The 60,948-nt window shown below is 45.4% G+C and overlaps 2 protein-coding genes across 2 annotated transcripts; both read left to right on the top strand.

Annotated features, from left to right (window-relative positions):
• Positions 1-1,250: 1,250 nt before the first annotated feature.
• LOC121849874 (fatty acid-binding protein, liver-like) lies at positions 1,251-7,384 on the top strand. Its single transcript, XM_042339003.1, has 3 exons — positions 1,251-1,993; positions 5,612-5,784; positions 6,983-7,384. The coding sequence occupies exons 1-3, from the start codon at positions 1,927-1,929 to the stop codon at positions 6,983-6,985; spliced, it is 243 nt and encodes an 80-aa protein (XP_042194937.1). The 5' UTR covers positions 1,251-1,926; the 3' UTR covers positions 6,986-7,384.
• A 13,261-nt stretch (positions 7,385-20,645) lies between these two features.
• thnsl2 (threonine synthase-like 2) lies at positions 20,646-33,056 on the top strand. Its single transcript, XM_042338270.1, has 9 exons — positions 20,646-20,735; positions 21,289-21,521; positions 23,854-24,048; positions 24,473-24,625; positions 27,662-27,895; positions 28,779-28,927; positions 30,378-30,503; positions 31,281-31,432; positions 32,755-33,056. The coding sequence occupies exons 2-9, from the start codon at positions 21,299-21,301 to the stop codon at positions 32,957-32,959; spliced, it is 1,437 nt and encodes a 478-aa protein (XP_042194204.1). The 5' UTR covers positions 20,646-20,735; positions 21,289-21,298; the 3' UTR covers positions 32,960-33,056.
• Positions 33,057-60,948: the final 27,892 nt, after the last annotated feature.

Raw genomic sequence — 60,948 nt, 5'->3', positions numbered from 1 at the left:
TTCTCATCCAAAATACGGCATCTTCAACAACGGAGCGCTCCCCCCAGCACTGCACTGAAGTGAAGGTGTAGACAGTGAGTTCAGAGCCTCAATGTAAAGCTTGGACCCCACGAACTTCTGACTCTCAAGCAAAAGTGCTACTGACTGAGCCAAGCTGCCAAATAATAATGATCCTGACATTGAAACACTTTATGGGAAATTGTTGTGAAGTGTAGTGACTGTTTCGGTGTCATGTATGCGGATGATACACAAATCTACTTTGCCTCCTCCAGTACCAACTCCAGATCTGCCGACGTTCTATCAGTGTGTCTGACAGACATCAGGATCTGGATCAGTGTAAACTTCCTGCAGCTGAATGTGGACAAGTCGGAAGCCATACTCCTTGGCTTCCGTCAACGTCTTCACTCCTGCGGATCTGAACTCCTCAACTTCCCTGGGCTCTGCCTCAGACTCACCAAGCCAATGCACAATCTAGGCATCTGGTTTGACACCCAGCTGTCCTTCCTCCCCACATCCAGGACCGCGTTCTTCCACCTCCACCGCATTGCCTGCCTCCGACCATACCTTACCCCAAATGCAGCCCAAACTCTCATGCATGCATTTGTCACCTCCTGCCTGGATTGCTCAAACTACCTACTCGCCGGTCTCCCCAGCTCCACTATCTAAAAGATCCAGCTCATTCAGAACTCTGCCGCCCACATAATGACCTGAACCAAGCTCCGTAACCCCATCTCACCAGTTCTGGTCAGCCTCCACTGGCTCCCCATTACCGAACGGATCGACTTCAAGATCCTCAAACTCGTGTTCAAATCCCTTCACTCTCTGGCACCTCCCTACCTCTTCAACAACAACAACAAGATTCCATTTATTGAGCGCCTTTCACGTCGGGAGGACGTCCCAAGGCGCTGTACAGTTGGGTCAGGACCCGAGCAAGGGGGAAATGGTCAGGGTGAGGGGAGGGAAGGGAGGGAGCGAGGAGGGGGTAGAGAGTCGAGAGGGGAGCTGAAGGCACGGTCAAAGAGACGCCCAACCTCTTCACTCCCCAATCCCCCAACCGGCGCCTCCGCTCGACTAGCACTGGCCTCCTGTTTGTCCCTTGCACCCTCCAACCCCACCATCTGAAGTTCCGCTTTCAGCCACTACGCCCCAAAACTCTGGACCACTCTCACTCAATCCCTCCGTCTTGACCCCTCTCTCCACTTTATTTCAAAACCCCCTGAAAACCTTCCTCTTCGACCATGATTACGGCCTCCACTGGGACAGCTAGGGGAACTTGATCCAACTCTCCTAACACTTCAACATTGGGATTCACAGGGGGAGCATAGACATCTCCCCTCCTTATGCTAATCCAGAGCCCCAAAGAAGATAGACAGTGGATCGTGGCTGACAAGAGACCACAAAAAAAACAAGAAAATGAAGAAGATGAAGGACCCGATAAAGGGGAAGTAGCTGGAGTTGAAAAGGATGCTCATGACCAAGGCAGAAATTGACAGACTGCTTGCCAAACCCCAACCCCATCCGCCCATTAAGTACCCAATCGTGAGTGGGGGCGGGGGAGTCTGGAGTTGGAGCGTCACAATCAAGGTAACTGGTAAAAACAGCATAAGATGTCTCTGAAGGTAGGTACCCTAAACATGTGCAGCTTGGCCAAAGACAGAGAGAACTGAGGTTAGCAGACTTGCCTTCAGGACAGGAGGCAAATCTGAAGGCAGGAGGATGGTGGGTGAGGGAGGAGGAGGGCTACAAGAGCATTGCTGTGTCAGTAATAAAACAAGACAATGAAATAACAATCGAACGTGAGTCACAATCAAACCACTGGGTTATCAATGTACGTACAGCAAAGCCTCAATCCCCTCAAAGGAAAGCAACGATTTGACAAAGGACCTTCTGCTCCATTAGAGAGAGACAGAGAAGAGAACCATAGTCATGGCCTTCACTGGGCAGTATGAACTGGAGAGTCAGGAGAACTTTGAACCATTTATGAGAGCTATTGGTGAGTGTCTGGGCTGACGAAAACAACTTGCATTTATATAGCTCCCCTCATGCAGGGTCCCAGAGCGCTTGACAGTGGTGGAGCACAACACCGAGCCGGGGGAAAGGGGGGTTGACCCTAGGTCGAAGAGGAAGGTCATCAGGCGCAACTTGAAGATGGGGAAGGAGGGGACAAGGTGGAAGGATTGAGAGAGAGTGTTCCAGAATTTCAGGGTGTAGTGGCTGCAGTGTTGGGGGGGAGGGGGGAGCACTGAAACGTTTGATGTGACACTTCATTTCACGGCTGTTTGTGGGACATTGTTGTGCGCAAATTGGCTACTTATGCTCAACTATAAAATACGTAGCAATATTCCATGCATCCCTTCTACACGTGGAAATTCTCATGTATTAGAATGGAATGTACACTATTTCCTTGGAGAGCTGAATGCCGCTTATCTAATTCCGAAGAGTACCAGGCATCCTCTGACAAGATCCAAGGCTTGAGGACCCAAAAGCGTGTGATGGGGTACCTGCTGAAGTTTAACCAGTTAAAGCTGCACAGCTTGCCATTGAGAGAACTGTCTGGCAAGCTTTACCGCTGCTTGTCCAGCTGGGACCACACTACCCGTTAGGAATCAGCAAACCCAGGGTTTGATCAAAACTTAATGAATGTGTCAAACCGTGCGCAATAGATAGGATTGCGATGGCATTCAATCTATCCTGGATCATTGTTGATCTGAGTTTAAGAACATACACAGAGCAACTGCTATATTTAAAAATGTGAGACTAACGTAGATATATGCATTGGATATTGCAGAACAGATACGTCGTGTGCAATGAATTATACAGTGGGCAAATTAGTAAAAATAGTATGTGTGTGTGTTGGGGTGTGTTTGTGGGTGAGGCGGGTTGGGGGGGGGCAGTAACCCAACCCAGTGTTATGAAATCTAGACCAGGAACCAACCAAACAGAACCAAATCCAGCCCAGAGAAGGGCAAAACAACCCAACCCATCCAAACAACACAAGTCTTTACCTCCCGGTTTCGCAAACAGCCATGGAGTGAGTAATCAATTTTATCTGGGGATTGTTTGCACCTTCTCTTTACGAATAGCACCATGGGATCCTTACCATTAACAATAACAATTTGCATTTATATAGCATCCCAGAGCACTTGACAGTGGTAAAGCATGACACTGAGCTCATGGGCAGGTGACCCTAGGCACAGCTGAAGAGTCTAAGAGTCTTCAGGCGGAACCTGAAGATGGGGAAGGACGGGGCAAAGTGGCTGAAAGTACAGCCACCGATGGTCAAGCAGGAGGCCAGAGCCAGTCGAGTGGAAGCAACGGGTAGTGGGTTCAGGAGTAAGCAGGTTGGAGAGGTAGGAAGGTGCCAGAGCATGAAGGGATTTGAACAGGAATAGATGGATCTTTGTTTAACATTTCATCTGACAATCCAGCATATCAGCAATCTTGCAACTGTGCCCCCACCAGCTGCCCACCACCAAACTGAAGGATATTTGTTGCCCTGTTTGGCTGTTTTGTGGTGCTCCAGCAAAGCACTATCAATCCCTTCTGAAGCATCAGCCTGGCTCAATTGGTAGCACTATCTACTTTCAGTCAGAAGGTTGTGGCTTGAAGTCCTACATTAGGACTTGAAACCCATATAGCCTAGCCTGAAACTCAAATGGAATGCTGGGGTTCCATCCTTCAAATGAGATGTTAAACCAAGGTCCCCTTTGCCTGTTCAGGTGGATGTTAATGGTCCCATGGCACTAACCAAAAAGAGAAAGGAGTTTCTCTCTCCTGGGGTCCTGACCGACAATCCCGCAAATATAATTGATTACTCACTTCATGGCTCTTTGTGGGATGTTGCTGAGTGCAAATTGTCTGCCACATTCACCCACAAAAACACACAGTCACTTCACTTTACAGTATATCATAAGAACATAAGAATTAGCAGCAGGAGTAGACCATTCGGCCCCTCTAGCCTGCCCCGCCTTTCAATAAGATCATGGCTGATCTATTCTAACTCCACCCACCCGCCTTATCCCCATATCGCTTAATCTTTTTATCCAGAAGAAATCTATCAATCTCAGTCTTGAATACGTTCAAGGACTGAGAATCTACAGCCCTTTGGGGTAGAGAATTCCATAAATGCACTACCCTCTGAGTGAAGAAGTTTTTCCTCAAGTCAGTGCGAAAGGGCTTACCCCGAATTTTAAGACTGTGGACCCGGGTTATAGTTTCTCCAACCAGGGAAAAAGTCTCCCACTATCTATTCTGTCATGCACCTTAATAATCTTATAGGTTTCTATAAGATCACCTCTCATTCTTCTATATTCCAGAGAATATAGGCCTAAATTACTCAACCTATCCTCATAACTCATCGACCTCATCCCTGGTACCAACCTAATGAATCTACATTGTAACTCCTCCAAGGCAAGTACGTCCTTTCTTAAATAAGGAGACCAAAACTGCACACACAGGTGTGCTCTCACCAGGGCCTTGTACAGTTGCAGCAAAACTACCCTAATCTTATATTCTAACCCTTTTGTAACAAATGCCAACATACTGTTAGCCTTCCTGATTGCTTGCTATACCTGTAAAATAACTTTTGTGACTGGTGTACAAGGACACCCAAGTCCCTCTGAACGCTAACACTATCTCGTCACTCCCCTTCTAAAAAATAATCTGCTCTTCTGTTTTTCTCACCGAGGTGGATGAATTCACACTTCCCTACATTATACTTCATCTGCCACCTATTTGCCCACTCACCTAACCTGTCTATATCTCGTTGCCTTTTTCTAATGTCATCCTCGGTGTTTAGTCTCCCTACTAGTTTAGTGTCATCCGCGAATTTAGATATATTAAGTTCGATGTCCTCATCTAGATCGTTGATGTGGATTGTAAATAGTTGAGGCCCAAGCACTGATCCTTGTGGCATTCCACTAGTCACATCCCGCCAATCTCAGAAGGATCCATTTATCCATACTCTTTGGTTTCTTCCCGTCAGCCATTCTTCAATCCATGTTAATATATTCCCCTTAATTCCATGGGCCCTAATCTTGTGGATTTCCTGTAAAGCACTTTGAGACATCTCAACGACATGCTAAGATGCTACATCAAATGCAAGAATTATTATTTAGTATTTTGAGATTTTGTAACAACGTGAAAAGGCGCTGTATCAAATGTAATATTTAAACGTAAATATGTAAATGTAATAATATTTATTCTGCTCCATTGGAAAAAGTCCTTAATTGTTGTGTTAAGAAATCCACAAATAAATACAATAACAACAAATTACATTTTTATAGCACCTTTCACGTCAAGAGGGCATTCTAAGGCGCTGGTTAGTCAAGGTTTTGGACCTGAGCAGGGAGTTGGGATCAGGACGGTTGGAAGGTAGGGAGGGTCGGGCAGGAGGGTGACTGAAGGCGGGGTCGAAGAAGATCTTGAAACTTGCCTTGAAGGAGGCAAGGGAGGGAGTGAGGTGAAGGGACCTTGGGGAGGAGTTCCAAAGGGTGGGGGCAGAGACGCAGTTGGCCTGACCGCCGATGGTGGGAGGAAGCAGACAGGTTAATATGGACTTAGGTAAATAGGTACAATTGACCATTTGAAATTATGATCTGTTTATTTCTAGGTCTCTCAAATGAAGACATTGAGCAAACTAAGGCCATTGGCTGGGTGACCGATATCATCCAAGAAGGCGACCATTTCAAAATGATCACCTCATTAAGCAACAGGCAACACGTCAACGAGTTTACTCTGGGGAAAGAGGCAATGATTCATACCTTCACTGGAAAAAAGTTCAAGGTAACTTACCTCAATCACGTGACTCCAAACATTCATCTGAGACTTGATGCCAGGGCACGCCATGCTTCATACAGCCATAGATATTCACAGCACAGAAGATAGTCATTTGGCTAGTGAGAGGCGAGGTATGGAGATGGCATTTCAAAATCTCCTCCCGTACCAACAGCTAAAAATTAAATGCATGACAAGAACTTGAATTTACACAGCGCTCTTCACACAGGGCAATGTCTCAGAGCGCTTAAACAATGGCGGAGCATGACATTGAGCCGGGGGGAGGGAGGTGGTGACCTTAAACTCAGTCAAAGAGGAAAGTCTTCAGTCATGATCTAAAAGAGGAGAAAGAGGAGGCAAGGTGGAGGGATTGTGGGATAGAGTTCCAAAGCTTTGGTGTGCAGTGGCTGAAAGCACGGCTGCTGATGATGGAGCAGAGGGGACGAAGGATGAGCAGGAGGCCAGAGCTAGCGGAGAGAAAGCAAATCATAAAGGTAGGGAGGTCTCAGAATGTGAAGGGATTTGTAGACGAGTGAGAGGATCTGGAAATCGATTTGTTCTATGACAGGGAGCCAGTGGCGAGGAAAAATGTGAAGGGCCTACTGAGTTAGTGTGGGTTTACTGACATCACTTCTGCACGCAATCTTTTNAAAAAATCACAGGTCTACGCATAGTTTTTATTATCTTTTTTCTGTAATCAAACTCCCTTTCCTTCCTGAAGTCTTTGTCACCTCTCCCTCACTTCTCGCTCTCTGTAACCCTCTCTATGTTATTTGTTAGGCTGGGCTCTTGTTTAACCATACTTACAGTCACCTCCTCTCTCACCTGCCTCGGTGTTAGGCTCCACCACTGTTAAACGTTCCGAGCTACTCTGTATGAAGGCACTAAATAAATCCTGTTGTGTTGTTATAAGGTTTCTCTCTGGTCTTATTCAGAGTAAACCTTAAAAATCATAGAACCAAATCTACATGTCAGCATCATGTCACCCCGTTTTGGTTAATAATAATCCTTGCATTTGATTCAGCACTTTATCCTGTCATCAAGACATCTCAAAGTGCTTCAAAGGATTTTACTGTCACTGTGTATTTTGCAGGCGAAAGTGGCAGCCAGTTTTGCACATAGCAATTTCCCACAAACAATTGACTGACTGATTTAACTGGAGGATTGTCGATCAGGACATTGTGAGAAACTCTCTTCTCTTTTTCAGTAGTGCCACGGGATCTTTAACATCCGCCTGAACAGGCAGAGGGTACCTTGTCTCATCCGAATGACGGCACCTCTGTTAATGCAGCTTTCCCCCAGCACTGCATTGGAGTGTTAGCCTAAACTACAGGAGTTCCAAATGGAGCTAGTTTGGGACTTGAGCCCACAACCTTCTGAATCAGGGGCGAGAGCGCAATCGACTGAGCCAGATTGACACCTGAGAAACATTAAGAAATGTTATTGTAACGAAACAAAATGATGAAGCGTTGCATAGTTGTGTTAAGGCTGAGACCAGGTGAACTTATAGACCTCAAACAGATCTGTACCAAGGTGGATGGGGAAGTGGGGATAAATAATACAAATAATAAATAATATTCCTTATATTTGATGTTGAACAATTCCAAGTCATCAAGTCCTCTCAAAGCGCTTCAACTGTACTGTTACTGGAAAGTGTAGTTGCAGTCAATGTGCCCACAGCAATGTCCCACAAGTTAACAATGAATTTTATGGGTCAGGATTATTGTCCAGGACAGGTAAAGTGTAATGTCTGTGTACTTTGTAATAATCCTTGCTTTTAATACAGTGCGTTAGCACATCATCGAGACGTGTCAAAGCGCTTCGCAGTGTAAAGTGGTTTTGACTGTATATTTTGTGGGCGAAACGCTGCAGCCAGTTTGTGCACAACAGTGTCCCACAAACAGCCATGAAGTAAATGACCAATTTTATTTGGGATTTGTTGACAAGGACACTGGGAGAAAAGTGCATTGGAACTCGTGGAGTCCTGTAGCTCAATGTCCAGGACTGGTAAAGTGTTGTGACTGTGTATTTTATAATAATCCTTGCATTTGATATAGTGCCTTAGCACATCATCGAGACGTCTCAAAGCGCTTCGCAGTGTAAAGTGGTCCCGATATGCTTGAACCCACAACCTCCTGACCCAGAGGCGAGAGCGCTACCACTGGTCAGGCAGTCAACCAAAATAGATCTTCCTCAGTGTATTGAAGTGGCCTCCCCTGAAGCCATATGAACACATGAATGACTGAGCTCTATATTTCTCACCAAGGTAACGGTCAACTCTGATGGACCCACTAGACTGATCGGAAAAATGGACAACGTGAAGACTGTCACCGAGCTGAAAGGGAACAAATTGATTAGTGTAAGTTGCTATTGAGAGGAATGGCTGGGGAAAGTTGGATGGACGTGGATGAGGTTGGGGAGCAGGACTCCTGGTGAGCCTTTGCTCAGCTCCTCGTGGCTGATTGTCAGTGTGTGCAATGCCAAGTCTGTGGAATACATCAGCCCTCAAACATTGGAAAGATTAGGCTCCAATGGGAGGCACTTCGGGAGCTGAGTCATGGCCTGAAATTCCACGTCGTCTCAGTCTTATAGCCCATAGGGTGGGGGAGGGGGGAGAGTACGGGTGGGGTGGTGGGGAATCCTCCTGGGTCTAGATTTCCTCTGATATTTTTGACATTTCACAGCGTCCCAAATTTGTTAGTATTTTAAAATCAGCTTTACTTTTTGAAGCCGTCTTTCCTATTGAACTGTGCTTTCGGACTCATACACCGCCCCATCCCGCCCACCCACCCCCACACCTCCACCCACCCGAGCTTGTCTCCTACTCCTGTCTTGGGTGCCCAGTCACAAGTGCTTTGGGACATGCTGCCAATGTGAATGGCAGCAGCACTCTTTCTTTCCAGCATCCTGGGATGTCTTTCCAATATGCAGTGTTATTTGTTGTTGTTGTTGAGTCAGAAGATTGTGGGTTCAAGTTGCACTTTTGGGACTTTGAGCTGCCAGTCTAGGCTGATGCTCCAGTCCAGTGCTGGGGGCAGTACTACATTGTCAGAGTCGCTGTCTTTCTCATGATACGTTAATAATAATCCTTGCGTTTGGTATAGCGCCTTATCACATCAGAAGGACATCTCAAAGAAATTCTGAAATCCCATAGTGTAGTGGTTAGCACACTCGCCTCGCAACCGAGAGGACCTGTGTTTGATTCCTGGGTAGGGCATAACCTGAGGCAAGTTTCCTTACTCTAAATGCCTGTTTACCTAACAGTAATTAGTCGATTGGCGGATCGCTTTCCGGAAGTAATAATCCCATTCCACCAAAGAAAATTGAGGTGAGAGTGTAACCTCTGAGCCAGGCTGACACTAAACTGAGGTCCCACCTACCGGTGGATGTTAAAGATCCTATGGCATTATTGGAAAAGAGAAGAGAGTTTCTCTCTCCTGCTGTCATGGCCCACAATGCCCCAGATAAAATCGGTCATTGACTTTATAATAATAATAATTCTTGCATTTGATATAGCGCTTTGCACGTCTTCTATTATTGTTTTTTTTTCTTGAGGGATTATTATCAGGCATAATAAGTAATGGAGCAAGGAAACTTCCCCAAGGTTTCACTCTGCCGGGAATCAAACCCAGGTCTCTCGCTTGCAAAACAAGTGCTCTAACCACTGAGCTACAGGAAACCACAGACTTTATGACTATTTGCGGGGCATTACTGCATGAAAGCTGGCTGTCATGTTCCCCTACACAGTACACAGTTACTACTTCATAAATTTTGGTCACCTTCCTCCCCCTCCCACTGGCTCGGCCCCGGGATCTGTTATTGTGAAGCTCTCTGAGACGCCATCGGGCGTTGAGGGCGTTATATAAATCCAAGTTGTTGTTATTTTATCATCTCGTTCCAGACAATGACTGATGGAGATATCGTCTACAAGTCTGTCAGCATAAAGGTCAAGTGAAAGGGACATTGTGTAATTAATTGCACAACACTTTCTGTTAAAATAAAACTACCAATTCTACTTCAGTATAGTACAACGTTACGTCAGATTAACAAAAAGAACAACAAAATTACATTTGTATCGCGCTTTTCACATCGGGAGGACATCCCAAAGGGCTGGACAGTCAGTATTTCGGACCCGAGCTGGGGGTCGGGATTGGGGAGGTTGGAGGGCGGGGGGGGAAGCAGGATGATTGAAAGCACCATCGAAGAGGAGGGTCTTAAGATAGGTCTTGGTCAGGCGCTGACAGCATCAGCATCCAAGGCTGCACTCTCAACCTCTCACATCCGGTCAGGAACCTCGGGGTTCTGTTCGACCCTGAGCTGTCCTTTCTCCCTCATATCCGCGCCACAACTGGCACCGCCTTCCATCACCTCCGGAATATCGCCAGACTACGGCACTACCTCACCCCTCACGCTGCTGAAACTCTGGTCCACGCCTTTATCACCTCAAGGCTGGACTATGGGAACTCTCTCCTCGCCGGCCTTCCCGCCACCTCCCTCCCTCCACAAGCTGCAGGTCATTCAGAACTCTGCAGCTCGTGTACTGTCCCGCACCAGGCTTCGGGACCACATCACTCCCACCCTCGCTCGCCTCCACTGGCTCTCCATCCCCCAGAGGATCGAATTCAAGATCCTCATCCTCACCTACAAGGCCATTCACGGCCTCGCTCCCTCCTACCTCTCCGACCTACTATCCCCTACTTACCTGCCCGTACCCTCCGTTCCTCTGGCTCCGGTCTGCTCCACATCCCCCGCCCCAACCGCCCTACCATCGGTGGCCGGGCCTTCAGCCTCTCAGCACCGAGGCTCTGGAACTCTATCCCCCAGTGCCTTCGCCGGCTCCTCCCTTTCCTCCTTCAAGGCCGGTCTCAAAACCTTTCTCTTTGACCGTGCCTTCAGCTCCCCTCTCGACTCTCTGCCCCCTCCTCGCTCCCTCCCTTCCCTCCCCTCACCCTGACCGTTTCCCCCCTGCTCGGGTCCTGACCCAACTGTACAGCGCCTTGGGACGTCTTCCCGAAGTGAAAGGCGCTCAATAAATGGAATCTTGTTGTTGTTGTCTTCAAGGAGGTAAGGATGGGGGTGAGGAGGAGGGACTGTTGGATGGAGTTCCTGAGGGTGGAGGCAGAGTGGCTGAAGGCCTGCCTGCCAAAGGTGGGCAGGGGATGTGAAGAAGGCCAGAGCCCGCTGAGCGGAGGGAGCTGGAAGGATTGTAGGGGCTCAGGAGGTTGCAGAGGTAGGGTGATGCAAGGCCATATAAGGGTTTGAAGGTGAGGACCAGGAATTTGAATTGTATCCTCTGAGTGATGGGAAGCCAGCGGAGTCAAGCAAGGATGGGGGTGATAAGGTCACAGAGCCTGGTACGGGAGAGGACACCGGCTTCAGAGTTCTGGATGACCTGCAGCCTATGGAGGGAGGAGTTGGGGAGTCCAATAAGCAGTGAGTTTGCATAGTAAAGCCTGGATGTTCTGAATGCATGTGTGAGGGTTTCAGCGTCCTGCGGTGGAGCCAGGCGATGTTGAAGAGGTGAGGAAAGGCAGAGCGGGTCATGGCTTGGATGTGGGAGAGAAAGGATAGTTGAGGGTCAAACAAGACGCCAAGGTCCCGGACTGGCTTAGCAAGGTGGAGTGTGCATCCTTGGATGGTGATGCTATCAGCGCCTGAAATGCGGAGGCTCTGACAGCAGCCAATCAGGAGAGACTCGGTCTTGTTGACGTTCAACAGAAGAAAGTTCACTCTCATCCAGGACTTGATGTCTGACAGACATTCTGTCAGGACAGCAGTGGTCCTGGAGTCAAGAGTGAGGGGGAGAGGTAGAGTTGGGTGTCATTTGCATACATGTGGAATTTGACCCCGTATCTACGGATGATGTCACCAAGAGGGAGCATATAGATATTGAAGAGTGACAGGGCAAGACAGACCAAGGACGGAGCCTGAGGAACGCTGCACAAGACTGTGCAGTGGCTTGGAGGAGAAATTGTTTATGGAGATGAAATGGAGGCAGTGTGAGAGGTATGGTCTGAACCAGTCAAGGACAGAGCCATGAAGGTTGAGGTGAGATGTGAGGTGGTAGATGAGGATAGAGTAGTCAACGGTGTTGAAGGCAGCAGCGAGGTCAATGAGGAGAAGCAGGCAGAGGGATCCCTGGTTGCAGATGGACAGAATGTCATTTGTTACTTAGACCAGGGCTGTTTCTGTGCTATGGACGGCTAGGAAACCCGATTGGAGGGGTTCAAGAAGGGAGTGGCAGGAGAGGAAGGAGCGAAGCTGGGAAGCAACGACTGCCTCTAGGACCTTGGAAAAGGAGAGGGAGGTTGGAGATGGGACTGTAGTTTGAGAGCAGGGTTGGGTCCAGTCAAGGTTTTTTAAGGATAGGAGTGATGATGGCCGTTTTTAAAGGACTGGGAATAGTGCCAGTGGACTTGGAGAGGTTTATGATGTCTATGAGTAGAGTCAAGGAGGTGGAGCTGGAAGGTAAGGAGAGGGGTAGGGATGGGGTCGAGGTAGCAAGTGGTTGGTTTCATGCAGGTTATATTGGTGGTGAGAGAGGAGTGGGAAACAGTTTCAAAGGTGTGGAGGGAGGGATGGGTAGGGGCCAGAGTGGGAGGGGGAAATGTGAGGTGGTAGTAGACAGAAGGACAAGGCAGCTGAGTGGATCCCTCAACTTTGGATTCAAGGAAGTCCAGCATCGTCTCTCAGTTGGCAATGGAGATGAGGATTGGTGAAACGTGAGAGTGTGGGCAGAGGATTCGGTTGGAGATGGAGAAGAGGAGCCTGGGCTTGTCCTTGGCCTCCAAGATTGTTTTGGAGTTAGAACGACGATTTAAAGGAGGAGGATAGGTCATTGCAGGAGGAAGCCCAGAGGTTCAGATGACTCCAAGGCAGGTTGAGGGGGTGACTGTGGACATGGGTTGCAGAGTGGATGTGGAGGAGAAGTTGAGGGAGGAGATAAGGGAGGAGAATTCAGCAGAGGTATAGCAGGAGGGGTTGAAATGAAGGTTTAATTCGCCTAAGATGAGGACATGTTCAGAGCAGAAGGGAGAGAGAAGATGTGGGGTATGATGGAAGATGTAGCTGTGTGGTTTGGTCTCTATCAGGGGAAGGTGTCGCCTGGAGTGATCCCATTTTCGGTGATGGCGAAAATGTCGATGTTATTGTCGACAATGAGATCTTGGATGGTGAGTGTTTTATTGGAGACGGAGCAGACATTTTGTTGGCCGATGCAGAGGGAACAGTTGGTGGCAGAATGTGGGGTCAAGGGGGGGAGGGGAAGGAATGACAGGGTGGGTGGGGCTGTAGATGAGGGAGGAGAGGTTGGCCCCGGGGATCAGGGCCCGATGGCCTTTGCGGCGAGACTGGGGCATAGGGCAGTCAGAGTGTTTGGTGTTAGAAAGCCAGCAGCATCTGCCACGGTGGGCCCAATGGAGGATTCGCAGGGTGGAGCAGAGGGAGGCTGCGGACAATCGAGCAGGGATAGGAGTTGGGGAGGGCGGTGGGAGAGGAGGACCGCAGAAGTAATGCAGGGTAGAGCATTTTGGGGAAGCTGCTTGAGTCACTGGCAGCAGTGAAAATTTGTACACCAAGACCAAGAGCGAATGGGTNGGGAGGGGGGCAGCGAGGCATGGTTAACCCACTGGCGTGGGTTATCGTGGGGAGAGTGGCACAATCTTATAGTCCCAGTGAGTTCAAGATGAGAAATTCAAATTAACCTCTCTGAGCACTTCACAGAGATAGTGGGCAGACCAAAGGGGAAGGATCAAGGGGAGGTGATGTAGGCAGGTCGACGAGGTAGATTTTCAAGTGGGATTAGAGTAGGGCGGGTGGTCCGGACAAAGGGGAAGAGGGATGGAGTTCAGGAGTTCAGGGGCATAGTTGCTTATGGTTCATTCATCTGCCAATGGTAGAAAAATTTGATGATTCTCTTTTCCTATAGTGTGCCCTGGAATCTTTAACATCCGCTGGTAGATGGTACCTCAGTTTAGCACAACTCTCGCCTCTGACTCAGAAGGTTGTGGGTACAAACCCCACATGAGGTCTTGGAATCGCACAGTCTAAGATGGTATTCCAATGCAGTGCTGGACACTCGGGTGTTGCATTGCCGGAGGTGCCGTCCTTTGGATGAGACGTTAAACTGGGGTGGGTGAGAAGCATAGGGGACCCTGAGTTAGCTGAGCAGAGGGGAACGAGCAGAGGAATAGGGCTGGAGGAGATCTGGTGAGGGTGACGTGAGGACCTTGAAGTCAATCAGTGGGGAAACATGGAGCCAGCAAAGCTTGGCAGGACTGGGTGATGAGGCAGCAGAGTTTGATGATAATACTAATAATCCTTGCATTTGACATAGAGCTTTTTCACATCTTCTAGACGTCTCAAAGCGCTTCACAGAATATGCTGTAAAGTGAATTGACTGTTATTTGTGGACGAAACACGGCAGTCAATTGCGCACAGCCGTATCCCACAAACAGTCGTGCATTGAAAATGACCAATTTATTATTGTTTTGTTTTTTGAGGGATTGTTATTAGGTATGTGGAGTAAGGAAACTTGCCCAAGGTTTCGCTCTGCCTGGAATTGAACCCAAGTGTCTCGCTTGCAAGGCGAGTGCTCTAACTACTGAGCTGCAGGACTCCACGAACATAAGCAGCTGAGTTTTGCGTTGGTTGGAGATTAATTCTACTGCAAATGGCTTTTGTCTCTTTGCTTATGTATTGCGATGCATATTCAACATCAAATAAAAATGATTACAAAATCATCAAATCGTTTTGTTGGTCAGATGGGCGTCTGAACCATATGGAAACCCTTCACCGTGCTTAAGATCGACCAAACTACGAGAGTTCCACATGCACGTGTAAATTTTCCCGGGTCTAGCAGTGGAGTGCGCTCTCTCTCCCATGGAGGTTCGCATCCTGCTTACCTAATCCCAGAGAATACATTGAAAAGGGCAGTTTAGCATCAGAGGCTTGAGGACAAGCAACAACACCTTGCCCTTCATGCAGGACAGCGTCTCAGAGAGTTGCACGCTGGTGTGGTTGGACGCCAAGCAAGGCAGATGGGGAAGATGGCCGTAATCACGGTCGGAAAGGTAGGTCTTCAGGTCGGACAATTTATATTTATGTAGCGGTTTTCATGCCGGGAGGACGTTCCAAAGAATCACTGTGCTGGAGGAATAAAGAGGGTCGAGGCAAAACGATTGAGCTAGGAAGTTCTGGCTCAGGTATATTGAAGCCTCTGGTATATTGAAGCCTCTTCCCACAAGGTGTAGTGACTGAGGGAATGGTCACATGAGGGAAAGTGGTGAGAGAGTGGCCAAGCTTTACTGTCTTCCTGTCTCAGTGGATCAACTTCAAGGTCCTCACCTTCGTTTCACCCACAGTCAATCCACTTTAGGGTATATCCTGTGAAGCGCTTTGAAGTGTCTCAGCAAAACGATAAGGCACTGTATCAAATGCAAGAATTATTATTATTATCTGGGAGGATTGTTGACCAGGACAGATAAAGTGCAGTGACTGTGGGTTTTGTAGTTAAACAGCATAAATTACAACACATTAATAATAATCTTGCATTTGATATAACGCTTTTCATGTCGGGAGGATATCCCAAAGCGTTTAAGCTCTCCGGGACGTTAGCCCATGTGAAGGGCGTTTTGTATATGTAAGTTGTTGTTGTTTGACGCTGCACCCGAGCTGGGGGTTGGAGCCGGGGGTAGGTGGGTGATCAGGAAAAGATCTGTCTCAAAGTAGCAAAATGTGGGAACCAACTAAGTGGTCTACTACTACTTTCTGTTTGAAGATTTCAATGACTGAGTGAGCACTTTATTCCTTACCCAAGTAACAGGAGCACTCCTTGTGATTCAGACTTAACCTTTATCCTCTGACCAAGGTCACCCACTGACTGCTGAGCGTCATCCCTCTAATTTTTAAAAATCTATCAGTCTCAAGGCTGAGACTGAAAGATTTTTAAAAAACAGAGTGAATAGCGGATATGTGGATAGGGCAGGTAATTAGAGTTAAGTCTGAAGATCAGCCATGATCTTATTGAATGGTGGGGCAGGCTCGAGGGGCCGAATGGCCTACTCCTGCTCCTAATTCTTATGTTCTTATGTTCTTATTGCTCAGTTCCTGGTGGCTGATTGTCAGCGCGTGAGATGCCGAGTCAGCACATTGAGCCAGCGCTCAAACGCTAGAAAGATAATAATCCTTGCATTTGATATGGCACCTTATCACATCTTCGAGGCGTCTCAAAGCATTTCACCGAATATACTGTAAAGTAAATTGACTGCATATTTTGTGGGTGAAACGCGGCAGCCAATTGGGCCCAGCAGTGGCCAACAAACAGTCGTGGTTTGAAGTGACCAAGTTTCTTTTTTAAGGGATTATGACTAACAACTTGGTTCCTACTTACTACTGGATAAACAGAGGCACGTGGAGTAAGGAAACCTGCCCAACGTTTCACTCTGCCTGGGAATCGAACCCAGGTCCTCTCACTTATGAGGTGAGCGCTCTAACAATTGAGCTACAGGACTCCAAAAGATAATCGTCTGATGGGGGGCACTGAGCAGGCCTGAAATTCCATCTAATCTTTTTTCTTTCCATCCCACCGGTATGCGACATGCGACAGGAAACCTGTCTCTGTACTTAAAAGTCTCTTAAGTGTGTGTTTGATATGGCAACTGTCTCAAAGCTCTTTGCAGGATTCACTGTAAAGTGTCGTGAGTGAAGTGTAAAATAAATTTAAAAAATTATGATGTGTTCACTCAATCCATGACTGTTTGTGGGACACGACTGTGTGCAATTGGCTGCCACATTTTGCCCAGAAAATAAACAATATCTTTTTTAATATATGTTGTGCTCTCTCGAGGACATGATCAGGCACTATATCAAATGAAAGGATTATTATGTTATTATTAATGCTCAGTAAATGTTTGGTATCATTCCAGATAATGAAAATTATCTCATTCCAGATAAGGAAAATCGGACCACTCATGTATAGAAGCGTCAGCAAAGGGATCAGCTGTACAAAAAGCAAAGGGCGCTGCGCGATTATTGCAGTGTTGTGTGTAAAAATAAAACTACCACTACCTGAATTTGCCCCCTAAACTTCATGCAGGATAACAACAACAACTTGCACTTATATAGAGTCCTCCACACAGGGTAGCATCTCAGAATCTTAACAGTGGCAGGCGGAGTCTGAATCCGAGCCGGTGGTTGGGGATGGGGAGAAGGTGGCCGTAAGCACGGTCGAAAAGGAAGGTTTTCAGGTGGGACTTGAATAAGAGGAGATAGGGGCAAGGCGAAAGGATTGAGGGAGTGTGTTCCAGAGCTTCGGGGTGTAGTGGCTGAAAGCGCAACCTCCAATGGTGGGGTGGAGGGTGCAAGGGACAAGCAGGAGGCTCGTGCCATTCGAGCAGAGATGCCAGGTGGTGGATTGGGGTGTGAGGATGTCAGAGAGGTAGGGAGGTGCCAGGGAGTGAATGGATTTGAACAAGAGTGTGAAGATCTTGAAGTCGATCCATTCGGTGATGGGGAGCCAGTGGAGCCTGGGCAGAACTGGTGACGTGGGTACAGAGTTTAGTCCGGGTAAGTATGTGGGCAGCAGAGTTCTGAATGAGGTGGATCTTTTGAAAAGTGGAGCTGAGGAGAACGGCTAGGAGTGAGTTTGAGTAATCCAAGTGGGAAGTGAGAACCGCATACACCAGGGCTTCGGCTGCATTTTGGTTAAGGTGCGGTTGGAGATGGGCAATTTTGCAGAGGTTGAGGAAGATGGTCCTGGTCAGGGACCGGATGTGGGGAAGGAAGGACACCTGTGGATCGAACCGGATGCCTAGTTTGTACACTGGTTCGATGAGGCTGAGGGAGGTTGAGGAGTTCAGATCCGCAGGAGTGAAGACGTTGACGGGAGACAAAGAGCCTTGTCCACATTCAGCTGCAGGAAGTTTATACTCATCCTGATGTCTGATGGCCCTGATGTCTGCCAGACGAGCTGATAGAACATCGGCGGACCTGGAATCATTAACGTCATAACATCTCAGAACACTGCACAGTGATGGCATTGAGGTTTTGAGTGAAAGGAGGAGAGGGAGGTGACCATAGGTGCAGATTTAATAATGGATAGGGAGGGGTGAAGATGGCGGGAGGGAATTCCAGAGGTTAGGGGTACAGTGGTTAAAGGCTTGGTCTCTGATGATGAGGTGGACAGGGGTCAACAACAACGACTGCAACAAATTCCATTTATATAAGCACCATTCACATCGGGAGGATGTCCCAAGGTGTTGAACAGTGAAGGATTTGCCCGAGCTGGGGATGGAATCAAGAGGCATGAAGACCTTGAGATGGGCCACAAAGGAGGAAAGGGAGAGGGTGAGGTGGAGTGGCTCTGCGATGGGGAGGTGAGAGCAGAAAGACTAAAGTCCCGACCAACGATGGTGGAGCAGGCAGGGCAGGTGTTGTGAAGCAAGTGAGTGCCAACCATGTGGAGGGTGCGGACACATTGGTAAAGATTTCACAGGTCACAGAGGTAGGGAGGAGCAAGACCATGGAGGGCTTTAAGAATGAGGAGAAGGATCTTGAACTCGGTCCTCTGGGGGATGGGGAGCTCTCATCCAGGACTTGATGTCTGGCAGACAGTCTGTCAGGACAGCAGTGGTCCTGGAGTCGAGGGTGGAGGCAGAGCGATACATGTGGAAGTTGACCCCATGTCTGCGGATGGTGTCACCAAGAGGGAGCATGTAGAAAGGATAAGACCAAGGACAGAGCCCTGGGGAATGCTGTATATAATGGTGCGAGGGCTGGAGGAGAAGCCATTGGTAGATGTAAAGGGGAGTCGATGGGAAAGGTAAAAACAACAACAACAAAATGACATTTATAGAGTGCCTTTTGCGTCGGGAGGACGTCCTCCCAAAGTGAAAGGCGCTCTATTAATGTTATTTTGTTGTTGTTGTAAGAACAAAACCAGGCAGAGAAAGAACCATGAAGGTGGAGCTGAGAGATGAGTTGATAAAGAAGAATAGAGTGGTGAAAGGCAGCTGAGAGATCAAAAAGAATGAGAAGACAGAGAGAGCCCTAATCACAAATGGACACAATGTCATTTGTAACTTTGACCAAGGCTGTCTCTTTACAAGAGATAGGACGGAAACCAAATGGAGTGGTTCAAGGAGCAAGTGGTGGGAGAGGAAAAACCTAAACTGGGAAGCAACGACTGATTCCAGGATAACTGGTCACTCTAAGGAAAAAGAGCTCAGTGACAAGTCACCAGGACCGACAAGTTAGGCATATATATAAGTACATAATAAATGAGGCCAGGAGATTGACCCTGGCTTAGTTTAACTTGTCGTGACAAGTTAAGTGAGGGTCAAGTTATTAGGAGTTTACAGTATTTTGTCTTGTAATGGAATGCATTTTCTCTCCCACCAAAGGCAAGCATCCAATCCCAGAAATTATAGGCCGCAGATTGGCAGAAAGCCCTAGATGTGTGTTTGTGGGTGTGACAGCTGGAGTTTAACTGGTTAATACAGTTTACCATTGAGAGCACTGCCTGTCAAGCTTCTCACCGGTTGTCCAGCTTGGACCACGCTACCGTTTAGGGCTTTGGCTTGAAGGTTTAACGGGAGCTGAGTTTGAATAATAATAAAAATAATAATTCTCACATTTAATGCAGCACCTTTCATGTCGGGAGGACATCTCAAAGCACTGCATAGGATTCATTTACTGTAAGTTGTAGTGTCTGTGTATTTTGTAGTCGAACACCGCAGCTAATTTGGCACAGCAATGTCTGACAAAAAAATTTGACATGAATGTTGAATTTAACCAGGTGGGTGGCAGGGGGAATTGTTGGCTAGGACACCAGGAGTAACTCCCTTCTATATTTGTTTGATACCATCTTAGTCTAGATCCCTCCAAAGGAAAATTAGTCACTCAATCCAGGACATTGCTGTGCTCAATTGGCTTCCAATTTTCACCCACAAAATACACAGGCAATTTACTTTACAGTGTACTTTGTGAAGGGCTTTGTAACGTCTCAACGACTTGATAAGGAGCTATATCAAACGCAAGGATTATTATTCTATTCAAATTATTATTCTTTCAAATTCCCAAAGTGGGGTTGGAGCACACAACTTTCTTACTCAGAGGTGAGAGTGCTGCCGATTAAGCCAAGCTTACAACTGAGGGGTTGAGCAAAGGGAGAGGGAGGCCAGAAAGTGAATTAAAACCAAATAGGCTCAAACACTACCCCACATGAAGGATGTTATATAAGTACAAATTGTTGTTGTCAATGCTTTTTTCAAAAATTGCCACCTCTATTCCTCTGGGACAATTTTTCTCTTCACAGAATTCTGTGGGATTATAACCTGAACCATTGTTATGTCTCCATTATAACAACAACTTGCCCTTATTTACAGCCCTTCACTCAGGTAGCATCTTGGGAGCACTTATACAATCAGGAATTGATGATTTCTCCATTAACAGATCGCCTGACTATCGTAGTATCACATTCTTTGTCAGTAATAATAAAATGATAATAATTCTCCCACCTGATACAGCTCCTTGTCATGTTGTCAAGACGTCTCAAAGTGCTTCACAGGATTTATGGAAAATCGCACGGGCGGTGTATTTTCTAGGCAAATCACAGCAGCTAATGATCACACAGCATGCATGCCTGTTTGTCCCACAATTGATTTTATCTGGGGGAGTTGCCAGCCAGGACACAAGGAGAAATCCTTTCTCTTTTCAAATACCTACACGCCTACCCTGTAACTCTTCCTTCCAGAGTTGCACTCTCGTCCTCACTATCAAATCCCTCCAAGACCACGATGGGCTGTTTGACCTTGTTCGGTGCTGTGAACTTGCATTCACAGCAAGGGAGCCACATGACAGTTTCTCATTTGAATGTTCGATGTCAACACAGAAAACTTTTGGTGTCCAAAGTCCTGGCTCACTCCACTCAGCTATTGCACCGTCTCCTGAGACTCACTGTGGTAAGAGATGTTTGCACAGTGCATGTATATAACAATCAAGTCCAAACCAGGTGGTTAATGTGTGTGTGTGTGTGTATGGGGGGGGAGGGGGGGTGGGGGGGAGTGTGCGGGGTGTGTAAAATGTCTCTCAGTAAAGTGACATTTCTTATCCTGGAAATCAGAGATCTGTTTGGTTGGGGGAGAGAGAGAGAAATCCCACTGTCATTTACATTCAAGTGATTGACAACTCGATTGACAGTTGGAGTGATAATTCCTATGCTGCTTGTCACAAATTTTGGTAAACAATGTTAAACTAAGCCAGGCTCAATTGAATTGGAAGGTTTCAGGTTTGAGCCCAAACTTCAGGACTTAGAACTCCCAGGCTAGGCTGACACTCCAATGCAATATTGGGACTGCGTTATATCTGCTAATGACCGACAGTGTATCCTGTGAAGTGCTTTGAAACATCTCAACGACATGATAAGGCGCTATATCAAATGCAAGGATTATTATTGTTATATATCTATATTTATGGTGAAAAGGGTGTTGTTTGCACCCTCATTCCTCCTCGCAGGGACTTTGAGATGAGATACACAACCACTCGTGGGGCTTTGGCCAATGTCTCCTTCGAACGAGTCCTTTTCTCTGGCTTTGCACCGGACGGTGGCCTTTACATGCCTGAAAATATCCCGAGGCTGGAGCCGGAGACCCTGAGGGAGTGGAGTGGCTTCTCGTACCCTCGGCTGGTGAAGGAGATCTGTGCCCTGTACATCTCCAGAGAGGAACTGTCGAGAGCATGTATAGATGGTAAACTATCTGGAAATCTCACCCTGAGCTGGAATAATGGCATCTGTCTGTTCTCTTCAGGCTGCACTATTCACTAGCGCTCTTGTCTCTGAGTCTGAAAGTTGTGGGTTTGATGCCCACATCAGCATTTTGGCTCTGGAACATTACGCCTCGCACCCCCAACTCCCGCCCCTCCCACCACCCCACATTCTTAAAGTCTTAGCTCTTCAACCACACCCTTCAATTACTCTTTCCCCTGCCTCCCCCTCCACACCTGGCACTATGAAACTCTCCGAGATGTTATGAACGAGTTGTCGCCTCCCAGCTGCGCACTTTCCTCTCCAACCATTCACTATTCGAACCCTTTCAGTCGGGTTTCCGTGCTGCCCATAGCACAGAAACTGCCCTGGTCAAGGTCACCAAGGACATCCTGACCATCTGTGAACAGGGCTCCCTCTGCCTCCTCGTCCTCCTCGACCTATCGACAGCATTCGATATGGTCGACCACGCTATCCTCCTCCACTGCTTGTCCTCCCACCTCAACCTTCAAGACCCTGTCCTTGAGTGGTTTAGGTCATACCTCTCCCACCGTCTTCACTTTGTTTCCACGAATGGTTTTTCCTCCGGCCCCCGCACTGTCTCGTGCGGTGACCCTCAGGGCTCTGTCCTTGGTCCCCTCCTCTTCACCCTCTATATGCTCCCCCTCGGTGACATCATCTGCAGACATGGGGTTAACTTCCACATGTATGCGGATGACACCCAACTCTACCTTTCCTCCTCTACCCTCAACTCCACGACCACCGATGTCCTGACAGACTGCCTGTCCGACATCGAGTCCTGGATGAGAGATAACTTTCTCCAGCTCAACGTGCGCAAAACTGAGGCCCTCCTGATTGGCTCACGTCAGCGCCTCCGCACCTCAGGCGCTGACAGCATCAGCATCCAAGGCTGCACTCTCCACCTCTCAAAGTCAGTCAGGAACCTCGGGGTTCTGTTCGACCCTGAGCTGTCCTTTCTCCCTCATATCCGCGCCACAACTGGCACCGCCTTCCATCACCTCCGGAACGTCGCCAGACTACGGCACTACCTCACCCCTCACGCTGCTGAAACTCTGGTCCACGCCTTTATCATCTCAAGGCTGGACTATGGGAACTCTCTCCTCGCCGGCCTTCCCGGCACCTCCCTCCACAAGCTGCAGGTCATTCAGAACTCTGCAGCTCGTGTACTGTCCCGCACCAGGACCACATCACTCCCACCCTCGCTCGCCTCCACTGGTTCCCCATCCCCCAGAGGATCGAATTCAAGATCCTCATCCTCACCTACAAGGCCATTCACGGCCTCGCTCCCTCCTACCTCTCCGACCTACTATCCCCCTACCTACCTGCCCGTACCCTCTGTTCCTCTGGCTCGGGTCTGCTCCACATCCCCCGCCCCAACCGCCCTACCATCGGTGGCCGGGCCTTCAGCCTCTCAGCCCCGAGGCTCTGGAACTCTATCCCCCAGTGCCTTCGCCGCCTCCTCCCTTTCCTCCTTCAAGGCCGGTCTCAAGACCTTTCACTTTGACCGTGCCTTCAGCTCCCCTCTCAACTCTCTACCCCCTCCTCGCTCCCTCCCTTCCCTCCCCTCACCCTGACCATTTCCCCCCTGCTCGGGTCCTGACCCAACTGTACAGCGCCTTGGGATGTCCTCCCGACGTGAAAGGCGCTCAATAAATGGAATCTTGTTGTTGTTGTTGTTATATAAAACTAAGTTGTTGTTGTCAACTAGGCTGACAGTCAAATACAGTGCTGCGGGGTTTAATGGGTAGGGGGAACGCTATATTTTCATGGAATTTTATCCTTTGGATGAGACGTTAAACCAAGGTGCCACCTGTCCGTTCAGGCAGCACTATTCCAAAACAGAAGGGAGTTTCTCTCTCCCAGTGACTTGGCCAACATGACCCCAGATAAAATCAGTCACTCACTTCATGGCTATTTTTGGGATGTTGCTCTGTGCAAATTGGCCGCCATATTTGCCTACAAGGTACGCAGTCACTACACTTCATAGTAAATACTCCTCCTGACGTGCAATGTGCTGTATCAAATGTACGCTTATTACTATTCATTATTATTAATGTGTAGTGTAGTGGTTAGAGCACTCGCCTCACAAGTGAGAGGACCTGGGTTCGATTCCCAGGCGGGGCGAAACCTTAGTCAAGTTCTTTACTCAACACACTGTGCACAATTGACTTCCACGTTTGCCCACAATATATACAGTCAATCCACTTTACAGTAAATCCTGTGAAGCGCTTTGAGACGTCTCAATGACTCAATAATGTAAGAATTATTAGTATAATTACTCTATTCTCTCTCAGACCTGATTGACGCTGCCTTCAGCCGGTTCCCCCAGGAGGAGGTGGTGAGCATGGCGAGGCTGGGGGCTGGCCTGAACGTGCTGGAGCTGTGGTATGGTATCACCCACACATTCAAGGACCTTGCCATGTCCTGTGTGGCTCAGCTACTCCAGCACTTCCTCAGCAAGAAGAACCAGCATGTCACAGTGCTCGTGGGTATGTATGTCCAAACACTCCGGGACTCTGCCCTGTGTGAAGGGCAATTGGTAAATGCTAGTGTTGTTGGTGGAGGTGTCTATCATGGTGGGTGTCTGTCTGTCTGTCTGTCTGTCTGTCTGTCTGTCTGTCTGTCTGTCTGTCTGTCTGTCTGTCTGTCTGTCTGTCTGTCTGTCTGTCTGTCTGTCTGTCTGTCTGTCTGTCTGTCTGTCTGTCTGTCTGTCTGTCTGGGTGTCTGGGTGTCTGTCTGTCTGTCTGTCTGTCAGGATGCCTGTCAGGGTGTCTGTCTGTCAATTGTCTGTCGGGGTATGGACTAAAACCTACAACTTTCTGACAAGGTGCAGACGGTTGTTGGTGACTGACAGTAGTTGTTGGCTGTTGAGGACTATTGTTGGTGACTGACATTGTCCGGCCTGTATTACAGGGACATCGGGAGACACGGGGAGCTCAGCTATCGAGAGCGTGCGGGGGGTGAAGGCCATCGATATTGTGGTGCTGTTTCCGCGAGGACTCTGCTCCAAGATCCAGGAGCAACAGATGACCACAGTCATCGAGGACAACGTGTACATATTTGCAGGTCTGATACCCCTTGTCCCTCTGCTCTCTCCTCACATTAGGAACATAGGAACAGGAGGCCATTCAGCCCCTCAAGGCTGTTACGCCATTCTATAAGATCATGGCTGATATGTACCTCAAATCTAATTACCCCCCCTTGCCTCATATCCTTGATACCCTGATATAACAAATATCTATCCACCTCAATCTTGAAATGTGAATGGATCCAACATCCACAGCCTTTTGGGGGAGAGAGATCCAGATTTCCAAACCCTTTGTATGAAAAACTGCCTCCTGATTTCACTCCTAAATGGCCGAGCTCTAATGTTAAGATTATACCCCCTTGTTCTGGATTCTCCCACCAGAGGAAATAGTTTCTCTGTATCTACCCTATCAACTTCCTTTATTATTTTAAACATATAATAATCCCTCCAAAACCAAAAACAATAATAAATTGGTCATTTTCAATCTGCGACTGTTTGTGGGACATTGCTGTGCGCAATTGGCTGCCGCGTTCGCCCACAAATATACAGTCAATTCACTTTACAGTGTATTCTGTGAAGCGCTTTGGGATGTCCTTCCGACGTGAAAAGCGCTATATTAAATGCAAGGATTATTATTATTATTATTATAACATCTCAATCGGATCATCCCGAGGTTTTGTTCACTGTTCTTCCACCCAAAGACAATACTAACGTGTGATCACCAGAGGGCGTACTCCACTTTGCAAACACCATTTGCGCCACCTGGTGGCAAGAACCTGTACCATCACCGCCTCCTCACCTTAGTCTCCTCTCCTCGATCGAATGTTCTGACTCTCCACAACACACCTTTATGATTTTGCAACCCTTTTGGTCATCTTTCCACTTCCCCATCCTATCAATGTGTGTCAGCCTGGCGCAGTGGTAGCACTCTTGCCTCTGAGTCAGACGTTTGTGGGTTCACGCTTCCATGTCGGGACTCATAGTCTAAACTGAGACTTCAATAATAATAATAATCCTTGCATTTGATATGGCGCCTTATCAAGTCTTCAAGAAGTCTTAAAGCCCTTTACAGAATATACTGTAAACTAACCTGACTGTAAATTTTGTGGGCGAAACGTAGTGGCCAATTGCCCACAGCAGCATCCCACAAACAGTCGTGGATTGAGTGAACAATTTTTTTGAAGAGAATATTAACTCTGAAAAGCAATCCGCCAATTGACTAACAACCGGGTTCCTACTTGCTAAGTTTTCACCCCAGCCAGGAATTGAACCCAGGTCCTCTCACTTGTAAGGAGAGTGCTCAAATCAGTAAGCTACAGGACTTTGACCCACTCTCACAGAATCATGGAAACATAGGAACAGGAGTTCTTTGATTGGCGAGACGTGACAAGTGGTGTTCCCCAGGTGTTTGTACTGGAGCTTCAGCTTTTCACCGTATAGATATATATAATATATATATATATGGACTTGGATGAAGGAATAGAGGGTTTTATATCCAAAGTTAGCAGGCACAATAAATTGTGTACAACAACAACAACAAGATTACATTTGTATAGCGCCTTTCACGTCGGGAGGACGTTCCAAGGCACTGGACAGTGTGCAGCATTTCAACCCGAGCTGGGGTCAGAGGGGAGAAGGGAGGGGAGGGGATGGGGGGTGGCCGATGGCATGGTCGAAGAGGAGGGTTTTGAGGCGGGACTTGAAGGAGGCTAAGGAGGGGGTGAGGCGGGGTGATTGAGGGATGGAATTCCAGAGGTTGGGGGCAGAGTGGCTGAAGGCTCTCCGTCCAATGGTGGGGCGGGTGGGTCGGGGGGCATGGAACAGACTGGAGCCGGCTGAGCGGAGGGAGTGGGCGGGTTGGTAGGGGGTTAGGAGGTCACAGAAGTAGGGTGGGTCGAGACCATTGAGGGCTTTGTAGGTGAGGATCAGGATCTTGAACTTGATCTTGATCTTGTGCAGATGGGAGCAGGAAGATACAAAGGGATTTAGATAGATTAAATGAGTGGGCAAAATCGTGGCAGATGGCATTCAATGTGGGTAAGTGTGAGGTCATCCACCATGGATCCAAAAATAGCAAAAAATAATAGTTTCTAAATGCTGAGAAACTAAATACTGTGGAGGAGCAAAAGGGATTTGGGTGTCAATGTACACAAATCACTAAAAGCAAGCTCACAAGTACAAAAAGTTATCAAAAAGGCTAATGGGATGTTGGTCTTTATCTCAAGGGGCTGGAATATAAAGGAGAGAAAATAATGCATCTACTATATAGAATCCTTGGTCAGACCCCATCTGGAGAATTGCGTTCAGTTTTGGGCACCACACTTCAGGAAGGATATATTAGCTCTGGAGTGGGTGCAGCGCTGATTCACAAGAATAATGTTAAATTATGAGGACATGTTGCATAAACTTGGTCTCTATTCCCTTGAATTCAGAAAGTTGAGGGGTGATCTAATTGAGGTTTTTGGAATTATAAAGTAATTTGAAAGGGTAGATACAGAGAAACTATTTCCTCTGGTGGGGAATCTAGAATAAAGGTCGTAATCTTAAATTAGAGCTCGGCTATTTAGGAATGAAATCAGGAGGCAGTTTTTCACCCAAAGAGTAGTGGGAATCTGGAACTCTCTCCCCCAAAAGGCTGCCAATGTTGGATCCATTCACTTTTCAAGACTGAGGTGGATAGATATTTGTTAGGTCAGGGTATTAAGGGATATGGGGTAATAATCCCTCCAAAAACTAAAAACAATAATAAATTGGTCATTTTCAATCTACGACTGTTTGTGGGACATTGCTGTGCGCAATTGGCTGCCGCATTCGCCCACAAATATACAGTCAATTCATTTTACAGTGTGTTCTGTGAAGCGCTTTGGGACGTCCTCCAGACGTGAAAAGCGCTATATCAAATGCAAGGATTATTATTATTATTAAGAGCGGGTAATTGACTTTGAGGTACAGATCAGCCATGATCTTATAGAATGGGGGAACTGGCTCGAGGTCATTCAGCCCCTCAAGCCTGCTCCACCATTCTTTTAGATCATGGCTGATCTCCTCCTCCTACCCCTCCTCTTCTCCACCAGTTGACGGCACAGCTGATGAGCTGGACGTGCCAATCCGGAAGCTTTTTGCCGACGAGAAGTTTGTCTGGAGCCACCGGCTCATCAGCCTGAACTCCATCAACTGGGCTCGCGTCATGGTCCAGATCGCTCACTTCTTTTACGCCTACTTCCACTGCCTGCCAGTGGTGGTGGGCGTTCCACAGTCCCCCTTGGTGGAGGTCGTTGTGCCAACCGGCGGAGCCGGCAACATTACAGGTAAGGGAGGGGTGGGTCACATCACCCGGGAGTTGGGGGCGAATAGAGAATAGGGGGCTTTCTCCAACAGAGCAGAGGGCCAGGATGGAGATGTTGAATAAGCATGAGTGGAGTAGTTGGGGAGGGGAGTATTTCTTTAGTTGGATCAATTGTACAATGGGGGGAGCACAGTATCAGGATGGTTAGATGGAGAATACAGGAGAAGGAATAATGATATTAATCTACATTTTGTATTTGTTATTTTGATATATCACCTTTCATGTCTCAAACGCTTCAATTTTGGGGGGTCGGCCGGGTGTCTGACACGTGGAAACCCATCTCTATGCTTAAGAGAATCCAAATCAAGCTGAGAACTCCATGGCATCCCACCTACACATGGAAATCCCAGAGATAGATTGTTGGAATGGAATGGGCTCTCTCCCTGGGGAATGCAACAAGTATTAGGCACAGATTGGCAAGAGCTAAGGCTTGGGGGCCTCAGAGTGTGCGTTGGGGTAACTGCTGGAGTCTAGCCAGCTGAAACTGCATATCTTGCCATAGAGAACACTGTCTGGCAAGCTTTCCCACTGCTTGTCCAGCTAAGACCACCCAGAGAGAGAGCACATTCCATTCCAAAAATCTCTCTCTGGGATTTCCATGTGTAGGTGGGATGCATGGGATTCTTAGTTTTCTTTGGAGATTCTTAAACATGGTGATGGGTTTCTGAATGTATCAGACACCCGGCCCACCACAAAAAAAATTTGTAGAGGTTGCTTTGAGACGTGAAAGGCGTTGAATAAAGGTAAATTGTATAGCGACTTGTTTTCTTTCCCCCCCACCCACCACCCACTTACCCCTCTCTCCCCATGTTCACCCCCCTCCCCTGTGTTTGTCTCTGGACCAGCTGGGACTGTGGCCCAGATGATGGGACTGCCAATCCGACTAGTCACAGTGGTCAATGAGAATGACATTGTCCACAGGACTGTCCAGAATGGAGACTACTCACTGGCGAAGACCACCAAGGCTTCATTAGCTCCAGCCATTGACATCCAGGTTTGTTTCAGCTTCACATTGCCCGAGGCTCACGGCCTCAGAGGGGGGATCAATTCACAGCAATATTAATAATGACAACTCTTGTCAATTATTCACAAATATTAATGAGGAATGCTATTAATAATGACAACAACAACAAATTACATTTGTACATTACTTTAATGTTGGGAGGACGTCCCAAGGCGCTGGATAGTCAGGGATTTGGATCCGAGCAGGGGTTGAGATCAGGAGGGGTGGACGGCAGCGAGTGTAGGAGGGTGACCGAAGGCGTGGTTGAAGAGGAGGGACTTAAAACATGCCTTGAAGGAGGCAAGAGAGGGAGCGAGGTGAAGAGACTGTGAAATGGAGTTCCAAAAGGTGGGTGCAAAGAGCCCGATGGTGGGGTGGGCCAGACGGGGAACATCGAGCAGGCTGGAGCCTGTGGAGCGGAGGGAGCAGACAGGTCTATATAGAGCTAGCAGGTCACAGAGGTAGGGAGGAGCAAGGCCATGGTGGGCTTTGAAGGCCAGGACGAGGATTTTGAATTCTATCCTCTGGGAGATGGGGTGCCAGTGGAGTCTGATGACGATAGGGATGATAGGGTCACGGAGAGGACACAAGCTGCAGAGTTCTGAATGATCTGCAGCTTGTGGAGGGAAGAGATGGGAAGAATCCTCATTATTAAGGAATATTAATAGTAATCCTCATTAATATTCCTTAATAATCCTTATTAATTGTAATCCTCGTTATTCTAAATGTTAATCCTTAATAATATTTATTTTTAATAATTCTTAATAGCAATCCAAATAATAATAATCTTTCATAATTATTATAGATGGCAATCCTTAAAGATAATTAATTTAATTGCTGGATGTTACTGTAGGTAAATTGGCTGGCACGTTCAACTGCAGGTATATAGTGTGTAGATATATACATCTACACACACTATGTATATATATATATAATAAATATCCTGCATTTGATATAGTTCCTTATCACATTGTTGAGGTGTCTCAAAGCACTTCACAGGATTTTACTGTGAAGTGTAGTGTAGTGTAGTGATTGTGCATTTTGTAAGTGAATGAGGCAGTTAATTTGCACATGGCAACATCCCACAAACAGCCATGAAGTGAGTGACCAGTTTTACTTGGAAGATTGATGGCCAGAACACCAGGAGAGAGAAAAACTCCCAACTCATTTGAAGAGGCACCAAGGGATCTTTAGCGTCCACCTGAACAGGCACTGACGGGACCTCAATTTAATATTTCATCCAACACAGGCACTGTACAGAGTATCCTTTCCACATACTAAATAAAATTAGTCACTCACAATGGCTGTTTGTGGGACACTGCTGTGGGCAACTGCCTGCCCCATTTCTCCCAAAAAACACACAGTCACTGCACTTTATGGTACATCCTGCGATAGGCCCTTTAACACCATTGAAAGGGAAAAACTTGCTCTCTTTCTCCAGGAGCCCTACAACCTGGAGAGAATTTTCTGGCTGTTTTCTGGGATGGACTCGAGCCAGATAAAAGGGATGATGGAGGAGTTCCAGAGACTGGGAAGAGTGGAGGTGCCGGACACACTGCACAGAAAGGTCTGTAGTTTCCCTCCCCTCACACACTCCCCCACCCTCCGCATCCGTGCTGTCAGAATTCAGTACCTGCAAGTGATCGAAAGCTTGGTCAAAACAGGACGTTTTCAAGATGGGGATGGGTGGAGGGAGGGAGGAGGAGGGATGGAGTTCCAGCCAACGGGGGCAGAATGGCTGAATGCTCGTCCATCAATGGTCGGGTAGACTGGAGGGAATGGACGGGTATGAACATGAGGACGAGAATCTTGAATTAATTCCACTGCGGGGGATGGTGAGCACAGCAGGGCCGAGTGAAGATGGGAGGTTGGGGATGGGGACACTGGGAGAAGGGTGATAGGCAGAGAGCTGCTGCAGAGTCAACTACATTTGATACCACAACTTATCATGTCGTCAAGATGTGGCAAAGCGCTTCACAAAGTTTACTGTATGGTATTGTGACTGGGTATGTTTTATAAAAATAATAATAATGCTTGCATTTGATATAGCGTCTTATCACATAGTTGGGATTTCTCAAAGCGCTTCACAAAATATATTGATATTCATATATATTCATATTTGTGGGGTGACTGTGTGTGTTTTGTGGGGTGACTGTGTGTGTGTGAGCAACAAGGTCTGGTGAACAGAGCGTTGCAATGATCAAGCCTGAGAACGTGATGAAGGTGTGAATGAGGCCGCTCAGAGGTGGGAGGAGGAGAAGCTGGTGATGGAGGCAGGAGTTGTTATGAAGCATGGGTTATAAGCAGTGGTAAGGTTGACCCATTGAGTCTCTCATCTGCCCAGATGTTAGCAGCCCTTGTCTCGTCCTCTGTGACTGATGCTGACATTACACAGACCATGGTGCGTTGCTGGGAGGAAAACCACTATCTGCTATGTCCTCACTCTGCTGTCGCTATCACTCATCACTATCGTCAGGTCGACCTCGGAAACAACAGGTGCTGAGATTATGGGGGTGTGTGGGTGGGTGGGTGTGGGTTGGTGTGTGTGAGGGTGGGTGGGTGGGGGTCGGATTGGCAATATGGAAATTTGTCACTGCTGCGGAGAGGAGCACATTCTCCTTTTGAACTGTGGCCAGATTTTAATGAGTGTTTGATTCCTGTCCACATCTTCGTCTGAGACCACTGCTCTGTGTAATCAGAATTCAACAACAACAAAAACTTGGATTTGTATAGCGCCATGAGGGTGAGCATCTTGAAGTCAATCCTCTCTGGGATAGGGAGCCAGTGCAGTCTGGCAAGGACTGGGGTGACCGGGGAGCGGAGTTTCATGGGCGGCAGAGTTCTGAATGAGTTGGATTTTATGGATGGTGGTGGATGGGAGACCGGCGAGGAGGGCCGGTCCACCTCAGGTCCACCTCAGTGGTTTCAGGGTGAGGGAAATAAAAGCCTGGACCTCCCCACTCTCCCCACCCCGGTGACTGGCGGGACAACCCATCAGCCAACGAAGAACCAACCCTTATCCACGCTTTCGGAACATCCTGGCTTGACTGCACTAACTTCCTGCTCGCCAGACTTCCCAACTCTTCCCTCCGTAAGATGGAGATTATTCGGAACTCTGCAGCTCGTGTCCTCTCCCAGACTAAGCTCCATTAACCCACCCTCACCCAACTCCACTGGATTGAGTTTTAAATCCTCGTCCTTGCCTTCAAAGTCTTCCATTGTCTTGCTCCTCCCTATATCTGTGACTTTCTTTAACCCTACCAACCTGTCCTCTCCCTCTGCTTGGCAGACACTGGCCTGCTCCACACCCCCTTCCTTGCCCGCACTATCATCGACGATTCGACCTTTAGTCCTTTCTGCCCCCATCCTTTAGAACTCCATCCCAGAGCGCCTCCGCCTCACCTCCTCCCTTACTTCCTCCAAGTCCTGTCTCAAGACTTCCTCTTCGACTGTACATTCGGCATCTTCCCACCCCCACCCCTCTTGCCCTCCACCCAGCTCTTACCCCAGACAGCAGCTCAGGTGCAAACCCTTCACTGTCCAGAGTCTTGAGATGGCCTCCTGATGTGAAAAGCGTCGTATAAATGCAATTTGTTGTGTTGTTGTCATTGATAAACAAAGCGAGCCCTTTCAAGAATAAATTAGATAGATTTCTGTTAGGAAATAATATCTTATTCCAGTATATAGTTTGGGACTATATAGCAAGTGACTGCCAGGATGGTGGAATGTGAACTGGATGGACCTTGGTCTTCATTCATCTTACAAATTCTTATGTTCTTCCTTTGGGCGCTCACTCTCTCGGTTTCTCTGGGGAACAGGGTCCACAGGTGTTGCCTGGCAACGGCTTCTGCTGACAAGTTCCAGGAGGCAGTGCTGAAAGCTGGTCTCACCCCCGAGATCCCACCCGCCATCCGTGCTCTGGAAACCATGGAGACCCGCTACGCCACAATGAAGAGGGGAGAGGACTGGGAGCAGATGCTTCGTGCCACGGTAGAGGAGATTACAGCACTGAGAAACCACTGACTTAATACTGAGCTTCGATAAAGCACAAATTTTATTGTGAAATGTCACCAGTGATAAACAGTAACAATAGTAATTATTAAAAACACTAATAAATAATAGTAACAGTAACAATATTAATAATAGTCCTCCCGACGTGAAAGACGCTCTATAAATGTAATTTTGTTGTTGTTGTAGCAATAATAATAGTAATCATAATGACAAAAAATAACAATAATAGTAATTATAATAATGAAAAGAATGATAAATAATAACAGTAAGAGTAGGAATAATAATAAATAATAGCAGCAGTAACAATAGTAATAGTAGTTATAATAATAGCATTTATAAAATAACAACAATGACTCAACTGGCCTTTATAGAGTGCCCTTCGCATAGGATAATGCCTTTGAGTGCTTTATAAATGCAAAATGCAGATCAAGAGAGTGGGATTGTGAAAAGAAAGAAATTGTGAAAAAAGATTAGGAATAAAAATATCAGTTTAAAAACAATTCTAAGCACTCCTAGTGGGTGAGACAGAGAGGGACACACACACACACAACGGAAATTCCCACCAATGAACACAATGCTGGATTGTTGTTTAACGCCAGGTCTATCCCACACCAGCTGCACCCAGCAGCTCAGTCTGACAAGCACGTGGCAACGATCCAGAGTGTAACACAAAGCCATCTCACAGAACCCTTCTCTCCTTTCCTCTGTGGCTAGGACCACCCACTGGTGGAAACGGTGGTCCTTGCTGTTCCCTCTCTCCGCCAAGCAGCTCCAGTCTCAACCTCCTCCCCCCTTCACCATTGCCTGCCTTGGAGTCTACAAGCCTTAGTTCTTGACAACCTGAGCCAACATGCATCCGAAGGCACATGTCTCTAAGAGGTTCTTTCTTTCCCTCCCTGTCTGTTATATAATTGTGGAGTCCTTTAGTGTAGTGGTTTGAGCACTCGACTCGCAAGCAAGAGGACAAGGGTTTGATTCCCGGGCGAGGAGAAACCTTAGGCAAGATTCCTTACTCTACACGCTACTTACTGCTTATCCAGCAGTAAGTAGGAACCGGGTTGTTAGTCGATTAGTGGATCGCTTTCGGGTAGTAATAATCCCATCCCTCCAAAAATGTGGTCATTCAATCCACAACTGTTTGTGGGACAACAATAACAACAAAATCACATTTGTAAAGCGCCTTTCAAGTCGGGAAGACGTCCCAATGTTGAACAGTTGGGATCAGGACCCGAGCGTGGGGGTGGGGGAGCAGGGTTGAGGTGAGGGAGGACAGAGAGGTAGGAGGACAGCTGAAGATCAAAAAAGCAGGGTCTTGAGTCATGCCTTGAAGGAAGGAAGGGAGGGAGCAAGGCAAAGAGATTGTGCTAGGTGTTCCACAATCTACATTTTGTGGGCGAAACTCAGCAGCTAGAATCTAGAGTCAGAGTTTGAAACAAAGTTAGAGACTGAGATATGCAGTCAATCCACTTTACAGTATGTTTATGAAGCGCTTTGTGACATCTCAACCACGTGATAAGGCGCTAGACCAAAGCAAGGATTATATTATAATAAGTGACTGACTGATTTTACCTGGAGAGTTGTCGGCCAGGACACCGGGGAAGAAACTGTTCTCTTTCCCTTCCTTGATACAGTGAGTGGAGTGTCAGACCACACCAAAACCCCTCTACCTCTCCATCCCTCCACCCGCCTGCCCCGAGACTTCAATCAACCGCCTTCTGACCCAAAAGTCAGACAGCTACCTACCAACTGAGCCAGGCTGACACATGGCATATGAAACATGTTGAGTTTTTGAAACAATTTGCATAAATGCAAGACAGGAAACTTTTGTTAATGAAGACTTCTTAAGTGAGTGAGTGTGTGGGGAGGACGTTTTGATTTTAACAGAATAAGCGAGCAGTAGCAGTCGTCTAACAAAGAGCTTTTAATATTGTATAAAATGCAAGGATTATTGTTAATATTGTCACGCTGTCTATCTGTCTGTAGTGATTAGCAAGTCTGAGCGCTGCCTTATTAAACTGTAACGGACCTGAGATGCGTCTGTCTGTATTGTCAAGCTAAGGATACATCTGCCTCAACAATCAACTGATAATATCTAGGAAATATTTTTCTAAAAGCCAGGAAATCTGCACAAAGTCTATAATGACTGAGAATTGCAGTGGGGAAATCACCTCAGCTAATTTTGAATCACAAAATATATTATTCCTCATATTTGACATACGGTAGTGGCTTTGAACAAAAAAAACAATAACAACTTACATTTCTATAGCGCCTCTCACGCAGGGAGCCTCCTAGAGCGCTTGATAGTGTTGGAACATGACATCGAGCTGTTGGAAGAGGGGAGGTGACCGTAAGCAAGGTCGAATAGGAAGGTCTTCAGGCGCGACCTGAAGATGGGGAAGGAAGGAGCAAGGTGAAAGGATAGAGGAAAAGAGTTCTGGCACTTTAACGCAAGCAGCACATCTCAAAACGCTTTATGGGATTTTTACTGTGAAGTGCAGTGGTTGTGTTTTGTGGGCGAACACGGCAGCCGATTTGTGCAAGGGACAACCCACAAGCAGCCATGAAGTGAGTGACCAATTGTAGCCGAGGGAATTGCAGACCAGGACACCGGGAGAGAAAAAAATCTTCTCTTTTCCTATAGCGCCTTGGAATTTTTAACATACATCTGAACATGGCACATACAGAACCTTAGTTTAATGTCTCACCTGAAGGACGACACAAAGCAGCCCTTAGACCCCCAACCTCTGACTCAGAGAGGTAAGAGCGCTACCTACTGAGCCAGGCTGCTACCTTGTGAAATCCTGTAGCAAATTGATTGGAGCACTCACCTCGCAAGCGAGAGGACCCGGTTTGATTCCCAGGAGGGCAAAACATTAGACAAATTTCCTTACTCCACCGCCTCCGTTTACCTAGCAATAAGTAGAAACCTGGCTGTTAGTCGATTGGAGGATCGCTTTCTGGGGGTAATAATCCCTTTAAAATAATGGTTACACAATCTACAACTGTGTGTTGGACACTGCTGTGCGTGATTGGCTACTGAGCTTCACCCACAAAATACAGAGTCAATCCAGTCTACATTATATTGCCTTCGATCACCTGCTTCCCCCCTGCCCTCCACCCTCCCTGATCCCAATCCCGAGCTCGGGTCCGTAATGCTGCCTGTCCAGTGCCTTGGGATGTCCTCCTGACGTGAAAGGTGCTAAACAAATTTAATTTTGTAGTTGTTGTTATATTCTGTGAAGCTTTGAGATATCTCAATGACCATATCAAATGCAAGAATTGTTGTTATTATAAAGAAATAAAAGCCCCTTTTTCACATTGAGCGAAAGACTGAGTGAAGAATCCTATTAAGCATCAGTCCCTGGACAGGCAGTATTACGGACCCAAGCTGGGGATTGGGATCAGGGAGGGTGGAGAGCAGGGGGAAAGCAGGGTGATCGAAGGCAATATAATGTAGAATGAATTGACTCTGTATTTTGTGGGTGAACCCCAGGTGCCCTGAGTCAATGTATGTCCGTGCTTCCCTGAGCGACCATCGGGTTTCCACACAGATACAATGGGCCTGGCATTGAACAGTCAATACCATGGGGTTTGAAGGGTTAAAAGCAAAAAGCTCCCCCTAACGCAGCTAAGAGTGGATTTGTAAAGGACACAGGTGAAGAAGGATGGACATCGCTTCCGGGAATTAAATCCCTGCTTTATTAATCCCTGACAACTCCTTATCTGCTTCCTGTGTTGATCTGATAAAGGCCTTTGTACTTTCCTGCACTAATCTGGGGTGGAGGGAAGAAAGAGACAAGAATCTGGAGAGGCTTTTTTTTGATGTGCAACGGCTGCTTGTGATAAATACACACTCTATTCTTGGGGACGCTATTCGTGTGTCAGTCGCTAGACCTCTCGTCTCTCAGTCGGGAATTTGTCCAGGTTGACACTCATGCATTGGGGGTGCGCTGCATTGTCAGAGGTGCCACATTTTAGTTGAGACGTTAAACCGAGGTCCCCTCTGCCTGTTCAGGTGGACGTTAAAGATCCCATGGTGTGATTCAAAAAGAGAAGGGACTTTCTCTCTCCTGGGTTCTCTTGCCGACAATTCCACAAATAACATTTGTGTTTCCCTGTAAGGGTGGAGTTCGTGGAGTCCTGTAGCTCAGTGGTTAGAGCACTCCCCTCGCAAGCAAGAGACCTGGGTTCAATTCCCTGCAGGGCAAAATGTTGAGCAAGTTTCCTTACTCCACACGCCTCTGTTTACCTAGCAATAAGTAGCAGCCCTGTTGTTGGAAGATTGGCGGATCACTTTTCCGTGCATAATAATGTCTAAAAAAAATTTGGTCACTCAATCCACGACTGTTTGTGGGACACTGCTGTGTGCAAGTGGCTGCCGTGTTTCGCCCACATATATATAGTCAATTCACTTTATAGTATATTCTGTGAAGGGCTTTGAGAATTCTAGAAGACATGTTAAGGCGCTATATCAAATGTAAGTATTATTATTATTTGGTCATTCACTTCATGCTTGTTTGCTATTGGCTGCTGCGTTTCGCCCACAAGATACACAATCACTCCACTTTGTAGTATATCCTCCAAAGCCCTTGACTGTAAAGCGCTATACAAAATAATAATTAGGGCTTCTGATTTCCGGGGTTTATTAATTTGATTTTTTGTTGGGGGAGTGGTATTTGGGACCTTTTTTTAGCAATTTGAAAATGTTTATAAATCACATTTTTACGGGACTTTCATTAATGTACTGAGCTAACGAGTACAGTAAGAGAGAAAATCTAGGAGCTGAGTAGCCAATTTCGGGGGGGGTTCCAGTGTTTATCAGCCCACAAAATATACAGTCAATTCACTTTACAGTATATTCTGTGAAGCGCTTTGGGATATCTCGCCTTGCAAGCGAGACATCTGGGTTCAATTCCAGGCAGGGCGAAACCTTGGGCAAGTTTCCTTACTCCACACGCCTAATAATAATCCCTCCAAAAAACAAAACAATCATAAAAAATTGTTCATTTTCAACCCATGTCTCTTTTTTGGACACTGCTGTGCACAATTGGCTGCCACGTTTTGCCCACAAATTCACTTTACAGTCTATTCTGTGAAGCGCTTTGAGACGTCGAGAAGACGTGAAAAGCACTATATCAAATGCAAGGATTATTATTATTATTATCTCAAAGACATGATAAGGTGCTTTATCAAACATAAGGATTATATTGTATTATTGGATAAATATTTATATCGGGGAAGGTATAGTTTTTTATCGATTGATATATAGCACCTTGTCATGTCATAGAGATGTCTCAAAGTGTTTCACAGAATATACTGTAAAGTTGATTAACAGTATTTTGTGAGTGAAACACGGCAGCCAATTGCGCATAGCAGTGTCCCACAAACAAACTTGGATTAAGTAACCAAATTTTTTTTTAGTGATTATTACCCCCAGAAAACGATCTGCCAATCGGGTTCTTACTTATTGTGATGTAAACAGAGGCATGTGGAGTAAGGAAACTTGCCTAATGTTTTGCCCCACCTGGGAATCGACCCCGGTCCTCTCACTTGCGAGGCGAGCACACTAACCACTATGCTACTGGATATATACTGTATATACTGTAAAGTGCAGTGACTGTATTTTCTGGGTAAAATGCTCAGTTCTAACCATCTTAGCTCTGATTTTGATGCCTTGTAACAGATCCCTCTACCAGAGGGTAGAGTCGTTCACTCTCTTAACACCCTTCAGATTGTTTGCACGGCTAATGAAGAGTTTTCCACTCTGCTGAACTCTTCGTAAATAAACAAATGTGTTTTCCGTGAAGTGCAAACCCTTACCTCAAAGCAACAACACTTTACACTTCACACTGTGGGAATCCTCCATTTAAATAATCTTCACTTTCATCACTATCATTTTTAATGATGTGCTGAGGGTCAACTTTGGTTCAGTTTCTCGCGCTCTCACTTCGGAATCAGAAAGTTGCGGGTTCAAGTCCCACATCAGGAATTGGGACTTGTATAGTCTAAGATGACAGTCCCTGATGCAGCCCTGTTCAGAAAGAAGAGTTTCTCCCGGTGTCCTGGCTGCAGTCCTCCCCAGATAAAAATTTTGATCAGGCACTTGATGGCTATTTGTGGGACATTACTGTGCTGCAATCACCCACAAAATACTATCATTACACTTTATTATGGTCTTGAATGCACTGCCTGAAAGTGTAATGGAAGCAGATTCGATCATAGCTTTCAAAGGGAATTGGACAGATATTTGAAAAGAAAACATTTGCAAGGCTATGGGATGAGAGCGGGGGAGTGGGACTAGTTGATAGCTCTTTCAAAGAGTCGGCACAGGCACGATGGGCTGAATAGCCTCCTTCTGTGCTATATTCTATGATTCTATGATTGACAGTAAATTCTGTGCTTTAAGACGACTTGAGGACGTGATAAGGCACCATATAAATGAAAGGATTAAAACAGTTTGTCTCTCTCTCTTGAGAGAAAAAGAGAGGCCGCTTTTGATCTCCCCATTACAACACCCACCCCACCCCCCCACTTCAAGGCCCGTCTCAAGACTATCCTCTTTGACCGTGCCGTCAGTCATTTTAGCTAACTGATTTTGTTGGACAGGACACCGGGAGAAACTCCTTTCTTTTTTCGAATAGCACCGCGGGATCTTTAACATCCACCCGAACAGGCAGACGGGTCCCAGTTTGACTTCTAAGAACTTAAGCAAGTTAACAGCAACTTCACGCAGCAGAGACGAGTGTAAGCCACATTAGTTATGGTTATAGTAAGTTGTAGCACAGACAAAAATTGGAAGGTAAGTCTATGTTTGACCTCAGTGTTCCTGAGCTAGAGAGAGAAAAGAATAATCCATTGGACATTCTCAGCTCTAAATAATAATAATCCCCACATTAAATACTTCAGGAGAACATCTCAGAGTGCTTCACAGGATTTCACTTTAAGGTGTAAAGACTGTATTTTGTAGTTGAACACGACAGACAATTTTATGCACAGCAACATCCGGCAAACACCTGCAAGATTTTATTGGGGTTCTGGAGTGCGTCACATACTTGCATTTGATACAGCATTTTATTATGTAATTGAGACATCTCAAAGCGCTCACAGAATATACTGCAAAGTGAATTGATTGCATATTTTGTGTTTGGAACACAGCAGCCAATTGCACAAAGCAGTGTTGTGGATTGAGTGACTAAATTATTATTATTATTATTTTTTGGAGGAAACTTGCCTTCCTGGGAATTGAACCCAGGTCCTCTTGCTTGTGAGGTGAGTGCTCTATGTAAAAAAAACCTCCCCCCAAACCCCCACACTGGTAGAAAATAGATGTCTCTTCAGGTTCCTGAGAAGTATCAGATTCCGTCAATGTGCAAACTTCTTTGCTTTAATCCCCTTTGCCACAAACAGGATTATTAAAGAGCAATTCACAGACTAAACTCCAGACAATCAGTTGCTCATCTTCCATCACGGGATAAATGACACAAAGAGCAGGCAGGATTAGCCATCCACACTGCCATTTTTCGGACAAGACGTTAAACTGAGCTTCCTGTCTGAATCCTGTTCTAGGCGGACATTAAAGATCCCACAGCAAAAAGAGAAGGGAGTTTCAGTTTCTCTTCTAGTCTCCTGGCCGGCAGTCCCCTACATAAAATTGGTCCATGGCTGTTTGGGGGACATTGCTATGTTAAAATTGGCTGCCACATTTCACCTAAAAAATACACCTTTGATTTTATAGTAAAATCCTGCGAAGAGCTTTGAGACATGTGATAAGGCGCAATTGGCTGCTGCATTTCATCCACAAAATAAACAGTCAATTCACCTCACAGTATATTCTGTGAAGCACTTTGAGACATCTCGAAGACATGATAAGGCGCTGTATCAAACGCAGGGATTATTATTAGTAGTAGTAGTATTAAGAAGCACAAAGTTAGCTTTTCATAAATGCAGTAAAAGCTTTTTGCAGATGTGTACAGTTGAATTTATGGCAAGGACCATGATAATCCTTGCATGAGATGCAAGTGCCTAATCCTTGCATTAGACATAAGTGAACAACAAATTTTATTTGGGGTATTGTTGGCCAAAACACCTGGTGAGAGAAACTCCCTTCCTTAGCCTTGGAGTGTCAGCCTGAAGATGTGTAGTCTTGTCCTGTATTGGTAAGAGCACTCACTTCACAAGCAAGAGGACCTGGGTTCCATTCCCAGGCAGGGTGTAAACCTTAGACAAGTTTCCTTACTCCAACTCCTCTGTTTATCTAGCAGTAAGTAGGAACACGGTTGTTAGTCAATTGCTGGATCATTTCCTGAGGCTAATAATCCCTTCCCACAAAAATGATAATTTGGTCCCTCAATTCATGACTGTTTGTGGGACACTGCTGTGTGCAATTGGCTGCCACATTTCGCCCAAAAAATAGACAATCAATTCACTTTACAGTATATTCTGTGAAACGCTTTGACACGTCTCAATGACCGGATATGATGCTATATCAAATGCAAAGATTATTATTATTATTATAAAAGGAAGGTAGGTTAACCTAAGGTTGGGGGAGATGAATGTTGATGACAATATTTAGATTTCATTGGGGCTCACTCGTGTGTTCCACAGCTTAGAATTAGCTATAATTAGACCCTGGCTTTGATACACCAATTTGGCCAGGCTCAGTTACTTCCCTCCGGTGCTGGGGAGGGTCAGCCAGGGGATTAGTCCCAGATCACATCCTGAACTGCTGATAAATCTCTCACAGATCTTTATTATTCCTCTAAAAGGGTGCGGAGGGGAGTGAGGAGGGGTGGGGAGGAAGTGGGGGAGGGGGAAGAAAGAAGATGATCAACAGTTTTGGACCAAAGAGTTACAAATAATAATAATAATCCTTACATTTGATATAGTGCCTTATCACGTCATTGAGATGTCTCAAAGTGCTTCACAGAATATAGTGTAAAGTGAATTGACTGTCTACATTGTCGTACAAACAGTTGTAGATTGAGTGACCAAATTATTATTTTTTTTATTTATTTATTTTGAAGGTATTACTACCCCCTGAAAGCGAACCAGCAATCGACTAACGACCGGGGTTCCTACTTATTGCTAGGTAAACAGGTGAGGTGTGTGGAGTAAGGAAATGTGTCTAAGGTTTGTACCTGCCCGGGAATCAAACCTAGGTCTTCTCTCTTGCGAGGCAAGTGCTCTAACCAATATTCTATTTTTTTTTATTATTAGAAGAGTTATAAGAGTTTAATTTGACAGCTCCTATGGTCACCTCCCTTCCTCTCCCTTCTCATTTGCTCAGAGTCCAACACTGTCACTGTGAAGCACTCCGAGATGTTACCCCACATGTAGGACTGAAAGACACCTGTAATAAGTGCATATCATTGTTGTAGTAATCCTTGCATTTAGTATTGTGCCATATCACATTGAGATACCACAAAGTCTAGGATTAACAAGGAAGTGCCGTCAAGTGTAGTGACTGTGTATTTGTAAGGAACAGCAATGCTCAAATTGGCAATGGAGTATCGGAATCAAGCCAGCCCTCTGTGATGATCTCTAGTCCGGTTCCTGAGCCAGGTGGGTCCGGAGTATTCCAGGGCAATGCTGATGACAGCACAGCCCAGCCTGGCTCATCGGAAGGACCTGGAAGAGCAGACCAGTCGCTGGGGGCAGGTAGTTATCCCATTCAGCTCCTGTTAACCATGCAAACCAAAGCCATAACAGGTAGGGTGGTCCTAACTAGACAAGCAGTGGGAAAGCTTACCAGACAGCAATATCAAGTATAAGCTATGCGGTTTTAGCTGGTTAGACTCCAGCAATTACTCCAACGCACACTTTGGGGTCCCAAGGCTTGGCTCTTGCCAACCTGCGCCTAATACTCTCTGGAATTAGGTAAGTAGGATTCTTCCCTCCAGGGAGAGAGTGCGCTTTCCATTCCAACAATCTATCTCTGGAATTTCCATGTATAGGTGGGATACATGGAATTTTCAGTTTTGTTTGGATACTCTTAAGCATGGGGATGGGTTTCCACATGTGTCAGTCATCCAGCTGACCAAAAAGTGCTGATGCTGATGCTCACTCCCCCACTGGAGCCCTCTACTCTAATACCATTCCTCTGAATTGAAGAATTTTTCACAATTCTCTCTGTTAACCAGTCTCGCAGGCTAATATGAGGTACAATTTCAGGTCTCTGGAGCCAGCAGATTTTGAGCTCAGCAAGAGCAGGGGAGTGAGAGCGATATCTCTGGCTAGTGAAGTCTTCACCACTAGGGGGTGCAGGTGAGCTGTTTCAGAGCTTTTCAACGTTAGCATCCCGTCCATAACACTGCTGATAATAATAATCCTTGCATTTGAAAAAGTGCCTTATCATGACATTAAGATGTCTCAGAATATATTGTAAAGTGAAAAGACTGTATAATTTGTGGGTGAAACAATGGTGCCAATTGAACACAGAAGTGTCCCACGAACATTCGTGGATTGAATGACCAAATTATAATTGACTAACAACCTGGCTCCTACTTCCTGCTAGGTAAACAGAGATGTGGGGAGTAAGGAAACTTGCCGAAGGTTTCGTCCTGCCCGGGAATCAAACCCATGTCCTCTCGCTTACAAGGCAAATGCTCTAACCGATACGCTTCAGAACTCCACAATGAATTTCTTTTATTCTGGGTTCATGTGGATTTTATTTCCCTGTCTGTCTTCTTCCTACCTAATCTTTAGGAGGTTTACACTTTTACTGCGCGCTGGCGATGTCCTGCCAGGTTCTGTGGGTTCTGACAAGCCACTGACATCATTTGAGCTGAATTTGCATCCTTCGACTGAGAGGTTAAACTGCTGTCGCTGTGTACAAATTGGCTGTCGCGTTCGCTTACACATAGAGGAGCAAATAGAGGCGTGTGGAGCATGGAAACTTGCCTAAGGTTTTGTACAGCCCGGGAATCAAACCTGGGTCTTCTCGCTTGCGTGGCGAGCGCTCGAACCAATACGCTGCAGGACTCCACAAGATCACAGAGGTTGTGTGGGGTAAGATCATCGAGACATTTGAAGGTAAGTACTACGGATCTCAAGATCGAGTCCCTGGAGGTGGGGAGTGGGAGCTGAACACCCTAAGCAAGTCGTTTCAGAAGGAATTTCCAGAGCATATCTTGTTATCTAGTCTCCTGCACTTGCATACTATCCTGTTCATCACCGAATGTGCCTCACAAAGGTACAGGCATTTTACCTTTCACCTACATACAGGACCCTTGAGTCGCCATCAGGGATACGCTGCTCATTTATTTTCAGCACATTTCTCGGAAAAGGCTGAGGACAAGATTCTAACAAACAAAAACAAGAACAACTTGCATTTCTAGAGTCCTTCACCCCTGGGCAAGGTCTCACAGTACTTAGCAGTGGCATAGTTTACAGCACCCTCTACCGGCAGCCTACAATTTGTTTTTGGCCAGCTGGGCATCTGACACCCACGGAATCCCATCACCATACTTAAGAGTGTCCAAACCAAACTGAGATTTCCATGCATCCCCCCTACACATGGAAACCCCTAACATAGATTGTGGAATGGAATGCGCACTCTCACCCTGGAGGGACGCATTTGCTTACCTCATTTCGGAAAGTATTAGATGCAGGTTGGCAAGAGCCAAGACTTGGGGATCCCAGGGTGTGCGTTGGGATAACTGCTGGAGTATAACCAGCTAAGATAATGTGCCGCTATTGTAAAAGAAAAGGTGTTTCTTTCTTGGGGCATCCTGGCCAACAATCCCTCTGATCAAGTCACTTCATAGCTGTTTTTTGGGAATTGGCTGCCATGTTTGCCTGCATAGTACAAAGGCACTACCCACTACCCTTGACAGCAATTTCCTGTGAAGTGCTTGGAGGTGGTTTAGTGTTAAAGGTATCCAATGCAAGAGTGATTATTATATATCAAACGCAAGAATTATTGTTTTCTGTTTTACAATGGCGTGGTGCCATTCATATACAATGCATATTGTATTATTTCACAGGATATTGCTATACAGAGCTGGTGGATTCTATATCTCACCTTGGGTGGTCTGCTTGTGATGCATGGAAAAATTATTCACTTAGTCACGGAGTCCTGTAGCACAGTGGTTAGCGCATTCGCCTCGCAAGTGAGTGGACCTGGGTTCAATTCCTGGGTGGGTCAAACTCTTAGGCAAATTTTTTTACTCCACACGCCACTGTTTACCTCGCAATAAGTAGGAACCCAGTTGTTAGTCAATTGGCTGATCACTTTCCGGGGGTAATAATCCCTCCAAAAAATTATCTGGTCACTCAATCCGCGAATGTTTGTGGGACATTGCTGTGCACAACTGGCTACCTCGTTTCGGCTACAAAATACACGTTACAAAATATTTGTGAAGTGCTTTGGGAGTCTGAACAATGTGATAACGTGCTGCACCAAATGCAAGGACTATTATTATCATTATTAAAGTGACGTTGAGTTACGTATAACTCTGTTATATACAGGAGGAGCAATTCAGGTGAAAAAGCGTGAAGATGTCAGCCTGGCTCAGTTATTCAGTTACTCTCGCCTCTGAATCAGAAGGTTCTAGGTTTAAGCCCCGCATTGGGATTTTGAACTCACATTGTTAGGCTGACATTCCAGTTTGGTATTGAGAGACTGGTGTTTTCAGAGGTGACACATTAAACTGAGGTCCCTGTCTTCCTGTTCAGGTGGACATTAAAGATGCTGTAACTCTATTGAAGAAGAAGAATAATAATACTTAATAATAATAATAATCCTTGCATTTGATATAGCGCTTTTCACGTCGGGAGGACGTCCCAAAGCGCTTCACAGAACACACTGTAAAGTGAATTGACTGTATATTTGTGGGCGAACGCGGCAGCCAATTGCGCACAACAATGTCCCACAAACAATCGTAGATTGAAAATGACCAATTTAATTATTGTTTTTCTTTTTGGAGGGATTATTATTAGGCTCTGTGTGGAGTAAGGAAACTTGCCCAAGGTTTCGCCCTGCCTGGAATTGAACTCAGGTCTCTCACTTGCAAAGTGAGTGCTCTAACCACTGAGCTACAGGACTCCACAAATTGCATTTAGTATAGCGCCTTATCACATCGTCAAAATGTCTCAAAGTGCTTCACAGAATTCACTGGAAAGTGGATTGACTGTGTATTTTGTGGGCGAAATTCAGCAGCCAGTTTGTGCAGAGCAGTGTCCCACAAACAGCCATGGAGTGAGTGAACAATTTTATTTGGATGATTGTTGGCCAGGACACCAGGAGGAGAGAAACTCTCTTCTCTTTTCAAATAGTGCCATGGGATTTTTAAAGTCCACCTGAACAGGCAGATGGGACCTCGGTTTAACATTTCATCTGAAAGTACTATTATGTCCGACAAGCCTTGGTTCTTGCCAACCTGCGCCTAATACTTTCCAGAGTATCAGTTAAGCAGGATGTGTCCCTCCAGGGAGAGAGCGCATTCCATTCCAACAATCTGTCTCTGGGATTTCCATGTGTAGTTGGGATGCATGGAATTCTCAGTTTGGTTTGATACTCTTAAGCATGGGGATGGGTTTCGGTATGTGTCAGACACCCGGCTGACGCCCCAAATAGTTATGTCAGACACCTGGCTGATACCCTCCCTCATCCCCAAATAATAGAATTGCCCTTTAATTGCAATTAATTTCCTGGTTTAGATGACTTTCCAACTGAAGAACACACTAACAACAATTTGGAAAGTCTTCCAGTGCAGACGTATTGCACCTGTATTACAAGGAGGGTTCCTGGGGGAGGGAGTGAATCAGACATTCCAATATGTATAAAGTATAAGTCTATGTTTTAACTACACGCTTGTAACACACCAAAAAAATAAACTCAAACATGAAAAAAAACACACATGAAAGGTGGTGCTGGGCACAGTCTTGTCTGTGTGCAAATGCATTGGGTTCAAAGACGTGTGTGTTAAAAAGAAATTAACTCCTACTGATCTTTTTTATTCCTTCCCTCTCTCTCTCCTCACTCCCCTCCAGATATTTTTTCTCCCCTCTCTTCGAGACACTGATTCAAGCTGTTGAAAGGTTTCCATGGTAACCGCCTGCAAACATCATTGTGTTGTATGTGAAAGGTCCCGCTCTTAACCCGAGAAACCATTTTGTCTTAAAATGTAATAGTGTGCTTAAAATACTCAAGCCTAGTCTTGCAATATATTAGTTAGAGCACTCGCCTCATAAGTGAAAGGACCCGGGCATGGTGAAACCTTAGGTAAATTTCCTTACTCCATACACCTCGTTACCTAATAGTAAGTCATATAAACAACCAATGAAGCGAATGACCAATTTTATTTTGTGGATTTTTGGCCAGGACACCGGGAGAGAAACTCCCTAGTAATATTTCAGCATCTGATGGTATGGTCAGATATGTCTGTCATTTCAAGCCTGCCTATCATTGTGGCCCAGAAAGGACATCAGGATAATAATAATCTTTGCATTTGACATAGCGCCTTATCATGTCGTTGAGACGTCTCAAAGCGCTGCACAGTATATACTGTAAAGTGAATTAACTGTATATTTTGTGAGCGAAACTCAGCAGCCAATTGTGCACAGCAGCGTCTCACAAACAGTCGTGGATTGAGTGATCAAATTATCAATAATTTTTTTTAAGGGATTATTACCACAGAAAGCGATCCGCCATTTGACTAACAATCGGGTTTCTACATACTGCTACGTAAGCAGAGGCGTGCGAGTAAGGAAACTTGTCTAAGCTTTTGCCCTGCCTGGGAATCAAACCCAGGTCCTTCTGCTTGCGAGGCGAATCCTCTAACCAATATGTTACAGGACTCCACAGTATTATCTAGTAACCGGCCCAGATCATACACTTTGTTCTTTAAAACGGTTTGAGAACCAGGTGGTGAGGCTCACCCCTTCCGGCAATACAGGGCGCGTTAATTGTCCCTGAATAGGCAGGGAATGGAGTTACGCTTTAATGAAGTAAAGCACAGATATAGCTTGTAGCTATCTCAGTGGAAGTTTAGTTCTGCCTGGGCATGCCTGACAAACGGTGTCCTGGCCTTCCACTTGATTTTCATACAGCTTTTTCGCGCTCACATTTGATAATTAGGTCTCCCCCATCACTACCATCTCCCTGCACTTCGCACCCCGACCCCCACCTTCCCCTGAGGCCAGACCTCTCAGAAGCCCGTGTGATATCTTGAGAGATTGCAACAGGTTGTCTGGCTTAGAAAAAATAGCATCAGGATTTAATATCACTGATCGCAATACACCTTCTCTCTGCTGCGGTCTCCTCCAGGACTGTTGCCCCACATCCCCCACCACCTCTCTTCCTCCAACTCTCGCCCTAACCCTGACCCTAACCCTCCGACTTTGACCGACTGCTCAGTTCAGGTGGACGTTAACGATCTCATAAAATTTCCGCATTAAATATACCAGCTGTACCTGTTGTAGCTTCGCTTGCAACCAAAGGATCCAATGTGGAATGTAAATTGACACACAGAAGACAGACACACGGACAGACATTTCATCTTATCATCTGGGAGGACTCCTGTGGGAGCCTCAGTGAGAGGGCTTTAAAAATGTAATTTTGTTGTTGCCGCTGCTTAGCTTCATCTGTGTTCTTTATTTTGTTCCCACTTGGCTACGTGCGTGATCTGTGATGCACGACGCCACAGCGCCACTTGTACTCATTGGCCGTTAGGTGTAACTGCAATGAAAAATGCAAAACTGAAAGTAACTCATGAATGATAGGAGATACCCAAAAACAAATATGTCCATGTCACTCCCAAATGCAAGACCTTTCCGATGAGGTATAAATCATATCTCTACGTCAATCGGTTATTGAAATGCTTCTTGAAGCGCAGACAGACATTGCCCTTTTATTAGTATATATAGAAGATTCTATGAAGCACTTTGGGACATCTTAACGATGTGATCAGATGCTATATCAAATGCAAGGATTCTTATCTTGCAGCGCTTTTCCCAGTGTCCTGGTCCATAATTCCCCAGATAAAGTTTGTTATTCACTTCATTGGCTATTTACGGGACATTGCTCTGCGCAAATTAGCCACCCAGAAAATACACAATGGGGAAAGAGCAGGGGAATGGGATTAGAGAGCTCCAGTGGGGGGAGCGAGCACCAGCACAGATACCATGGGCCAAACAGTCTCTTGTTGTATTGTAATCTCTAGGATTCCACATGATGGCTGCAGCTCAAAAACATATACTTTCTGTTGCCACAAAACTGAAATACTTGTACTTAGAGCACTACACACATTGCACCTGCCTGTGTTAAACAATAGGTGGGTTGATAGCTTCCGATTAGAGGTCAGACAAGGGATAATTGCAGTCTGAGTCTGCCTGTGTCTAGCACCTTAAAAAGTGCCTCTGCACGCGAGCTATATCCATTAGTGGTTAGCACATTTGCTTCGCAAGTGAGAGGACCCGGGTTCAATTCACAGGCAGGGCAAAACCTTAAGCAAGTTTCCATTCTCCACAAGCCTCTGTTTACCTATCAATAAGTAGGAACCCAGATCTTAGTTGATTGCTGGATACCTTTCCGGGATTAATAAGCCTATACAAAAAAATGTGGTCACTAAATCAGTGACTCTTTGTGGGACGCTGCTTTTTATCCACAAAATACAGTCAATTCACTTTACAGTATATTCTGTGAAGCGCTTTGGCACGTCCTCCCGACGTGAAAAGCGCTATATCAAATGTAAGGATTATTATTATTATTATTATATCCTGACCGGGAATCCCCCCCAAATAAAATTTGTCATTCACTTCATTGGCTGCTTGTGGAACGTTGCTACACACAAATTGGCTGCCGTGTTTGCCTGAAAATATACAGTCACTATACTTCACAGTAAGATAATAATAATATCATAATAATATAATTCTTGTATTTGATACAGCATTTTATCACATTGTTGAGATACCTCAAAGCACCTTGCCGAATATATTGTAAAGTGGATTGACTGTATTTTGTGGGTGAAACCAATTGCGCCCAGCAATATCCCAGTAATTAAGTGCCACATTTCTTTTGGAAGGATTATTACCCCCGGAAAGGGATCCACCTATCGACTAACAACCTGGTTCCTGCTTACTACTAAGTAAACAGAGGCTTGTGGAGTAAGGAAACTTGTCAAAGGTTTTGCCCGGTCTGTTAATTGAACCCGGGTCCTCTCGCTTGCAAGGCAAGTGCGCTAACCACTACACTATGGGACTCCAAAATCCTGTGAAATACATTGAGATGTCTCAAAGAAGTGAAATGCTTTATATCAAATGCAAGGATTATTATCGTTACTACAGGAAGAAAGCTCTTGTAATCTCCTTTTCATACCATAGCATTGAATCATAGTGCCTTCTCACTCAAAATTCAACCCAAAATTCAAACCAGTCATCTTCTCCCCTTTCTGTTTTTGGAAAGATGATGCTGCAGGTTAGCTGTTTGCCACAAAACAACATTCAGGTTGTTTTAATTGATCTCATTCTGTAAAACGCCACAAGGCCTTTCTGTTACGAGAAAAGCATCCTGCAAATAATAATAATAATTCTTGCATTTGATTACAGAACTTTCAAGTCGGGAACACATCTAAAGCACTTCACAGGATATACTGTGAAATGGAGTGTGTGTATTTTGTAGACAAATGCAGCGGCCAATTTGCATACAGCAATGTCCCACAAGCAGCCATGAGGTTAATAACCAATTTTATTTGGCGGATCGTTGGCCAGGACACCGGGAGAGAAACTCCCTTGTTTTTGAATAGTGCCGAGGGATCTTTAATGTTCACCTGAACAGTTTAACGTCTCATCCGAAGGACGCATCCCCGACAAAGCAGCAAGTCCTGTCATGGGGCTTGAACCCACAACCTTCTGACTCCGCCACTGTTAAATGCTCCGAGATGTTACCCTGTGTCGGGGTGCTGTGTAAATGCAAATTGTTATTGAGAGTTTTATCAGCTGAGCCAGGCTTTTATGGTGCTGTATAAGTGCAAGTTGTTTTTGGAATGCTGCTGTTTTGACTCACTAAACCCCGTCAGCAATAGACAAACAGACTTAAACATTGTTTATTATTTTACTCCAACAAAATCATCACATCTTATAATCCTATAATTAAATAATCAAATAAAAGGCTTTTTATAACAAATTAACATGTGCAAATGACTCAAACCTCTGTCCTTGGCCCTCTCCTTTTTATTAATAATAGTAATCCTTGCGTTTGTCACATTGTTGAGACATCTCAAAACATTTCAGAGATAATACTGTAAAGTGAATTGACTGTATATTTTGTGGGAGAAACACGACAAGTAATTGCGCACAGCAGTGTCCCACAAACAGTCGTGGATTGAATAACCAAATTCCTACTTACTATTAGTCAAACAGAGGCGTGCGGAGTATGGAAACTTGCCTCAGATTTCTCTCCACTCAGGGATTCAAATCCTCTCGCTTATCTTTGTTAATAGACATCCAGTGTAGACAGAGATGTACAAGGTGTTCACAGTACACTGACCATCCTGAAACTTGTGGAAGAATGATGATAATTGTATTTAGAAGCACTTCATTGTATTCAGTACAAGTGTTTAACTGTATTTAGACGTCCAGAGAGTCAGTGTGTGTGAGCTCCATCATTTTCATAGTAAGCGAGGTCCTCTCGCTTGCAAGACAAGTGCTCTAACCAATATGCTGCAGGACTCCATATGTATTGTAGACAGAGTTTTACAGTGGTGAGATAGATATCCGGTGTAGTGATGAATTGACTCCATTGAGCATGAATAAAAATTTGTCATATAAAGTTAGTTTTTTAATGTAAGATATCCAGATGGCATAATTAACATTTAAGCAAAACTAGTCTTGAATCTTTTTAGCCTAACGTTAGTCAAGTTTATTCAGTGGATGAATAAGACATTGTTACTAATTGAGGAATTTTACCTGCTCTCGGCTATGCTGGGAAACACAGTAACTGATCTCAATGGGGGAAAATAAGTCATATCAAATAATAAAAAACATCATTAGTGAAACCACTGCTCATTTAGCAGACATGACCACACATGTCTTGCACTCCAGGTACAGATGAACAAGAAGAGATTGTATTAGTGTACTGATAACCTGGGTGGTCTCAAGTGATTTCCTCTGTATCCAAGAACACGGAACCATAAGAGTGAACAATAGGAACTAAAAGCAACCATTCGAGCCCCATCTACCAGATCGACTTCATGATCCTCAAACTTACTTACAAATCACTTCAAGCTACAGTACCTCCCTCCCTCTCCAACCTACTCACACCCCATTCCACTACCCAACTCCTTCGCTCAGCTGTTCCCGGCCGCCTACATGTCTTTAGACCACTCCACGCCATTATGGGTGGGTGTGGTTTCAACTGCTACACCCCAAATCCTGGAACTCACTGCCTCAATCCTTCCACCTTGTCCCTCTCCTTGTCTTTCTTCAGATCACACCTGAAGCCCTTTCTCATTGACCTGCAGTCACCTCCCCTCTCTCCCTAGCTTGCTGTCAAGCTTCACCACTGTTAAGCACTCTGAATGTTACCTGCATGAAAGGCGCTGTATGACTTGTTTCATTTAAGTTGTCCAGAGCACTGGGCCCTGGCAAATCTTTGAAATAATAAATAAATGATCCTTCCATTTGCTGTAGCACCTTATCATGTCATCAGAACATCTCAAAGCGCTTCACAGGATTTTACTGTAAAGTGTAGTCACTGTGTACTTGTAGGCAAACGCAGTAACAAATGTGCATGCAGCAATGACAGGAGAAACTGTTTCCATTGGTGGGTGGCTCGGTAACCAGTAGACAGAGATTTAAGATAATTGGCATAAGAACCAGAGGGGAGATGAGGAGTAATTCTTTTATGTAGCAAGTTGGCAAACGTTGCCAGAAAAGGTGGTGGAAGCAGATTCCATAATAACTTTCAAAAGAGAGCGGGGGAGTGGGTCTAATTGGATAGCTCTTTCAAAGAGCCAGCAGAGGCAGAATGAGCCGAATGACCTCCTTCTGTGCTTAAGATTCTATGATTCTATGATACTTTCGGATAATGTAATATCAGCCTTAACTGTGAGCCCAATGTCCTAACTCAAGGCTTGAACCCGCAAGTTTTTGAATAAACTGAACCAGGCTGACACAAAGCAGGTTGGGTATGGGAACAGGACATTTGGGATTTTTTTCCTGCATTCTGACAATGATTGCCATCTACAGAAAGGTTCTGGTTGGAGAGACTCACTCCACCTGTTCAGTTCCTTGTTGCTTGTCTCTCGATAACACCACCTTCTCTAACCCTGAAGGACGATTTAGAGAGGATTCCAGGATATGTATCTAACTGGATCTACATTAGTCATTCCGACCAGAAACATTCCATAGATAACATTCTTATAGTCCTTCTGAGACTGGAGCCACTTTTCATTGTCTTTGTCTGCCCTCAATTTTGTTGTGAAGCAATGGAAAGGTGCAGAGTGGATTCACTGGGATGTTATCAGTAGTTTCAGTTCATGAAGAGAGACTTGAGAGACTTTTATCCTCCAAATAAAAACTCTTAAAATGCGGGAGCAGAGAAGGGACNTTTTTTTATAAAGCGAGAGCCAAGAAGGTTAAGAGGTGACCTGATTAAGGTCTTCAAGATTATGAAGCGTTGAAGAGCAGGTCAGGTAAATCATCCATGGAATATTTTCACCTGTCAACACGTGAAGAATAAAAACGATTTGCATTTATGACACCTTGTACGTCTTGAAGCACCTTACAAAATAAATCAATAATATAGTACATGAGTAGTTTGAGACATATGTGCATACGGGGGTCAGGAAGGTCGAAGACAAACTAGACCGATCTTGGTCTTTTTTCATCTAGCATTTCCTATGTTCTTATGATAAGAAATGGACAGAATGTTCTAATAGACGCAGTTGATCAGTGTTGCTGATGTCCCATAATCAACAAATGAGCAATCGATTGATATGAATTTGGGGTAAGGATGATAAAAAGTCGGTAGCTGTCTAGCCACTGGTTCAAGCCCCCACGGCAGTCTAGGCTGTTCTGTTCCGGGCAGGGTCCTATCATAGGAACATAGGAACAGGAGGAGCCCATTCAGCCATTTGAGCCTGTTCCACCATTTAATTAGATCATGGCTGATCTGTACCTCAACTAATCCTTTTAATTTCAAATTCCCGCTTTCTCCCCATATCCCTTAGTACCCTGACCTACCAAAAATCTATCAACCTCACTCTTGAAGGTGTGGATGAATTCCAGATTTCTACCACCCTTTGAGTGAAAAAATGCTTCCTGATTTCACTCTTAAAAGTGCTGGTTCTAATTTTAAGACGATGCCCCTTGTTTTGGATTCCCCCACCAGAGAAAATAACTTCTCTGTATCTACCCTATCAAATCCCTTTATTATCTTAAATCATAACCTAGGATAGGATATTCCATATTATAACCACTCTGTGAAAATGTGTCTCCTTATCTTCCAATTTGCTCATTTTCTAACTACTGTATCTTAAATTAATAGCCTCTTAGGCACTAACTCACCAACTGGTGGAAATAATTTTTCACTATTGGCTATCAAATGGTGAAAGGAGATAATGAAATATATATAGGGAGAAATCCCACTGGGTCTAACTTTACTCTTATTTAATGTAAGATTAATGTCAGAAGGTAAATGCATTTCATAACTTCCAGAATTTGGCAAATTGTTGAATTCAGCCCTAACATTGAAATCTGTTTTCTGTAGTTCATAAAACACACTTACAGAAAAATAAGGCTACATTTCAGAATTTGGCAGGTTCTGTACTTCTGAAATTCTGTTTAAATAAGGTAAATCTAGACCCGGGTAGAATTTCTCCCCAGTAGAACTTTGGTCCTCTGATCTCTCGCCAGAGTCGGAGACAAAGGCAGGAAGGAATTCCAAGTCTCTAAAGGGAATTGGATACGTAGAGTCATAGAAATTTACAGCACAGAGAAAGCCATTTGGCCTACCGAGTCTGGGCCATATCTTTTAAGAGCATGTTTAAAGAGAAACAAATTGAGGCTCCAGCAGTTACCCCAATGCACACTCTAGGGTCCCCAAGCCTCAGTTTTTGCCAACTTGTCCCCTAATAATACTACTAATAATAATCCTTGTAGTTGATATAGCACTTTTCACGTCTTCCAGACATCTCAAAGCGCTTCACAGAGTATACTGTAAAGTGAATTGACTGTATATTTTGTGGGCAAAACTCGGCAGCCAATTGCACACAACAGTGTCCCAAAAATAGTAGTAGATTGAGTGACCAAATTATTATTATTATTATTATTTTTTGAAGGGATTATTACTTCCGGAAAAGCAAGTAACAACCAGGTTCATACTTACTGGTAGGTCAACAGAGGCGTGTGGAGGCGAGTGCTCTAACCAATACACTGCAGGATTCCACACTAATTCATAGATAGCAAGCACCCTAGTTTACAATGTTCAAATCCATTCTCCCCCCACCCACCCCACCCTCCATAGTGGTGTGTTTTCAAACTCTTAATAAGAGCTTGATAACATCTTCTTCACCTAACTGATTGCAACAAACACTGTTGTGCTTGTAGAAGTGTAAAACAGGCAATGGATACAGAAATTGCTGACTCTTTGACTGTATATTTGTAATACTTTCCAGAATTAGGTAATCAGGATGTGTCCCTCCAGACAGAGAGTGAATATTCCATTCCAACAATCTATCTCCGGGATTTCCATGTGTAAGTGGGATGCATGGAACATTCAGTTCTTTTTGGATACTCTTAAGCATGGTGATGTGTTTCTGCATGTGTCAGACACCTGGCTGACCCAAAAAATATAAAGGGGTGTTGGGGAAAGACCAGGGAAATAGGATTCGAAGATATAACTCCAATGAGAAAACATGCCTCAGGATGGATTTTAACGTGCCAAATTTCCTCCTTCTGTGCAGTACATTTGTATGATTGCTGATGATGATTCTTGTCACATTGTCAAGACATCTCAAAGGGCTTCACAGGATACACCGTTTATCTTGTAGATAAAATGCAGCAGCCAGTTTGCGCACAGTTATGTCCCACAAAACAGCCATGGAGTGGGTGATCAATTTTATGTGGGGGATTTGTTGGCCAGGAAACCGGAAGAGAGAAACTCCCTTCTTTTTTCAAATAGTGCCATGGGGTCTTTAACGTCCACCTGAACTGGCAGACAGGTCCTCGGTTTAATATCTCATGCAAAGGACGGGGCATTCACAGGGAGTGCAGGTATTAGATTATTACTAAAGTATCTTGTGAAGCACTTTGGGACGTCCTCTCAACACGAAAGGGGCTGTACAAGATATAAGGATTATTATTAGCATTATTATATTATAACTCTCTGTAAGCAATAATTCATTCCAAACTGCCAAGAACCCTTCTGGGTGTGTTTTGTTCAAATAAAATGAGGTGAACAGAAAATAAGCCACTCATATTCTTCGTTGTGTGTTCTTGTGTCTTGTGTATTAGCCTGGTGCAGTGGTAGCACTCTCACCTCTGTCAACAACAAAACAACAAAATTACATTTATAGAGCGCCTTTCACGTTGGGAGGACGTCCCAAAGCGCTGAACAGTCAGGTGTCGGAGCTCAAACATGGGGAAGGGGTGGTGTAGGGGTGAGGGAAGGCAGAGAGTTGACAGGGAGACCAAAGGCATAGTCAAAGAGAAGGGTCTTGAGACCGGCCTTGAAGGAGGCAAGGGAGAAAGTGAGGTGAAGGGATCGTGGGATGTGGAGCAGACCGGAGCCAGAGGAATGGAGGGTACGGGCAGGTAGGTAGAGGGATAGTAGGTTGGTGGGGTATGAGGGAGCAAGGCCGTGAATGGTCTTGTAGAAGCGCTGGGGCTGTTGGATTGTCAGAGATGCGGTCCTTTGGATGAGATGTTAAACTAAAGTCCCATCTGTCTGTTCAGGTGGATGTTAAAGATCTCATGGCACTATTCGAAAAGAGAAGGAAGTTTCTCCCAGTGTTCTGGCCAACAATCCCCCAAATAAAATTGGTCACTGAATTCTGTTTGTGGGACCCAGCTGAATGCAACTGGCTGCTGCGTTTCGCCCACAAAATACACATCACTCCACTTTAAAGGATATCCTGTGAAGCTCTTTGAGACAACTCAACAACATGATAAGGCGTTATATAAAATGCGAGGATTATTATTATTATTGCACCATCAAGTGGCTAACTCTTCATTGAGATTAGGACTCCACAGATTCAGTCACCAAAGTGACAGAACTGACTAACCATTGTGGCAGACCACATCAGATGGTATCAGATAATAATTATCCTCGCATTTGATACAAGAGAATATGGGTTCAGAGTAGTAAAGGATAGATACCGAGAAGTATTTATTTACCCCGGAGCTAATTAACGACTGGAACAGGTTACCAGGAAAGGTGATTGAGGCCGTGACACTGGGATTCACTTACATATAAGCTTGATGACGAAAACTTCCCACTTTCGGCCTTCCCAACTCTTCCCTCCACAAGCTGCAGATCATCCAGAACGCCATGACCCCATCACCCCCACCCTCGCCTGACTCCACTGGCTCCCCATCCCCCAGAGGCTAGAGTTCAAAATCTTCATCCTCACCTTCAAAGTCCTCCACGGCCTTGCCTCCTCTTTGACCTGCTAACTCCTTATTAACCGTCCACTCCCTCTGCTCAGCAGGCTCTGGCCTGCTTCATGTCCCCGGCCCACCCCACCATTGCGGTCGGGCTTTCAGGCTCTCTGCCCCCACCCTATGGAACTCCATTGCATAGTCCCTTTTTTCTCACTTCCTTCTTTGCCTCCTTCAAGGCACATCTCAAGATCTTTCTCTTCGTCCACACCTTTGGACACCCTACCCTGATCCCAATCCCCTGCTCAGGTCCAAATCCATGATTGTCCAGCGCCTCGGGACTCCTCCCGACGTGAAAGGCACTATATAAATGTAATTTGTTGTTTATCTTGTTGTATATTCTCTGAAGCATTTTGAGATGTCTTAACAATGTGATAAGGCGCTATATCAAATGCAAGTATTATTATTGTTATTATTATTAATAAAATCCTTCTGAAAAACCTACCTCTTCAACTGCATTCACTCCCTTCCTCAGAGTCTGACTCCATCGTTGTGAAGCACTCCAAGACGTGAAGGGCACTGTATAAAACACAAGTTGTTACTGTTATTATTATTATTATATTCCCCTTGTCCTAACCATGAAACTGTGCCCTCTTATCCTCTAATCCCATTACAAAGAGGTTTTCCAAGATAATTCTCTCAAACCCTTTTTCTGTTTTGAACACCTTGATCATAGCACCCCTCAACTTTCTCCATTGAAGTCATTTACTGTTCTCATCTACTCTAACAAAGGAACAGCCCTGGAAATTGACAGTCATTACTGTGAACTTGAGATGAGATATTGAAAGCTGTAAAAATGTAATGTTCTCCTAATCCCATATCCCCCGCTCTCTTCCTTGTTCTCTTTAATTAGGCTCCTTCAAGTATTTATCCAATTCCCTTTTAAATACTGTTATGGACTTGGCTTCTACATGCAATTGTAGTAACACATTCCACGGTCTAACTACTCTTTAATTTCAGCGGTTTTTTCTCCTGGTGGTATCTCTTCCACTTGATATAACACCTAATTATGGAGTGGGGTCCAGTAGCATAGTGGTTAGAGCACTCGTCTCACAAGCGAGAGGACCCAGATTTGAATCCAGAGCTGGGCGAGTTCTCTTACTCCACATACCTCTGTTTATCTAACAGTAAGTAGGGACCCAGTTGTTGGTCGATTGGTGTATCACTTTCTGGGGGTTGTAATACCTCCAAAAATAAAAAATGGTCACTTAATCCACGACTGTTTGTGGGACATTGCTGTAAGCAATTGGCTGCCGCATTTTGCCCACAAAATATACAAGTCTTTACAAATACTTTAAATATATTCTGTGAAGTACTTTGAGACATTTCAATGACATGATAAGGCGCTATATCAAATGCAAGGATTATCATGTAGCTGAGGATAACGTCTCAGACACTGGGATTTCTCCCGGTGCCTAAATAAACTAGTCAGCATCTGATGGCTGTACGTGGGACCTTGCTATGTGTAAAATTAGTTTCCAGGTCTGACTAGAAATACACAGTCACTTGACAATAATTCCTTATGAACCTTTTCAACATCATAAGAGCTATAGGAAATGTAAGATTATTATTAGAGATCAGATGTTAAACCGAGGTCCTGTCTGTCTGTTCAGATGGACATTAAAGATCCCATGGCACTATTCAAAAAGAGAAGGGAGATTCTCTCGGTGTCATGGCCAACAAATATAATTGGTCATTTATTTCATTGGCTGTTTGTGGGACATTGCTGTGTGGAAATTGGCTGCCGTGTTCGCCTACCAAACATACAGTCACTCCACTGCACTCTGGATCCTGTGAAGTGCTTTGAGGTGTCCCGATGTGAAAGGCGTTAGACATATGTATTAATATCGTTCAATCTAAATATTATTATCAATATGACATATTATAATTCTACCAGCACAATGAATGACTCTTCGCTCATTACTTAGAAAAATACTCTCTCACCAGCTGCTGCCTTTGACAGCTGCCTTGTCTCCAGTGTGATTTCAAGGCAAGTGTGCTCAAGCACCAAAAATCGCTTACATCACGTTTAATCTGTGAGAGCTGTGTCAAATTCAAACCCTGATTGTTACTAAAGCAGCATTGGAAGAGCATACAAAAGGACAATGTGCTTTGGCCTGGCTCAGTCAGTAGCACTCTCGCCTACGAGTCTGAAGGTTGTGGGTTCAAGTCCCATGTTAGAACTTTGAGTTCACAGTCTAGGCCGACACTTCAGTGCAACGCTTGGAAGTGCTGTCCTTTGAATGAAATGTTAAACCAAGGCCCTCGTTGTCTGTTCAGGTGGATGCTAAAGATCCTGTGGCACTATTCGAAAAGAGAAGGGAGTTTCTCTTAGTGTCCTGACTGACAATTCCCCCAGATGAAAATTGCTCATTCACTTCCTTGGCTGTTTGTGGGCCACTGCTGTACACAAATTGGCTGCCACGTTCACCTAAAAGTACACAATCACAACATTTCATGGTAAATCCTATGAAGTGCTTTGAGACTCCTAGCTCAGGACCGAATCCTTAACTGACCAGCGCCTCACATCGTGAAGGGCACTATATGTGTAATTTGTTGTTGTTGCTGTTGATACATCCTCCAGACAGGAAAGGATCTGTGTCAAATATGACGATTATTATCCCGAAATAGAGTTAAAGGACTCGTGGAGTCCTGTAGCTCAGTGGTTAGAGCACTCGCTTTGCAAGCAAGTGACCTGGGTTCAATTCCAGGCAGGGCAAAACCTTGGGCAAGTTTCCTTACTCCACACCCTAATAATAATCCCTCCAAAACCAAAAACAATAATAAATTGGTTATTTTCAATCTACGACTGTTTGTGGGACATTGTTGTGCGCAATTGGCTGCAGCGTTTGCCCACAAATATACAATCAATTCACTTTACAGTGTGTTCTGTGAAGCGCTTTGGGACGTCCTCCTGATGTGAAAAGCGCTATATCAAATGCAAGGATTATTATTATTATTAAAGAGAAAATTAAATTGCCTGAGAAAGAACAGTTTTGCTTTTCCTATTTTGGAAAAAAAACGATGTTTCTTGTACAAATTGTCAGAGATTTGGAAGTTCAGGTTAATCTATTTACCTCCAAACATCTCAGATAGATGTTTGGAGGTAAATAGGGGGTGAAGGGCAGGGAGGGTAGGGGTAGGAGGGTAGCCAAGGCACGGTCGAAGAGGAGGGTCTTGAGATGTGACCTGAAGGAGACAGGAGAGACTGGGGTCTGTTGGGAGGGAGAGGCTTTTAAGGGTATTTTGTGTTTTGTCTATCCTCTGCAGAATGGGGAGCTGGGCGACGGTGGGGGTGATAGGGTCATGGAGCCAAGATTCATAATATAATAATAATAATCATTACATTTGATATAGTGCTTTATCACGGCTGAAAGCACTTCACAGAATATATTGTAAAG

The sequence above is a fragment of the Callorhinchus milii genome, unplaced genomic scaffold (genome assembly GCF_018977255.1).
Source record: "Callorhinchus milii isolate IMCB2004 unplaced genomic scaffold, IMCB_Cmil_1.0 Scaffold1, whole genome shotgun sequence".
Taxonomy (NCBI): domain Eukaryota; kingdom Metazoa; phylum Chordata; class Chondrichthyes; order Chimaeriformes; family Callorhinchidae; genus Callorhinchus; species Callorhinchus milii.
This window is presented reverse-complemented; position numbering and strand designations above follow the sequence as displayed.

Coding starts and splice junctions, on each gene's coding strand:
- LOC121849874 (XM_042339003.1), top strand. CDS start 1,927: ATGGCCTTCACTGGGCAGTATGAACTGGAGAGTCAGGAGAACTTTGAA. Junction 1,994..5,611: donor ACCATTTATGAGAGCTATTG/GTGAGTGTCTGG, acceptor GTTTATTTCTAG/GTCTCTCAAATGAAGACATT.
- thnsl2 (XM_042338270.1), top strand. CDS start 21,299: ATGAGATACACAACCACTCGTGGGGCTTTGGCCAATGTCTCCTTCGAA. Junction 21,522..23,853: donor GTCGAGAGCATGTATAGATG/GTAAACTATCTG, acceptor ATTCTCTCTCAG/ACCTGATTGACGCTGCCTTC. Junction 28,928..30,377: donor CTCCAGCCATTGACATCCAG/GTTTGTTTCAGC, acceptor CTCTTTCTCCAG/GAGCCCTACAACCTGGAGAG.